Source organism: Bos javanicus, chromosome 14 (genome assembly GCF_032452875.1).
Source record: "Bos javanicus breed banteng chromosome 14, ARS-OSU_banteng_1.0, whole genome shotgun sequence".
Classification (NCBI taxonomy): domain Eukaryota; kingdom Metazoa; phylum Chordata; class Mammalia; order Artiodactyla; family Bovidae; genus Bos; species Bos javanicus.
Genome location: NC_083881.1, coordinates 2,030,042 through 2,101,420, shown reverse-complemented (window position 1 = coordinate 2,101,420; position 71,379 = coordinate 2,030,042). Strand labels below are relative to the sequence as shown.

The window sequence follows — 71,379 nt, the reverse complement described above, 5'->3', positions numbered from 1 at the left end:
GGAAGCAGATTTGGAAAACTCAGCAGTGGCCACAGGACTGGAAAAGGTCAGTTTTCATTCCAATCCCAAAGAAAGGCAATGCCAAAGAGTGTTGAAACTATTGCACAATTGCATTCATCTCACATGCTAGCAAAGTAATGCTCAAAATCCTCCAAGCCAGGCCACAACATTATGTGAATTGAGAACTTCCAGATGTTCAAACTGGATTTAGAAAAGGCAGAGGAACCAGAGAGCAAGTTGCAAACATCCATTGGATCATAGAAATAGGAAGAGAGTTCCAGAAAAACATCTACTTCTGCTTTATTGATTATGCCAAAGCCTTTGACTGTGTGGAACACAACAAACTGTGGAAAATTCCTAAAGAGATGGGAATACCAGACCTCCTGACCTGCCTCCTGAGAAATCTGTTGTCAAGAAGCAACAGTTAGAACCGGACATGAAATGATGGACTGGTTCCAAATCGGGAAAGGAGTATGTCAAGGCTGTATATTGTCACCCTGCTTATTTAATTTATATGCAGAGTACATCATAAGAAATGCTGGGCTGGATGAAGCACAAGCTGGAATCAAGATTGCCAGGAGAAATATCAATAATAACCTCAGATACACAGATGACACCACCCTTATGGCAGAAAGTGAAGAAGAACTAAAGACCCTCTTGATGAAAGTGAAAAAGGAGAGTGAAAAAGCTGGCCTAAAAGTCAACATTCAAAAAATGAAGATCATGACATATAGTCCCATCACTCCATGGTAAATAGATGGGGAAACAATGGAAACAGTGATAGACTTTTTCTTTCTTGGGCTCCAAAATCACTGCAGATGGTGACTGTAGCCATGAAATTAAAAGACACTTGCTCTTTGGAAGAAAAGTTATGACCAACATAGACAGCATATTAAAAAGCAGAGACATTAATTACTTTGCTGACAAAGATCTGTCTAATCAAAGCTATGGGTTTTCCAGCAGTCATGTATGGATGTGAGAGTTGGACCATAAAGAAAGCTGAATGCCGGAGAATTGATGCTTTTGAACTGTGGAGTTGGAGAAGACTCCTGAGAGTCCCTTGGACTACAAGGAGATCCAACCAGTCCATCCTAAAGGAAATCAGTCCTGAATATTCATAGGAAGGACTGATGCTGAAGCTGAAACTGCAATGCTTTGGCCACCTAATGTGAAAAACTGACTCATTGGGAAAGACCCTGATGCTGGGAAAGATTGAGGGCAGGAGGAGAAGGGGACAACAGAGGATGAGATGGTTGGATGGCATCACCGACTCGATGCACATGAGTTTGAACAAGCTCTGGGAGTTGGTGATGGAAGGGAAGCCTCACATGCCGTAGTCCATGGGGTTGCAAAGAGTCAGACATGACTGAGCAACTGAATTGATCCTGATACGCATCTTCTGGAAACAGCTGCACAGAGACCAGTCTCTCTGAGGCCTCAGTGTCCCTCTGCTCTGTGGTGAGGTCACAGTGAGCTAGAAGAGTATGTGACTTGCTCCAGGTGATGGAACGTTAGTGTGGTATCAGCTGAAGTCAAAGGTGGCTTCCTGCCACAGCTCCTTGCCACTCCTGCATATTACGTGACCTTGGGAAGATGATTTTTCTTATTTGTGCCTCTATTTCACCTAAGCAAAACCAGGAGAGAAACAGACAAGCCCTGCAGATCTCCATGCAGTCACAGTTTAAGCATATTCACTTCACGGACTGCACCTGCCTGATTAAAGCAGTGAGGCCACGTGTCCCCCAGGAGACACTCATGCCCTGACTTCCTGCTTGGCCCAGCCCTGCTGACGTCTGCTGACTCCTCCTGGGAGAGGCTCCAGGGCTGCAGAGGGTGGGGGAGCCCCTTAGCAGAGCACTGTGCCCCCTGCCCCCTTCCCGTGCCTCAGGCCGACCCTGGACTGGCCTCCGTCTCCTACTCCATTCCCATTAATCCATGATTAGATATACATCTTTGCTTCCTATCGAGGAGCTGGTGAATTGGGCCATTAGATGGAGAAAAAAGCGTTTTGCAATGATCACCAGGGAGAGGAGATGCCGCCAGTGCCGAGTGGAGAATCAATTTGAGCCAGGAAGGCCCTGCCATCCATCTCCGTTTGCCGGGTAATTTAGGCCTCAGAGGCGCAGAGCAGATAGCGGCACTGCAGGAGCACCCCTGCCGAGGCCGGGTGGAAGGTGCAGCCTCGCACCCTGGTCCTCATCTCAGGGAGGCTGGGGGAGGGCGGAAAGAAGGAGCGGGCCTACGGGGAGGAGCAGGATTTCCACTCTGGGCGCACTTGGACAAGGTGGGGTGTATTCTCACGTGGACCCCACTCGGTCCTCGTTGTAGGGGTTGGGTTTGTGTCAGTCCCTGGGCAGCCTCCAGCCCAAACCACCCTCCCTAACTCTCTCCCTCCCCCACTGTTCTCTCTTGCAGGAGAGGGTGACTCAGGTCCCCACGTGGAACCAGCTGAACGAGAAGGGGCGGGTTGGGAGCTGGGACCACAGGAGCTCGAGCGTCTGCTGGCGCAGGCACCTGGCTGGGACACGAGGCCGTGACTTGTGCAGCAGCACAGACTTCTGTCACATCGGAAAAGGATCTGAGGGTCAGGGGCTCAGTGACTTTCTAGGGCTGCTCAGCGCTCAGGTGGGGGCTCGGGCAACCACAGCAGGGCATGTCCGCCAGCAGAGCTCAGCCTCCTCAGTAGCCAGCTGTGCAAGATCACCGACAGCGTCAATGGTGGCACTGCTCAGGGGCCATGCTATGAGCCCACTTTGCAGATGCGAGAACTGAGACTTGAGAGGAATGACACCATCAGCCAAGGCTGCCCAGCTCCTGGGGCGAGGCCCTGGCACTGCCAAGTCTGAACCTCAGTGTTTGGCCCCCTGCCACACTCGCAGTGTACCTAGGCTGTGTCCCGTGGGAATGAAATCTCCCAGCCAGCACATCCACCCGACCGACAAGGCCGTGCTGTGTGAGGTCAGGAGGATTTTGGCCCAGCTGCCGCAGGCTGTCCGGCCTCTTTGGGGGACAGGTGGGGGCTTTATAAGATGACGGGAATGCCTCTCTCTGCCCCCATGTCTTGCTCCTCCCTCTCTGGTGCCGGGCAGCTCCTCTAGCCTGGCTGGCTAGGGTCCTGGTCCTGGGCCTCGTTTGCTCTTCGCACATGACCTAAAGGAGGACCCTGCCCTTCTCCTGCCTGCTCCCTGTTGGGGAAGAGGGTGGATCACTGTGCTTGTCCAGGCACGGGCAATGGGTGAAGAGGGCCGGGGTGCTGGTCATCTTCTCAGGGGGCACCCCACAGGGCCAGAGCCCAGGCATTGCCCACCACATTGCCAAGGTTGACAAACGTTGTGAGGGGGAGGACCCCTCTGTTCTGCCCACCCTGAGCCGGAGAAGAAAAGACGCAGGAGGCCACTGCTGGCCGCTTAGCCTGAGGTGGGTGGCCCCCAGTGGAGGTATCCACGCGCTTCTCTGCCAGGAAGAGGGAAGGAGCCCCCATCCCAGGCCGGTCCAGCTCTCCCCAGTCCAGGTCTTCTCCCTGCAGCTCCCTCCCTGGGGATACTCTGCCTGGCTTGGATCAAATGTCATGCCTCCTCCAGCTGTTTCCTGGGAGCTGGTCCCTCCCTTCTCTGCCTGGGGACAGGCCTGGACAAGCCTGAAAATGTGGCCGATGAGCAGGTGTCAAAATGCATCCATGGAGAGGCCCCGCCAGGGCCTGGCAGGTATTGGGCGCTAACAGCTGTGTGTAGAGCTGTGAGGAGATGGCCCCAGGCTGGAGTGAAGTGCGGTCAACAGCGTCAGATGGGGCGGGGGAGGGGACTGAGCGCCCAGTGGGGCGGGGTCTGCAGGCACAGCCAGGAGAAGGGGAGAAGGGCTCTGGACGACAGGAGGGAAAGCCAGTGGCCTTCCTGAAGGAACAAGAAATGAGTTTCAATTCCACACACAGGGAGACCTGATAATACATACCACATATACTCACCTAAACCCTGGGGATGGAGGGAGGGGGACGGAGGGAGGGGGACAGAGGGAAGGGGACAGAGGGAGGGGGATGGAGGGAGGGTGATGGAGAGGGACAGAGGGGGTTGGAGCTGCTCTCACCAGATTTCAGCAGCCGGCTTTCGATGCCCACCGCCAGCCAGGGCCTTCCAGGACAGGGCGCCTGCTCCCTGCTAGGGAAACACCTTGTTAATTATCTCTCAGGCATTGTCCTCGCCTCAGAGCTGCAGTAATTGAAAACTCACCTTCGCAGCAGCGGCTTGGCCACTTTCAGAACTGCTGGCTGGGTGGGAAGCCCGGGGTCACTCTGGATACCCCACTGGATCCAGGAGAGGACAATAGAGAGCCAGGCCAGAAGGGCCAATGGGCAGGGCCGGCAGCCACTGACCGGGGCCAGGACTGTCCCCCGCAGGAGCAGGGCCTAAGTGCCAGCTGTTGTCTACCTGGAGCTTCTCTCAGCCCGCAGGACCCTGGCTCTAAACAGACTCAAGTTCCCATGTCATCCGTCAGCTGGCCCGTCCTTCCCTGGGGCTCAGAACCTCCCACAATTGCACTAGACGGGGTCCGAGACCCGGGCTCCAGTCAGTGTTGGCCACTGGGGGACTTTCAACCAGCCCCTCCAAGAAGACAGTCCCAACCAAGCCCCTCAGCCATGGCCAAGGTTGGGATGAATGCACAGCACTAACAGAAGATGCCAGTGGGGGCAGTGGGCGTGGGTTCACGGGAGACTCTGCAAATGATGCTCTAAACATCATCTGGGCTTCCCTGGTGGCTCAGATGGTAAAGAATCTTTGTAGAGAACGCACGAGCCACACTCTGAGGCTTTATGCAGGCAGCCTCAGGGTCCAGAGGTGGGGAGAAATTTTGTCTGCGTCCTCAGCATAGTGGAGAGGCAGAGAGCTCTGGGGGTGAGTCTGGGTGCTGTTTGGGGCGCCCCCAGAACCACCCCACATGAGGTCAACCCTGGGCCTGTGCCTCCAGCCACCCCCAGCCTCATGCGCTGCCACCAGAGCCTGTGATTCATTAACAGCAGGTCCGGACGCACAGGCGCGCACACGGGGGCTCCCTGCTGACTCGTGGGCGGCCACCTGTCCTGCCCTTGCTCACACTTGCTGGTGGGGAGAGAAACGTATTTTTAACAGCCATACATGTCTATTAATAAAAATATTAGCCAGTTGAAGAGTTTTTCCCAAAAGCAAAAAAATTTCCATGGAGAAAGTTCCAGGTCTCATCAGGAACACAAATGATGGTTGCCTGGTGTTAATTAAGACTCCGGCTCACAGCCTTTCCTGAGACAGAGGAGCCCAGGGCCTCTGGACCGGGGTGTTGGGCCTAATGGCTGCGCAGACTCCAGGTCACAGCCTTTCCTGAGACAGAGGAGCCCAGGGCCTCTGGACCGGGGTGTTGGGCCTAATGGCTGCACAGACTCCAGGTCACAGCCTTTCCTGAGACAGAGGAGCCCAGGGCCTCTGGACCGGGGTGTTGGGCCTAATGGCTGCGCTGGGAGCCCAAAGGACCACCTGTCTCCCCAGCCCCTGTCTGGGGCGGCGCTCGGGAGGGCTGGGTGGCCGCGGGGGTCTCCTGGATCCATCAGCAAGGCTTGCTGCCCCCTCTTCCAGTTGCGGCCCACTCTGCCTGGATGGCCTGGGGCTTAGAGAAAGAACCCAGGGAGAAGTCCTGACGCTCCGCTTGTGGCCTCTGGGGCTGCAGAGGAGGGCCCTGCAGAATGAGGTGGAACCTTCTCTTGTGAGCCCAGAGGCACCAGTGGCAAGTCCTGACACAGTGATTGCCAGCACTGGACGTGCTGGGTCCCCCCTCGCCCGCCTGCCCCGGGCGGGCCACCCAGAGAGGGCCAGCCCTGCCTCTCATGTGCCTGCTCCCAGCCATGCTCTCAGGGGCCCCCCTGCCTCTCTGGGGACCCCAGGAATGTCAGACCGAGAGTGACAGGGAACAACGGCTGGTGCTCAGAAGAGCCTCCAGCTGTGGGCACCAACTCCTTGTCGGGCCAGGCTGCGTGCTGTGGGCCTGGGGCCCCCGCGAGCTTGCACGACCACCCGAGGGCCTGGGGGGACCAGGCAAATGGGGGGCTGCTCCCACAGGACCTCAGGACCTCACGAGTGCCTGGAACTTTCCCTCCCATGCCAGAGGAAGTGATACAGGCTGACTTCTTTCTTATTTTCTCAGTTCAGTAGCTCAGTCATGTCCGACTCTGCAACCCCATGGACTACAGCATGCGAGGCTTCCCTGTCCATCACCAACTCCCAGAGTTTACTCAAACTTACGTCCACTGAGTCGGTGATGCCATCCAACCATCTCATCCTCTGTCATCCCCTTCTCCTGCCTTCAGTCTTGCCCAGCATCAGGGTCTTTTCCAAGGAGTTAATTATTCGCATCAGGTGGCCAAAGTATTGGAGTTTCAGCTTCACCATCAGTCCTTCGAATGAATATTCAGGACTGATTTCCTTTAGGTTGGATCTCCTTTTAGTCCAAGGGACTCTCAACAGTCTTCTCTACCACCACAGTTCAAAAGCATCAGTTCTTCTTATTTTCTCATCAACTTTAAATTGCAGGCCAGTTTTAGGTTTAGAGCATCGTTGACAGAGCCTTCCTGTGAATCCTCACCCCCCTACCCGCTTTCTCATCTTCTGGTAGTGCTGTGCATTGATCCCTAGGAAGGAGCCAGTGCTGATAAGTAACTAACAACTGAAGTCCAGCTGTGTCCGGATGCCTGTCCCCTCGCTCCATCTTTCCCAACTGTGTTTCTCTGCTCCAGGCTCCCACCCAGGTGCCAAGTTCCATTTAATCCCCACGTTTCCTACTAGGTGAGACGGGCAGAGCAAAATCTTCAGTGTGCTGCTCTGAGGATTTTTACATCAAGACGTACCCACAGATCAAGAGACTGTGTCCCACCCCCAGGGCTCGCCAGCCCCTCCCGGCAGTGCTCCCCGCACCGCCCCAGAGGGCACCGTGCTGCCTGTGGGCTGTGGGTTGAAGGAGCACTCACTTCACGTCCTCCGTGTCTGGTTTCCTTCGCCCCCAGTTTGCCTGTGAGCAGTGGCTCTGCCGCTGCGGACACTGGGAAAGGATTTCACTGCAAAACACAGAACGAAACAGTGACCGCCGGTGTCCCCACCACCCACACTCGGGCATTTTAAATTCTCACCATGTGAGTCTCATTATGACCTTGCCTCCTGCCACTTCTAGAGGCTGTCACTGACCCCTGAAGTCACTGAGACCCCTCCCTGCTTTCCCTCTACATACCCGTAAACAGCTCACGTGATTAACTGGGAGGATTTTAACCTTCACATCAGCGGCACCATACGTGTTCAGCAGTCTGCTCTCTGCTTTTCCCACCCGACGCTGCATTCTGAAGATCAGTGCATGTACCACAGGCAGCTCTGTTTTGCCCTTTTCAGCTGCTGTGTACACGAACAGGCTGCAGTTGATCTGCCCATTCTCCTGTTGATAAATTTGGGGTCTTTTCTGCTTCTTTCCTTTCACACGTTCTGATAGAACGAGACAAGAAATGACCCGGGACCATCTCCTTCTGCACCTGTGTGTGAGTTTCTCTTATATTCATCTAGGTGTGGACTGGCTGGGTGTGGGGGTAGATGCCCTTTCAACCTTACTTTTTTCATACTTGCGTGTCTTAGCTTGGGCTGATATCACAGGATACTGTAGACTGGATGGGTTGAGCAACAGGTGTTATTTCTCACAGTTCTGGAGGCTGAACGTCTGTGATCAAGGTCCCGGCACACTTGGTTCCTGGTGGAGTCTCTGCCTGGTTTGCAGTGGCAGAGAGGGCGAGCGGTTTCTGCATTCTTCATGTAAGGGCACTAATCTCATTCATGAGGGCCCCACCCCCATGATCTCATGGCCCTCAAATGCTGTGCCTCCTAATTGAAGGTTGGACTCCAATGTGTTGTTTTGGGGGGACACAGACGTTTGGTTCATGGCATGGCTCTTCCCCAAGTGTGCACCCATTCACATTCACACCACAGCTCAGGAAAGTCACCACTTCCCCACATTCTCACCAACACTCACTCCTGTGGGATGCTGTGACTCCTGCCTGGCTGTTGGGAATGGAATAGCATCTCCTTGTTGTAACTTGCATTTCTTGGGTTACTTGATGTAGTCTACTGGCCATTTGTATATCTTCTTTCCTGTGAAATCCACACTGATTGTGTGTGTGTGTGTGTGTGTGTTTAGTCACTTAGTCGTGTCTGGCTTTTTGCACCCCCATGGACTGTAGTTTGCCAGACTCCTTAGCCCATGGGATTCTCCAGGAAAGAATAATGGCGTGGACAGCCATTCCCTTCTCCATGGGATATTCCCAACCCAGGGATCGAACGTGGATATCCTGCATTATAGGCAGATTCTTTCTTGTCTGAGCCACCAGGGAAACTGATTTGTTTTTACTTATTTTTTGTGGGGTGGGGGGAATATTTTGCCTTTTCCTCAAAGCTACATGGGAATTCTTTGTATACTATGAGGACTAATATTTTATTGATTTTATGCATTAAAAGGGCTTCCTCCCAGAAGATGGCTTATCATTCTATGTTTGTACAGAGTTTTTCTGTTTTGTTTTTGTATGATGACTCACTTCATCTGCAAGCTTTCACATTTATTGGCATGAGATAACTCAAAGCATTTCCTCTCTTGTGTTTCTAATACATTCATTTGTATACTCTCTTTTCTTCATCCAATTTGCCAGAGATTGTTTTACCTTATTATTCTTTACAAAAGAAAAAAAAAAAAGCAAAGCAAAACATTGGCTATTTGATTTCTGTTTTTAAATATCCACTTTTATCTTTATTATTCTCCTTTTTCTATTTTTTGCCATTGTTCTTTTAGTTTCTTGAACTGAAAATTTAATTCACTTTTATTATTTTCATTGTTTGCTTAAATTCATTTAAAGTTAAGGTTTACCCAGAATGATTTTTCTTACCGTTTACTTCTAGACATTTTCAAACTCTCCAATGTAAGTTTTTTAAAACTCATGATATATTCATCAAATCTGGGGAATTTTCAGTCATCATTTCTCTAAGTATTAATTTCTTCCCCTTTATGTTAGACTGTTTGATATTATCCCACATATCCTTGAGGCTCTGTTCATTTTTCTTCAGTTTTCCCCTTCTTTGTTCTCTGGGTTGGATAATTTCTATTGATCTGTTCTCAAATTCACTGACTTTCCTGACATCGAAAATCTCCTTTAAAGCCCTTTCAGTTAATTTTTCACTTCAGCAATTGTAACTTTCAGCTCAAGAATTTCCCTTGGTTCTTTTTTTTTTATATAGTTTCCATTTCTCTGCTGAGATTACCTATCTGTTCACTCATAAGATTATATTTCCTTTAATTCTTTGAAGATTTCTTCCCACATAAATTTATAATAATTGCCTTATACCCTTTATCTGCTGCACCCAGCACCTGGACTGTCTCCAAGTTCAACTTCCACTGACGGATCCGCTTTTACTCACCAGGAATCACATTTTTCTACTCCTTTGCTTTGTCCAGTGATTCCTGATTGTATTTTAGCCACTACTGGTTCTTGGTAGCAGAGACTTTCGGTTCCATCTTCTTTCTCAGATGAGACTTGGCTCTCGCTGGGCAGGCATTCAGCTGCAGGCTGATGACCTGACCTCTGTGCAAACTTGCTTGTGTGAATCATCAGTGCAAGTCCAAGGACGCACATGGTGTCTCTCAAGCCCTTCTACCTCCGAAGGACATAACCTGTAAGCTGTAAGCCTTGCAGCTCTGTCCGGGGGCTTGTTACAGGTTGTATCCGGTGAGTCTAGAGTAAGGCTTGGTCCTTGCCCCAGAGTTGTGGCATTCCTGGGGTCCCCTCTTTACAGAGCTCCCTGGTCCACAGATTGCAGTGGCTTCAGGTGAACTCATGCCCTGCTCTGAACCAGCTCTCCAGGCTATGGTTGGAAACCATCCCCAGGCAGACTACTGGGCCTTATCTAGAAGAGTCCTGCCTCTCTCTTCCTGCAATGCTTGCTGCACTGCCCAGAAGAGCTGTTTCTTTTATCTTGACAAGTTTTATGGTTGTTGTTGGTGAGAGGGGTTACCCTGTACCACCTGCTCCATCATGGTTAAATGTGCAAGTTTCTCCAACTCATAAGCTTTTTTAGGACAGCACTGATTGGTTTTATTATCATCACTGAGGTATAAGATATATAAAATAAAATATAGAAACCTTAAGAGTCCACTTTGAGGAGATTTGACAATTGTACACAGAACTTTTCTAATGGCTCTGAGTCTGTCATATTCATTGGCATTTACTTCCCCTCCACCCTCAGAAGCAACCACTGACATGATTTTTGCTGCCGTGTACCAGTTGCAACTGTTCTGGTCTTTATGTAAATGGAATCAGTTCTCTTGTGTCTCTGACTTTTCGTTCAACAGGTTTTACGGCCCTTTATTGTTGTTGAACATATCAATAGTTTGTTTATTTTCATTGTTGAGTAGCAGCCATTGTAGACATTTCCATTGTGTGAATGGCTCACAACTTTGTTATCTATTCTTTAGTTAAGAAGCATGCAAAATAATGTTGTTGTTGTTAAGTCGCTTCAGTCGTGTCCGACTCTGTGTGACCCCAGAGACGGCAGCCCACCAGGCTCCCCCGCCCTGGGATTCTCCAGGCAAGAACACCGGAGTGGGTTGCCACTTCCTTCTCCAGTGCATGAAAGTGAAAAGTGAAAGTGAAGTCGCTCAGTCGTGTCCGACTCCTAACGACCCCATGGACTGCAGCCTACCAGGCTCCTCCATCCATGGGATTCCCCAGGCAAGAGTACTGGAGTGGGGTGCCATCGCCTTCTCCGTTAGATCATAACAAAAGAGCAACAGACAGGGAGGGCAGGAGAGGTGAGAGCTGATCTATAGACAGTAGGGTAGAGATCACACACGTGCCATGGTAGTCGGTGCAGTGGGCAGGTGAGGGTGGGCAGGTGAGGGTGGTGGTGGTGGTCTTGCCATAGACTGAGCACAGTGCGGCAGTAGCGCCTGTTTGAGCCCGGTGCCATTAGTGGTGAACTGAGCGGTCCCTGCCATAGATGCTCTGGTCCCCTGGCCAGTGGGCAGGGCTGTTCCTATGTAGCCAGTCCCTGGGTGACATCTGAACTGGAGCCTCTGTGAGTGAGGCAAAGAGCAGACGGGGGGAGTTGTCTGGCTCCCACTTATCCAATAAGTGCGATTCTGAGGGCATGATTCAATAAGAGTCCTGTTACTTCTGGCTTGGGGCTGTGCAGGAGCTGAAAAATTGATTGCAGGAGCAGACACCTTAGCCAGGGCAGGAGTGAAGCCTCTTCCTTGGCAGAGAGGGGCTGGGGTTTGCGTTGGATTTCACCGGAAGGTGCTGCACAGGCCTGTCCTTGCTGATTGTCAGTGAGCCAGGGTACTGAGGCGGAGGAGACAAGAGAGGTCTCCTGGGCCAGCCCTGCTCCCCACCAACCACACGGCAACACACGACCGTGCATTTGTGCTCCAGAGTCCCATGGGGTCGGGGAGGTGCTCTCACTCTCCCTGGACAGTGGGGATACCTGGTCCTGGTCACTTGTCACACACCTGTCCACGGCCTCCCAGAGCCCGCATGGACAAGAAGTGTGCGGCCACATCCTTCAGACAGGCCAGGACCAGGCCCTCACAGTTCAAAGCCAGCGCTGCAGGCATCTGGGTCCAAGACATGCTCGATTCCGTGGACAAAGGAGAGGCTCCGGGCTGGGGCCCAGACTCTCCCTCCGCAGGAGCCCCGGCAGCAGGCAGCCCTCTGGTCCTCATTTCCACCCCAGGGGGCAGCTGGGCTGGGCAACCACGAGCCCCTGAGCCTCCCTCCCATGTCTGTTTATACAGACCTGTGCTTTGCTCTGCTCACCCAACCAGGTCAGGGCCAGGAGCTGTGTGGCCTCCCCTTGGCCCTGACCTGATGCCAGAAAGTGTTGTCCAGTGGTCAAGAACCAGCCTCAAATACCTGACATTTGCAGGTTTGAATCTGAATGTACTGTTTTCTAGTTGGGATCCTTGGAAAGCCATGCACCTGCTCTGAGCCTCAATCTTCTCATCTGTAAAGTGGGGATTATCAAAGAGAACCATCTACAAAGAGCTCTGCAGGCCTGGAGTGGCTGGAGGTGTCTTGCAGGAGGGCTGTGCTGGGCTATGGAATTTGCTGATTCCCTTCTTTGGGGACATTTGGGTCCTGGCCCCAGCACCACAACGCCAGTGACGGAGGATAAGCTGTCCACGTGATCTGAGCCCTTGTTATAAAATTGGGAGTAACATTCCACTAGAGCCGTTCTTTCCAGAATGAATTCATCCCCAGGTAGAGTACCCATCACATATGAGTCCTTGCCCAGGTTCTTTATATGGCATCAAGGTGGGGTGAATCTGGGCCTTCCCAGGGGTCATGCAGGTGGTACTGATGGGGGGCAGAAGCTGGGAAGGGCCAGGAGACCCAAGAGGACTGGGGATGACAGGAAGAGGTGGAGGAATTTCACCACAAGAAGCTGCAGGGGTTCCAGCAGAGCAGTGATGGTGCAGAAAGGAGCAGCAGATGAAGGAGAAAAAGTCCAGAAACAGGACTTATGCACATGGGAATTCATTGTAGCAGGAAGTGCTATCTTAATTACTGAGGGCAGGAAGAGTTATTCAAGAATTTGTCTTTGGATGATTGGTAACAAAAAAAAAATGTTAAGTTAAATGTATCCCATTCTGCGTTGCTGCTGTTTAGCTGCTAAATTGTGTCTGGACTCTTTGCAACCCCATGGACTTAGCCTGCCAGGCTCCTCTGTCTGTGAGATTTCCCAGGCAAGAATACTGGGGTAGGTTGCCATTTCCTATCCAGGGGATTCCTCCCCCAGGGACTGAATCCTCCTCTCCTGCATTGGCAGGTGGAGTCTATCAGTGAGCCACCAGGGAAGCCCGTACTCCACGTTCAACTCAAAAATAAATTATAGTCAAATTTAAAAAATGAACTTATTTTTTGAGAAGAGCATAAAGACCTTAAAATATAGGACATTAACGTTTCTAAAACTTTTGAAACATATGAGAAAACCTCTAGAAAAGACCTGAGCCTCTAAGATATAAAGAAAATATTGAAATATTTGAGGCCATAAAAAAGAAAACTTTCTGTATTGGATTTTAAAAAGAAGTCACCATAAACAGGGCTAAGAAGACAGTAACAATCTGGGAAAACGAATGCTGAGTCTGAACAGAAATGATTAGTATCCATAATATATAAAGAGCACCCACATATCAGCAACAAAAGGTAAGTTACATACAGAGTGTGAGCAGCTGAGGGCAGAAGAACCCAGACTCTCAGTAGACTAGACATGCTCACCTTCACCAAGAATCGGGGAAATGAAATGGTGAGATTTACCCTTTTTTACCTGATAGTGTGGGAAACCTAAATGACTGATCGTGTTGGGTGCCAGAGACTGAGCACACGGGAGCAGCACCCTCCGACTGCCGGTGAGAACATAAATCAGCACAGCCTCTTGAAAGACAAGTGGCAAAATCTACCAAAACGGGGTTGACCAGTGACCCCACGTCTAGTGACCCGTCACGAAGAAAGGCGTGTGAACGTGCACAACATACACAGGCACCGTTCTTGAGAATCAGCGACCACCCAGGTGCTCATCAGTAGGGGAGGTGACCCCACCCCGTGTCCTGGGGAAATGACCAGGATATTGAGGCAGGCAAACCGGTAACAGCTGGTACAGCAACGCATCAGAATGTTTTTACTGATTTGCAAACAATCCCCTCGCACGTGCCTGCATTTGTGAGGACCAGCCAGCTATGCTTGGGTGCTGTGGGACCGGCTCCAGCATGGAGGTGGAAGGGGTCTCTCCAAGGGGGGCAGGAGGCAGGAGGAGGGTGTGCAAGAGGAACATTTCTGCTTTGCTCTCTTTCCTCCTGTTCGGTTAAATATCTTGCTGCAAGAACATAGACATGCACCACAGAAGGAGACCACAGAAGGAGAGCAGACCTCCTTGGGAGAGCGAGGGCTGTGCACCATGCGGGCCAGGGGCTAGTCCCACCTCTCAGGCCTGGTCTCCCCAGAAGGACTGGATGCTCCTGCCCACCCCCTGCACCTGGGCCAGGACCCACCTGGGTCTGTCTCTTCGTGGGGTCCCCAGGCTGGTGCCCATAAGGTGGCTGGTCTCAGAATGAGGCGGGTGCTGCACCCCAGGCCTGACAGCCCCTGTGCAGGATGTGTGTTCAGGGCAGTGGGGTTTTCCACAGACATGCAGGCATTTAGTTATTGATCTCTGATTAGTTTCCTAGGCCACCGTGATAAACTGCCACCACCTGGATGGCTTAAAAAAATCAAACAGAAATGTATTCCGTCACAGCTCAGATGTGCGAAGTAAGATGCTGCACTCCCTCTGGACAGTGGGGAGGAAGAACCTTGCTGCCTCTTCCGGCTTCAGGGGGCTCCAGGCATGCCTTGGCTTGTGGTTGCATATTTTGGGGGCCAATTTCCCTTAGTTCCCTTTTCTCCAACCTCCCAGCTCTGACGGCTGGGAGCATGCTGCCCTAACCTTCTGCTTTCTGCTCCACCAGCACAGAGCCTAGCACAGCGGTCAGCTCACATTGACCAGGGACAAATCAGGGTCCCCGACCCCCTTCCTGAGCAGACTTGGGATTAAAATTGCAAAGTGCAAACCCCAGAGATGGGAGACTCACCCAGGAGGTGTGATGGAAGAAGAAATAGAAACACCGGGTCCAGCGGGTCCCTTCCTCACCCTGGAAGGTCCTCACTGTAGAGGACGTGCCTGCCTGACCATCAGCAGTGGGAGCCTGTGTCCCCTGTCCTCGGTGTCCCGGGGAGGTGGGAGGCACCTCCTCACCCTCCTCTCTGCAGGCAGGAGCTGCATCTCTTAACAAGCAGCATGGGGCTGAGCAGGAAACTCTGATCCAATGAGGCCCTGTCTTGTCCCCACTTGGGTGACAGAGGGGTGTCATGAACAGTTCCAGGAAGAGAAACCTGGAGGCCCTGGGAGCCTGTTCCCACATCCAGGGCTCTGGCACAAGACGCACCTCACTCCAGACAGAGCCTCTGCCTTCAAGCACATCACATGAGCGCCTGAGTGCCTCGGGCACCTGCCCAGAGAAGACACCTCAGCTTTGACTCCACGCCCCGGGAAGGAATTGCTCAAGGCTATAGTTAAGCAGGCCGTCTGAAGTCTCCTGTATGCATTCACAGTGCTCCCGCCAGTCAGGCCTGGGGTATGAGACATGTTTCAAGGCCACAGAGAGCGGGCGGCGGCTGGGTGGACAGGTCACGCTGTAACAAGGCCAGTCACCCGGGAATGGGCCGTGGCTCATGAGGCTGAGGTCGTGTAGACGGCCACGGGACCCCTTTCCAGGATGGCTGCCCTGTGCAGACACACGACGTGGCCAGGGCTCAGGCTGCTGCGGGCTGTTGCACGCCTGTTGCACATGAGCAGAGTGTCCCTGGGGAGGTTACTGACCCGCCTGCTGTCAGACGCCAGCAGGGAACAGATCAGGGGTTGTAGCCCAGGCCGCCGGCAGCACCTGTTGCCCCGGTCAGACGTCCATCCTGGTACCTGCAGAGCCGGAGCAGGAGCAGGAAGTGGGGATGCAGGGGAGAGCGGGGAAGGTTCGGGCAGAGGAAGCCTGCACGGAAGCAGGGGTGGTGGAGGTGGACGGACGCCCCGCTCTCTCTGCTGTGTGCTCTGTGCCTTTGGCCAGGCCGGGCTGGTCAGTGTCGCTCACAAGCTCACAAGCAGAACCCATGGGCCCAGGGTGAGTGCCCGCTGCCAGAGATGCCGGCACTGCTCACCCGGTTCCTCAGCATAACTCTCTATGCCCTGCTCTGCCCTGGGGGCGCTGCCCGCCCATCCCTTCTGTAAATACACAGGACACAGGGCGGGGAGGCGGCAGGAGGTGGGAGGGGAGGGAGGAATAGGTAGGGGGTCCCAAACGCTCCCCTCGAAGGAGACACTCCCTAGATGCCAGCCCCCTTCTCTGGGTTCCCTTGTGTCCCACCCTGTCCCACCCCCTGGATGCCCTGCGCCTGACCCGGCTCCAGAGCCTCCCAGGCCTCACGGGGAGGCTGGCGGTGAATGGGCTGTTGGGAGGAAGGGTGGCAAGAGGCGTCAGGCCCAGTCTGCTCACAGTGCCCGGGCTGGTGCCAGGCCCCAGCGGACAGAACCCACGCTGGGCCAGGAGGGAGGCTCGTGGTCACTGTCGCTACATGGGGACGGGGAGAAGGAGGGAAGGACCCGGACGGGACCACAAGAACCGTGTTTGGCAGGACGCCTGCCCGCTCCAGGCCGGGCGCCCGGGGCTGCTCTGCTCTGCCGCAGTTGTTTTCTCTTGTGCTTCATGTTTTCACCAACCAGAGACATGCTGATTGGCCAGAAGTGAAGATAGGAAAAAAAACACCCCAAAAGCCTCAATGCTGCAGAGGAAGCAATACCTGCACGGCCCCTCCAAGCCACCCCCCACAGGAAGAAGAGCTGTGAGCTCTGTCCCCAACAAAGTTGCCCACCCTGGGGCCAGAGCCTTGGCCCTGTGCCCAGAGGCAGCTTCAGACCAGGAAGCCTGGTTTCTCCCACTGCTGTCCATTTCTGGTTGCCTAGCCCCTGCTGCCCTTCCCACTGAGTGTCCACGATGTTTCCCAGTATCCCCCTGGGACAGCTGTTCCTTCCTTCCTGGTTCGGTGCCATGGAGAGGATACACCCTAGACTGCAATCCCCCCCACTCCCACCCCAATGATCACTTCCATTGGCTCCGTTTCAAAACTGAGGACCCCTGGCTCAGTCCAGTAATGGTCACGGCCAGGGCCACACCATCAGGAGGTGGCATAGCTGGCACTCAGCCCTGCCCCCGTGATGTTGGCCACTGGGCAGCTCTGCCCTCTGAGATGTCACATGTCCCTTTCATCAGGTGGCAGAGTGGCTGCTCTGTTGAGCCCCAGGGGTCAGTCGGCAGAATGGTGGCAGTAGCATGGGGGTGGGGCTGAGTGGGTCCAGCTCAGTCACAGTAGGGAGCCTGCTTCTGCAACAGATGGGGCGTGGTGGGGGAGAGTGACGCCTTCAAACCAGCTTAAAGGAAGGAAAGATGGTATGTGTGTGTGTGATTCTATGACCAAGCAACAGGAAGCCCTGCGGTGGTCCAGTTACTGAAGGATTCTAGGCTCCAGTGAGGCAGGAAGACTCAGTTTCCCCTCATCACTCAGCTTTGCCACCAGCCACAATGGCTTCATCCTCTAGCTTCCTGAGATAACTCAGCACCTCCAGGGACCCATGGAAGTACCTCCAGATTCCTCATGGTCACAAAATGGCTGCAGACTCACACCCATTAGGGAAGAGTACAATCTTCTCCAAGGGCCAAATACAGTGCTGCTTGTCACCCACACTGTGCGACAAACTGGAGTTACGTGCTCACTCTGAGCCAGTCATGTGACCGGGAGGGGCAGACCTGTGATTGCCAAGGCCTGAGTCACATGTCCTCCCTGGCATCATCCACAGATCACCTGGGCAGAGAGGGCCGGGAGTTGCAGGAGGAAGGGGACAGCCAGCCCAGAGTGGCGTCCGCAGAGGCTGCAGGGAGTCCGTCCTCTGAGCTGCCCAGAGCCCTTTGCGGCAGTTCAGCCTTGGGCCTGCAGTGGTCTGTCCAGGGTCTAACGTTTCTGCTACAAACCTTTCCAGGAAATTCAAGTGGGGCCAACAGAGAAGCCCTTTAAGAAACGGGCTCAGCTGCCTGTAGGAGTCAGGAAGTGGGAAGGAGAGGACCTGGCTGTCAGGGTGAGGGCGTGTGGGCACAGAGGAGGTGCCTGAGGACAGAGGAGGAGGCAAACTGCCTGGCAGCCTGGGGCTGCTCCCGATGGCAGCACGCACCTGGAAGTGATGGATGGCTCCCTGGGAAGCGGGGGAACGTGGGGGTGGAGGAAGCAGTGGGCACATCGGCACCTCCTCTGAGAGGTCAGCCTCAACCCTAGGTCCTTCTGTGGTTCAGAGCCCTGGGGCCAGCAGCCCAGAGCCGCGCTCCCCAAGCCGAGCGTAATGCGTGCGGCTTGGCTGTCAAGCTGACATCCTCCATTAATGCTGCAATGCATTTTTAATACATTCCATTTTTCTTTAATTTCAGATTATATTGGGTCTGGTAGACTCTCTTCATTACTGAGTTGTGCATCGTTAAGCAGTGAGAATGGCTCCGTGGAGCGAGGCGGCTTCCCTCCCTTTCAGGGACCCCTCCCCAGGAACCCAGTCTTTGTGGTTTGGTTTGAAGGACAGAGATGTGAAGTTGCTCCTCCAGAGCCCACAGCAGCTGCTGCCCGCTGCCCGCAGTCTCTTCTCTCCCAGGCTGCCCCCACCCCTCCCTACTCTGTAGCCAACCCCTCTCTTGGGGAACTGGGCTGGGGGACCTGGGCAAGCCCTCATCTTCTGGCTGCTCCCCTGTGGTGGCCCAGGCTCATCAGAAGGGACCTCATCAGAAGGGATCCTCACTCATCAGAAGGGACCCATGTCTGGCGCAGGTCTGACCACTTCCCCTGACCTGCCTCCCAAATCGGAAGGTCATGATGGAGTTTCCACTGAGGCCCAGTGCTGAGTTACCTCCCTGTGGGAGAAGCAAAGGGAGAAAATGGTTGCCGTTGACAGAGACCTTAGGACTTAGTGGGAAACGTGCGCTGCCTGCACATGAAACATAGTCACAGCTGAGAGGACGGTGTGCCGGTGGGGCTGAGCAGTCAGGGTAGGCTTCCTGGAGGAGGAGGAGCTGCGGGCCTTGCTCCGCTCTGCCAGCCAGATGTTCACCCACACTGGGCCTGGAGCGCCCCAACAGTCTGCTGCTTCCTTCCTCGTGTTTCCTTTAAATGAAGGAATGAACTATCAAGAGACAAACCCAAGGAAGCAGCGGAAGGTGGGGTGGGAGTGGGGGGAGGGGGGAAATGGAGCACCCAGCTCCCTGCTCTGGAGGCTCCAGGGATGAAGAGAAGGAGGGGCACTGACCTCCATCCCAACAGGGCCTGCGGTCAGCTCCTTGCCAGCCTTGCTGCCCCCAGGCCATCCTCGCCCTCCAGAGTGGCTGCGTCCTCACCAGCACACACAGAACGCTCCGTCAGCGTCACCTTGGTAGGGACCTGGGTAGAAATGCAGACTCAGCCCCACCCACACCCGCAGACAAGTCTGTAGGTTATATCTGGGGGAGTTCTCTTTTCAAAAGCCAACATCTGCCTGCTTGTTGATGGCTCAATTCTCCCTGTTTCCTCATGAATGAAGGTGCAGGCCCCTTTGCCAAGGATAACTGTCCAGCCAGCCCCTCGCCATCACCTTTTGACTAGTCAGCTCATGCTGTGGAGTAAGCCACTCAGTGCCTTCCTCCCTGAGTCACTGCCTCTGCCCAGAGCCCTCCCCAGAGTCCCTGCCTTACCAGCCCTCCAGATCCTCCCCAAGCCTCCCACCAAGCCCATCACTCTCTGTCCACTGCTGTCTGGGCCCAGGACCAATCACAGCCCCTGTTCAAAAAGGCGGGGCCAAGTCAGCATCAGTTTGGAATCTGCAGCCCTGTCTGTGCCTGGCGCAGAGCAGGCATCCATGAAGAGCTGCCAAATGCGTGGGTGGGTGTTCTCTGTCCCAAGCAGCTCTTAATCTGATGATGAGCTGCAGCCCCACTCTGGAGACCGCCGTCCTGAAGAGACGGCAGAGCCCAGCCTCCTGCAGCCTTAATCTAGTCAGGGGTAAACAGCTTCGCACACAAAAGTAACTTGAGAACAGGAACCGAGAGCCGTGCAGCCAGTGCCAATGAATGCAGTGCACCCAAGGCTGAAATTAGGGGGAAAATGCATTAACCTGGTGGTTTAAATTAAATCACAGACACATCTCTTTTCAAATTAAATCCCTTGTTCATATTGTTCCTCATCACATGGGAGGAGCTGCCGCTACCGGCGGTCCATTTTCCCTCTCCGTGAATTGGGACATGGCTGAAAAATGAAAGGGGCCCCCTGAGTCCCCAGGAGACTCTGCAGACAGTGAAGGGCTTGCGCCTCAGAACTGGTGCATTTTCCTACAGTTCAGGGGTTTCCATGCACCAGTTACTGAAATGAGAAAGTTGAAATATGCAGAATGTTCACATGGAATATTAACGGTCCTTTCTCACCTGGAATCCTTGCTTACAGGACATTTAATGATCTAGACCTCTGTAAAAATGACTCTCCTGGTTGTTAGCTTGGTCTGAGGGTCTCTCTGCACACCTGACAACCTCCTTTGTCTCCCACCCCCACCTTTTCTGCAGATCCAAGTGTTCTTGACGTGGCAAGAAGAGGCCATTCCTGCCCACATGCCCGGCTTTGTCTGCAGCCGCGGCCCCTCACTCTGTCCTCCCATGGCACTGGAGCTTTTTGCAGTGACTCATACCCAGTAGACGCTACTTCCTGTTCAGCCTCCGCAGTGCTGAGCCTTCTGCCTGGAACCCACACCTTGCTCCCTTTGCCTGGGTAATTCCCCTCATCCCTGTGACTCAGCTCAAGGACCCTGGGCTTTGGCAAGCTCTCAGTGCTCTCACATCAGTTTCCTCTTAGAATGAGAATCTCTCAAGGGCAGGTTCCTGACCATGACCAGCACCAGGCCATGACCATTACCAGAAAAAGAGATATTCAGTTAATACATTCAGAGTCTAGGTACTTGGTTTTCTTGCTTTCTGGTTCTTTCTGGGGATGCTTGTGAGCCATTATTGTCAAATACTTCAGTTCTGGAGTCTGAGGTTGTGACTTCAAATTCCCACTCGGTCACTTGCTGTCCATGTGGCCTTGGCTGCTCTCCTAGCTGCTCTGTGTTAAGTTTATCATTCTTAGAGGATGAATAGCCTGCCGTCCCATAGGCCACTGAAAGAATGAAATGAGACCCTGCATAGGAAGCACTCTGGACAGTGATGGACAGGAGCCCATTTATGGACTCAATGTGATTGAGGACCCACGGTATCCTAGGGCTGGTCACCCAGCAGGGAAGCACTGCAGTCACTACTGCCTCAGCCACTCTGGTTGCTATTACTACCACTGCTAATATTAGTAACACCAGTACTCCTAGAACCTGGGGTAGAGGTTCCACCTCTACCAGTGGCTGGAACAACCATGTGCTATCCTGAGTTTAGTCACTCAATCACGTCCAAGTCTTTGCAACCCCATGGACTGCAGCCCACCAGGCTCCTCTGTCCCTGGGGATTCTCCAGGCAAGCATACTGCAGTGGGTTGTCATGCCTTCCTCCAGGGCAATCTTCCCAACTCAGGGGTTAAACCCAGGTCTCCCTCATTGCAGGCAGGTTCTTTACCATCTGGGTCACCAGAGAAGCCCAAGGATATTGGAGTGCGTAGCCTATGCCTTCTCCAGAGGAACTTCTGGACCCAGGAACTGAGCCAGGGGAATGACCACATCAGTGACTAAAAATGCTGGAGAAAAACTTTCAGGTGAGAAAGGACTATTTCTATTCCATGCAAACATTTTGAATATTTGGGTTTTCTCATTTCAGTAACTTGTACATGGAAATCCCTGAACTGAAGGAAAAGGTACCATTTCTGAGGCATGACAAAAGAATCAAGATTCAATATGTTAGTCAGAATTGAAGTAGGAACGTCTCCCTTCCCATTTCAAACATGTTAAATATTGATTAAAATGGAAGCCCTCCCCCAGTTATATATACATTTCAAAGCTTAAAAGAGATCATTTTATATAAGAAAGAGATGGAGTCTTAAAAGATGGAGCAAGAAAACCAAACATGGTCTCATATGAGTTTCAGAAGGAGACAGAGTGAATTGGAGAGGAAATATTGGTGGATATTATGACTATAAATATTCTAGAAGCAGAGAAAGATACGTCTTCAGATAAGAGAAGCACAATTTATGCCAAGAAGGGTGAATACAAACAAATGCACAAGACATATTTTAACGAAATGGCAAAATGTCAAAGAAAAATATCTTAAAAGCTACAAGAGAGAAGAGATAAAGGCAAACTTATTATCAGTCACAAGGGGTTCATGGAAGAATATAATAACTCATTCAAATTGCTGAGGAAAATTAATGTTCAACCATGAATTCTATACCCAGCCAGACTACCATCCAAGGACGACAAAAGTCAAGACTGTTCAGATGTCCAAGGATTATTGATCTCAAACCTCACTGAAAGAACTGACACTGCGAAAAGGTACCCAGAGGAAAAGAGCTAAAATTCAAGGAACAGAAAGGGTGCATTGACTGATAAAATATCTTTGTAAATATCATTGAAGTACTAACCATATTTAATAATCCGATTAAATTTTTATGCTTATACAAAGGAGCAAAAAAAAAAATCCTACAGAATAAAGAGAAAATGAACTCAGTGCTTAAAGTATGGGAAGACCTTGGTCATTCACAGAAAGAAGATGGAGATTCTGAAGTTCTCTATAATTTCTAGAATTTTAAAATTTAATTCTGTGTTTATAATTTCAAGTAATCACTAAAATATTTGAAATGTAACTAATCATTGCCAAGCCTGCTGAGATATAAAAGAGAAAGCTGTCAATCCAACAGACAGCAAAAAAGGATGAAAAAAAAGCAAAGGATAGTAAAATCAAAAAAAAGGATAGAAATAAGTACAATATTATAATAATCAATTGCAATAAATGCAAATGTATTCAAAAGAGATTATAAGGTTAGAACATAAATGGAATTTATATGAATGTATATATGTAGGAAAGTTAAAGCAAAAGCATACAATACTAATTATAACAAAATCATTCTAGCAACATTAATATCATGTGAAATTAAATTTAAGATGGCTGAACTGGAGAATCAAGAGTCATTTCTGTTTAAGTCAAGGCATGGTTGATGGCAATCAGTGCTGCTATTCAGCATTTCCCTGGATGCTATAATCTGTGTTACAAAAGGAAAAAGATAGACAATGGAAGGAGCTAAAATTGTGGTTATTTACAAATTACGCAATTGTCCAGGAATCTGGACAATTGATGAAAGCTCAGAAGAGACATCATCAGAGTTCCCAGATACAGTAATCAACATATATTAAAAAAAAAGAGTAGTTGAATATAGAACTAGCATTTAAAGAATCCATAATATTCTCACATGCAATAAGCTAGCAAAGAAATGTGACAGAGAGAAAAGTCCCATTCACAATAATGATAAAAACTATGTTACCTAGGAATAAATGTAATAAAAGATACATAAGAGTTTTTATGAAGAAATTACAAAATTTATTGAAGAATGTAATAGAATAATAGATTTTCATGGATGGGTAGACTTACTATTGTAAAAATTATAATTCTTTCCAAATTAATTAATACATTCAGTGGTATCTCAATCAAAATTCCAATTGTACTATTAGTGAAAATTGACAAGCCAATTCCAAAATTCATTTGGAGTAAAAGTCCAAGAATAATCTTTAAGAAAATAAGTTTACAGAGGGAGGACTTGAATACCAGGTGTTCAAAAGTATTATGAAAACATAGAAAATAAAACTGGACTATACTGCTACAGCAAATTACAAATATCACAAATGGATCAGTGGAACAACAATGAAAAAGCCCTGCAGAACAGCTTTGAAACAAGATGATGTACATTTGGGAATTTAATGAATTATAGAGGCAGTGTTACAAACCAGTGAAGAATGGATGGATGGCTTAATATGGGAACTTTTCATCAGAAAAGAAAATAATTAGGTTCCCTCCCTTACTCTACTCAATATAATGAATTCCACATGATTAAAGACAGAAATGAGAATTTTTTTAAAGTCTTTAAAACTCCTTAAAAGAATTATATAATATTTTTATTACAACCCAAGAATAAGAAATAACTTCTTAGACAAAACCCAAAGAAAGCAATATCCAAAGCAAAGATTAATGAAAGTAACTACAACAAATGAAAAACTTTGCTACCCAATAAACCAACAAACATAATAAGTGCAGCAGCAGGCGGGGAACAATTTGCAGCACACGGGAAAAACACTAGTGTCCAGATTGGTAAATAACCTGCAGCAGTCAATTAAGAATAAAGTAATACTTTAACCAGTTGATGTGAAGACTTGAGTCATTGGAAAAGATGTTGATGCTGGGAAAGATTGAAGGCAAAAGAAGGGAGTGGCAGAGAATGAGAGGGTTAGATAGCATCTTTGACTCAACAGACATGAATTTGAGCACACTCTGGCAGATAGTGAGGAACAGAGAAGCCTGGCCTGCTGCAGCCCCTGTTGTCACAAAGAGTTGAACATGACTTAACTACTGAGCAACAGCAAAATGATACAGTAGAAAAATGTACAGAGGATGTGAACTTCAAGTCACCAAGGAGGATTCCCAGGTGGTTAACAGAGGGGAATGATGTATAAACTCAGCAGCACTAGGGACGTGCAAATTAAACAATAGATACCATGCATAAGCATTACCAAAACAAGACAACGGTGTGAGGGCTAATGAGGATGTGGACTCTGGGAAGGAGGCGGCTTGCTGTGCAGCAGGAAGCATCATTGTTTCAGCACCGTGGACAGCAGCCCGGCGAGCCCAGTGAGGGTGAAAACGTGGGCGTCCCTTTTGCCTGAAATTCTGCCTCTGTTCCTCCAGACCCAGCAAGCCCTTCTCATTATAAATACTGTATAACACGCTGCTACTCTCTTGACATGAAAATCATAGGCATTATAACCTAACCATCACATATTATTTTTTTTTAAAAATCAATATAATGCCCTACCTATAATGTGAAATAGAAATAAAAGGAGAGGAATTTACAATAGAACGGTATGTAATTCCATATATTCATGCTCAGGCACAGTGAAGTGAGAGACTCAATGAAGGTGTCAAATGCTTTTATTTTCTTAGAATGAGTAAGTCTGTATTTGAAATATTTAGCTGAATAACGTCTACACTTTCCTATGCATACAACATTCTGAAATAAGACTAAGTAAAAACTCTGGCATGAATGTGTGTGTATAATCACTGTCAGTAATGATGTAAGCATGGACTAATACTGGTGCACTGTGTGGGTGCCTAGGAGAAGGACTGTGGGCTGCACAGCCCACAGGTCTGACATTCCAGAGAGCCTCCAACATGGTGGCACTGTCAAACGCCTTTGGTGACATGACTGGCTGAAACAGAGAAGGACTCTGGTAAAGTTCTGAATAAAATGCCCTCTGATCCAAGCTGTATTTACAGGGTAGTTGCATTACCGGCAAGCTGCACATTAAGTGTTCAGTTTATATCCACTCTTTCTACCAAAAACATTTTTATTTAGGTAATAAATTGTGTGAACAGATTCCCCAGTGTGAATGCTCAGATGGCACGTCTGAAAGCTGTGTGCGCTGCAGAGCAACCCTTCCTTTGCGTGCTAACCCCATATGGCAGTGTCACCCCCCACAACTAGCACTCCTGGCCCCTGCCCCTCAATGCCTGTACCGTGATTCCAGGCATGCGAAAGCCCCCCGTGGGTGATAACAGGGGTGGCAATGCCCCACCGGGCACCAGAGCCCAAGACCCCCATCAGGTGGATGCACAGGGGGCCAGGCGCTGGGCTGCTTGGTGTCTGTGCCAGTGAACACCTAGAAAACGAGCACATGGGATGGACCATTACAGGGAAAAAGGTAAACTCAGGGGACCTTTGCTTCCAGTAACAATGGGCTCAGCAATTATTTCTAACTTTTCTGCTAAAACTGGATAACTTACTGAAAACAACATCTTAAAGCATTGAACAATGACGCAGAGTGAAGAGCCCAGAAACTGACCAATACAAATATAGTCTAGTGAGTTTTAGAAAGTGCAAAAGCATTGGCCTTGGCTGTGGAGAATTTCTACAAATGGTGGTGAAACAATGGCCATGCAAAAATTGAATCTTGACCCTTAACACACATGTGACCCCCAAATTAACTCAACATGGACTACAGACATAAAAGTGAGTGTAAAGTTTAAAACTTCTACAAGGAAACGTAAGAGAAAAGTCTTTGTGACCTTGGGTTAGGCTAGGAGTCAACCACGGTACACACAAAGCACTGTCATAATTTAATAAGAAGAAAACTAATAAACCAATAAAAATGGGCCAGAGATATGAACATTTTACCTAAGGAAATACACTGGAGACAAATAAACAGAAGAAAATACACTCAACATTAGTCACCAGGAGAGACATACAAATTAAGATTACTATAAGTAAACAATACACATCTATTAAAGTGTGAGTGTGTACAGGGCCTCCCTGGTGGCTCAGTGATAAAGAACCCGCCCGCCCATGCAGGAGACATAAGAGACATGAGTTCGATCCCTGAGTCGGGAAGATCCCCTGGAGGAGGGCATGGCAACCCATTCCAGTATTCTTGCCTGGAGAATCCCATCGACAGAGGAGCCTGGCGTGCTACAGTCCATAGGGTCGCTAAGAGCTGGACGTGACTGAAGTGACTTAGTATGCGTGTGTATATATGCTATACTTACCCAGCAACATCAAGTTCTCGAAAGGAGGCATCCTGAATTCATCGCTGGTGGGGGTGTGAGTGGTGCAGCAGCATCTCAACTTTGGAAACACAGTTTGGTATTTCCCTAAGTAGTCAAGGGTGCCCTTGTAGTATGACCCAGCGATCCCACGCTTAGACCTTTTCCCAAGAGAAATGAAAGCCGATATTTTCACTAGACCTATGTGTGAATGTTTGCCATCACCAAAAATCCCCAAACAGCCTCTCTCGGGTGGAGGAATGAACACAGTGGGTCCCTCTGCACTGCAGGGTCCTCTTCAGGACCAAGCAGGAATGAGTTGGATGCTCTTGAGCACTGGGGTGAGTTCCAGAGGCAGGAAGCCAGTGAAGGAAGCCAAACCCCAAATGGCACACACTCTGCTATTCCATTTACATGCCATTCGAGAAGAAGCAAATGGATGAAGAGACTGGTGGCTGCCTGGGGTAGAGATGCGGCGAGCGGTGGACCACAGAGAAGCGGGAGCAGGAATTTGGGGTTGATAAGGCTCCTAAATGTGATGAGGATTTGTCAAAATCTTTTAAACTGGACACAAAGAGTGAATGTTACTGTATGCAAATTAAACATAAACTTAAGCAAATAAAAATGTAGCTGTTCAAACATCTGACTCATCAAATCTACCTAGACGAATATAGAATCTTATGGAAATCTGAAAGAGTGCTGAGATAAACGCATGGAATTTTCACTGTGGCGTTGTTTCTAACAGGGGAAGTCAAGCATAAATCCGGACATCAGGGGTTCCATTTGAATACATTCTGATACAGCTACAAGATCTTAGTAGACTACAGACATAATGAATGACGTGGCTAGATTTCAAAGGCACATTTTGAATGAAAAAAAATGTTTCGGAATACGTACAGCAGGGGAGAATGTTAATTACCATGACTTCATAGTAAGTCTTGATTTATAATTCACTCTTATATGATTTTTTAAAAACCCCATGGCAATAACATGCGTTTTTCACTGACACATACGTCACAGCATTAATATAAAGAAAAGTGCCGGCAGTTTATCCTCACGGCTGAGAGATGAATTCTCTGAGCTTGAGGACAGTGAAGAAGACTTCAGCCTGATCAGAATTGTTCGTTTCCTTTATATTTTAAATATCTGGAGCAAAATGAGGAAAAATTAATTTGGGTGGGTAGATGTGGGTGTTTGTTTTTAATTCACTGCAAAAAGAAAAAAAAAAATGAGCTATCAACTAGCCCCAGTTCCCTTCTTGTCAATGCAGAGCTGGTTTCTCTGTCTCTTGGCTCCAAGTCCAAATTCCCGTGCTTTGCTCTGTGGCCCTGGGGCTGGGATTGGCAAGCACCAGCCCCAGGCCCTGGGCGTCTGACTGCTCTTTGCTGCTGCCAGTGGGGGACTGGGAGGCACAATGGGGACAAGGGACCGCAGAGCTCTTTGACGGCCTTGGCGCATTACCCCAGCACAGTTACCCCCCACAGGGGCACCCACAGGGCCAGGGGGCTGAGCCCGGCTGCTGGGAGTCGCTGTTCCAGCTCTGCAGAGCAAGATTCAGCACCAGCCCACAGGCACTCCTCTGAGCTCTTCTGAGCTCCAGCAGCCTAGGGAACACACTGCCTCGGCAGCTACAGCGTCTGAGTCACCTCACCTCCCTCCGTCTGCCGCCTCAACCTCCAACACCAGGTAAGCACCCCCACGCCAGCCTCCCTCTGATTACCGCACCTGGATCCCGCTGATGTGCAGCCGCCACCATATTCGGCAGGTTCTGATTTTGTCGGTTCCCACGCTTCCCTTCATCTGCGCCCCCCCCCCCCACCGCCCCCGCCCCGGGCTTCAGGGAGCCCACCCACCTTCTCCACCAACCCGGGTTCAGCTAGCCGTCTTTCTTCTGCCTCTCTGGGCCTGACGCTCTACAGAACCACACACTTCAATTCCAGAAGATCCAGTTTAGCAAAAACTCACTTGCCGGGCGTGGCAGCTTAGTGGCGTCCGTGGGGGGCTGAGAAAAGAACGTGACGGTGCTTACCTCCTGGGGACGTCAGACTCACTGCAGACAGGCATCAAAACAGCAGCACCCAGGAGTCTATACCGCACGTCAAACGACGGTGCCTGAAGACTTCTGCTTCTCCGGTGGCAAGACCCAGGTAATCCAAGAGGACGGGCATCCGAGGCCCGGCTCCACAGCTGGACACCGGGAGACCTGAGGGAGGCCAGGCCAGGCGTGGGATGGTGCCGGGAGAGGCGCTGCAGCCTGCCCCAGTGGGACTGGTTCAGGGAACCCTGAGAGCACAACCACTCCCTGAAAGGTCAGGGGCTGGGGCCGGCGGTCGGGGGAGGGAGGCTGGCTGTGGGGGCCCCTGAGGAGTGTGAGCAGGATGGCCAGGGGTGATGGCCATCCAGAACCCTCCACACTGCAGAGTGCCGTGCCATTCAGAGCTTGGCATGTGGGTGTTGTGAATGAGGAGGGTGCTGGGTCCAGAAGCTCCTCGCCACAGTTAACATGCCGCCTTCCCAGGAAACAGGGCGCTGATCAAAGGAGCAGGCTCACAGCACCTCCCTAGCTGTCACCCCAACTTCTGATCCATCACAGCTTGTGGACTTTACCCTCTAAATGGTTTTATACCCAGGCTTCTTCCCACTGCTCATTTCCACATCCTGAGCCACCTTTGTCTTTGACCTTGGAAATGGCAGTGACCTGTGAGCTGATCTGCTGCTCTGTGCCCCATCCCACTCGCTGTCCCTGGGATAAAGCTGTACCTTTACTGTGGTCTCTGATGGAGGCAGAGTCTGGCCTCACCTGCCTGTCAAGCTCCCCTTCTTCCACACCCTCCCTTGCTAGCTGCCCTCCATTTCCCCGCATGCCCTGCACTCTCTCTCACCCCAGGGCCCTTCAAAGACTCTGAGGACCCTCACCAATGCGCTGTCTCACTTGATCCCTTCTGGCTGGGTCCTCCTTCTCCCTCAGATCCAAGCCCGGGTGTCTTTCAGGCCTCCTTACCTGACCCTAAGGCAGGCCCTTCATTTGCTTTCCCAGCAGATGCTGTGCCTTCCCTGGAAGGAACCTGAGGTTTTCATCTAACATCTACATCAGTTAGCATCATAATTAGTGGTGGAAGAATGAGTACTCCTCCCCTGATAGCTGAGAATGAGGTGAGGGTGACTCTCACCACTGCTGGTCAACACGGCGCTAAAGGTCTAGGCAGAGAGAGAAGGCAAGTGAAAGTAACAGAAAGCTGTGTGCATTGGGAAGGAAGAAACAAAACTGGACCTAGATATAGATAACGTGAAAGTGTCAATGTAGAATCCCAAGGAATAGACTAATTTAAAAGGGAAAAAAGAAGATCATGAAGAAGGAAAAAACCTCCTAGAATTAGCAAGTGTGTTTAGCCAGATCATAGGCTACAAGATCAACATACAAAAATAAATGTATTTTAAATACTAGCAGTGAATATGTGGAAAGTGAGATTAAAAATACAAAGCCATTTATAATTACTCAAAAAATGAAGTAGTTTTAAATCTAATACAACATGTTCAAAAACTGTATGCTGAAAGCCACACAAATGCTGATGAAGGAAATTTAAAAGATCTGAGTAAATGGAGACAAATACCATGTTCATGGATTGGAATAGTCAACAGACTAAAGGCATTCATTTTCCCCAAACTGATATGCAGGTTTAGCACAATTCCTATCAAAATCCCAGGAAGTATTTTCTATAGATGTAAATAAGATCATTCTCAAATTTGTATGGAAAGTCTGATAAACTAGAATAACTAAAACAATTTTGAAAGAGAAGAATGAACCAGAGGGATCAGCCTATCTGATTTTAAGACTTATTGTGTTTTAATCAAGACTGTGTGGTATTGGCAGAGGAAGGGGACACGGAGATTAGTGGAACAGAACAGGAAACCCAGAAATATACTCTCTCAAATTACTCAACTGATTTTTGACAAAAAAGCAAAAGCAATTCCACGGGGAAGGACAGTTTCTTAAACAATGGTCCTAGAGCACTTGGATATCCACAGATAAAAAGCAAAGAGCCCTCAACCGACACCTAACACCTTATGTAAAACCAAATCCAAATGATCATAGATTTAAATGAAAAAGGGTAAAACTGTGAGACTTTTTGAAGAACACATAGGAGAAAATTTTCCAGACTTGGTAAAGAGTTCTTAGACATGACACAGAAAGTATGAGCCATAAAAAAAAAAATTAATAAAGCTGGATCTCATCAAAACTAAAAACTTGTGCTCTGCAAATGGCATAGTCAAGGGAATGAAAAGATAAGCTATGGATGGAGGCAAAAACTCATATCTAACACTATACACATTTCTAAAATATACAAAAAACTCTCAAAATTTAACAGCAAGAAAACCAACACGTCAAATTAAAAAATGGCAAAGGAAGTGAAGAAATCGTTCCCTAAAGAGTGTGTACTGGCTTCCCTGGTGACGTTAGTGGTAAAGAACTTTCCTGCCAATGCAGGAGATATAAGAGATGTGGGTTCGATCCCTGGGTCAGGAAGGTCCCTCGGAGGGGGTATGGCAATCCACTCCAATATTCTTGCCTAGAGAATGCCATGGACAGAGGAGAGTGGTGGGCTATAGTCCATAGGGTCACAAGAGTTGGACACAGCTGAAGAGACTTAGCAGCAGCAGCAGCATCAAGAGGGTACACAGATGGAAGGAAAGCGCATGAGATGTTCAACTGGCCATTGGGGAAATGCAGATTAAGGCCACAGTGAGAACCCCCATACACCTATTAGGGCAGCGACACTCCAAACACGATGTACGCCCACACAGTACCAGATGCGGGTGAGGACACGAAGAAAGTGCCGGCGAGGCCATCTGAGTCTCAGACCCTCTGGTGGGAATGTAAAATGGTACAGACACCCTGGAGGATTGTTCCTAAAAATCTAATCAAACACAGACCATACAACCCAGCAACTGCACTCGGGCATTTATCCCAGAGACTGAGGATTTGGGTCCCTATAGATACCTGTATACAATTGTTTACAGCAGCTTTGTTCGTAAGTGCCCCAAACTGGAAACAACCCAAATGACCCTCTGTAAGAGAAAGTTTAGAACAAGTTCTGGCCTGGCCGGTCCACTCCGCGAATCGCTACTCGGGTAAAAAGACGCGCACTGCTGAGGCCCACCGCAGTCTGGCTGGATCCCAGTGACATTACGCTGAGTAAAAATAAACCGACCTCTAAAGGTTACATACTGCATGAAGAACACAACATTCTTGAAAATCATAGAGCTGGAGAAACAGATTAGTGGTTGCCAAGGGTCAGCGTGGTGGCGGGGAGCCATCCTGTATCCTGACCCCGGTGGGGGTCGCACGGGGGGACACGAGTGATTAGATGTTGAAAAGCTCCATGCACACCACTCCAGGGCCAGACTCCTGGCTTCGGTGGAGTGCTCTACGTCTTCATCATCCTGCCTGTGTCGAGGAAACTGAAGAAAGGGCCCGTGGGACTTCTCTGTACTCTTTGCAACTTTCTATGAATCCATAATGATTTCAAAATTAAAAAAAAGATTTTTAATGTTAATTGTAGAAAAATACAGAAACACCTTGTTTGGGCAGCCTTCATTCCTCCTCCTGACATGCCGATCCCTTTTCCCTTGCACCCCAGCAAAGGAGGTCTGGAGCCTGAACTTGAGGGGTGGGCTCGTGGGTGTGAGCTTCGGCAGTGGGGCAGGAGGCAAGGAAGCGTCCTGAGTCTGGACCCCAAATAGCTCAGGTTTGCTCATTATTTGGCAGCTTCTGGACTGGGTGCCCCGTGTCCTGTCTGCGCGGTGCGGGTGGAGATGCTGCGAGGGTGAAGTGGAATCATGGTTGGTACACATTCTGCAAACTGTAAGCTCCTGAATCAGGACAGGAGGGATGCATGCCAGGCATTTCCAGCGCTCTCAGGAGCTCCCCGGAGCTGGGCTGTTGTGTCCTGCTGTGATCTTCAGTGAGACTAGAGGATGTGCCTGGGATGTAGGACAGAGCTGGGCTCAGAGAGGAGGGGTGTCACTGTGCTCCCCTCAGCGGGAGGGCTCCCTGTGGCAGGTCCCGCCTGCTCTGTTCCCTGGGCCCTGGAGTGGCAGGCATGGGTGGGGACGTGTGACAGCCACAGCCTTTCAGAGCTGGGAAGGGCGAGCAGGACAGCTGGAGGCCTCCCGCTGAGCGGCTTCATAATTAGAAGCAAAATCAAAGAAAACTGCTGCAGCGATGGCTTCAAACAGGGCAGGTTTTAAATCAGCCCACGTCAGGGCTTGTCAGCTGGGATGCTGATTAGAAAGAAAGGTGAGTGTGCGAGTGTGTGTGTGTGTGTGTGTGCACGTGTGCACACGTGGCTTTGAATTTTCTCCAGAATTGCTGGTGTTGTCCCAGAGCCGAGTGTCTCCCAGGAAACCTGCTGAGTGTCATTGACTTGCAGCTTGAGACACATTTGGCTCTTCGCCGCCTGCCCAGAGCCTGGATCTCAGTGGACGCTCCTGTTACCTTGCCCGACAGCAGGAGCGGCTGGCGAAGGAGGGACAGGGCTGGCACCTGGGAGACAAAGGGATCCCTCCACCCACCTCCATCCCAGCACGCGGTGGGTGGGTGCAGAGTGGCTGTTCACTCCATCCAGCAGAGGCTGCAGAGCCGGTCAGGGCAGAGGGCACGTCCAGAGAAGTCCAAGTCTCAGGGCCACTCTGGAGAACAAGGGGAGTCTTCAGGAAGAAGTGGGTGGCAGGAAGTCTCTTTCCCAGGAGCCTGGCTTTGAGCCTTGCTGTCAGGGAGTGAGGACAAGCCCCCCCACCAGCCCCAGGGCAGAGTGGAGCAGGAAGACCCTCACTCCCTCTGTGATGGGAACAAAGCAGGAGACAAAGTAAGCTCTGCAGAGCCCCAGGTGCAATTCAAAGCCGACAGTCCACCTGCTCTCTCTCTCCTTCCAGCGGCTCTCCCCTCTCCATCCTTACCTTCCCCCCTCACCTCCAGGCACCGGACAGCTCAGATGCAGCCCAGCCTCCGGGCAGGTGGGCAGGCGTTCCTGGGCAGGTCTGGGTGGTGCCCTACCCGGAGCCGTGCTCTCTGGCCCCCGTGAGCAGGCTCAAGGGCAGGTCCAGGAAATAGCCTTGATTCACTGCCAGAGCCCCTGACAGCAGCCTTTACCCAGCAGAGCCGGAGATAGCCTTGTGGGCAGGGCTGGTGGGGAGTGGCAGGGGTCACCCTCCCAGGAAGCAGCCGAGGGGTAGCAAGGTGCCGGAGCCCTCTCGCAGCCCTGGAACTTCCTGGGAACAGGATAAGCAGAGGTGGTCCTGCAGGGATGGGAGGTAGCCTTGACCTCTGCAGGCCTTTGATGCCCCATGGCTGAGCCCAGAGCCCCAGCCTGCCGTCTGCCAGCCATGTCACTGCCACCCTTCAGGAATGAGACTGCCAGCCAGCAAGGAGCTCCTGGGATGGGAGGCCTGGGAGACGTCTGATGGGCTCCCTGCCGAGACCCATCAATTGTCCCAGTATGATTTCTTAATCATTTTGCAAGTAATTAACTGGTGCTCTCATTAGCACGCAGGCGCTCTGTAAAAGTTTCAGGGGGCAGGCAGCTGTACTGGGTGAAACTCAAACTGGGTGATTTTTAATTACAGACAAACCCGCCGGGGACAGATGCCTTGTCAGTTTTGCCACCTATTTATTCATTTTTCACCTCTTCTTGGAAATGGAGAGCAAAATGCTTGTCACTTACCTTTGAACGCATCCCAAGTGACATAAAAGCACAGAGGGAATGGGGGTCATGGGTGGGACTCACTGGATGAGCCTCAGCACAGCTCGGCCGGCAGTGGACCCCGAGGGAAGCAGGTGTGTACCACAGGAGAGGGGTTCCCTGGAGGACTGTCAGCAGAGCCCCAGAGGAGTGGACTGTGGGTGTGCATGTGTGTTCATGTGTGTGCGTGTGCATCTATGCTGACACTAGGCCCCTGGTAACAAGTGTGGTTAGGAAACAGCACAGGAAGATAGAGGGCTGCATCCTTTCATAATCAGGGAAGGTGGAAAGACACATCTCTTTAACTGAATACTGACCACCACGCACTTACACATCAAATATTCTCAGGAATCCATTGAGTCCCACCTCACAAACTGTTTCTCCAGCATCATTATTAAACTTGAGTTTTACAGCAACATAAACAGACCTCACACCAGGCAGGACTTCTGGGAAATGCAGCCCAGGAACTCCTGGTCTACTGTAAACTTATTAAGTGCCGGCACTGTAGGTCCAGCAGTTTACCTGGCCTTCCCTGGAACCCCGAGGGAGCCCACTCTATCTGGTGAGATGGACACTGGAGGTCAGAGAAGTGGCCTTCAAAGGTCACTGTGCTAACAGGTGGTGGACAGGAAGTGGTCTGCACAGGTCACTGTGCTAACAGGCGGTGGACAAGGAAGTGGTCTGCACAGGTCACTGTGCTAACAGGCGGTGGACAAGGAAGTGGTCTGCACAGGTCACTGTGCTAACAGGTGGTGAACAGGAAGTGGGTTGCACAAGTCACTGTGCTAACAGGTGGTGGACAAGGAAGTAGCACAGGTCACTGTGCTAACAGACGGTGGACAGGAAGTGGTCTGCACAGGTCACTGTGCTAACAGGCGGTGGACAGGAAGTGGCCTGTGTAGGTCACTGTGCTAACAGGCGGTGGACAGGAAGTGGTCTGCACAGGTCACTGTGCTAACAGGCGGTGGACAGGAAGTGGCCTGTGTAGGTCACTGTGCTAACAGGCGGTGGACAGGAAGTGGTCTGCACAGGTCACTGTGCTAACAGGCGGTGGACAGGAAATGGTCTGCACAGGTCACTGTGCTAACAGGCGGTGGACAGGAAGTGGTCTGCACAGGTCACTGTGCTAACAGGCGGTGGACAGGAAGTGGTCTGCACAGGTCACTGTGCTAACAGGTGGTGGACAGGAAGTGGTCTGCACAGGTCACTGTGCTAACAGGCGGTGGACAGGAAGTGGCCTGTGTAGGTCACTGTGCTAACAGGCAGTGGACAGGAAGTGGTCTGCACAGGTCACTGTGCTAACAGGTGGTGGACAGGAAGTGGTCTGCACAGGTCACTGTGCTAACAGGCGGTGGACAGGAAGTGGTCTGCACAGGTCACTGTGCTAACAGGCGGTGGACAGGAAGTGGCCTGTGTAGGTCACTGTGCTAACAGGAGGTGGACAAGGAAGTAGTCAGCACAGGTCACTGTGCTAACAGGTGGTGAACAGGAAGTGGGTTGCACAAGTCACTGTGCTAACAGGTGGTGGACAAGGAAGTAGCACAGGTCACTGTGCTAACAAACGGTGGACAGGAAGTGGTCTGCACAGGTCACTGTTTTAACAGGCGGTGGACAGGAAGTGGCCTGTGTAGGTCACTGTGCTAACAGGCGGTGGACAGGAAGTGGCCTGTGTAGGTCACTGTGCTAACAGGCGGTGGACAGGAAGTGGTCTGCACAGGTCACTGTGCTAACAGGCGGTGGACAGGAAGTGGTCTGCACAGGTCACTGTGCTAACAGGCAGTGGACAGGAAGTGACCTGCACAGGTCACTGTACTAACAGGCAGTGGACAGGAAGTGACCTGCACAGGTCACTGTGCTAACAAGTGGTAGACAGAACTTCTTCCCAGAACTTTGGACTGATAGCACTGCACCCCACCCTCAACCCTAAAGCAGCAGTGATGGGAAGAGGAACACCCCGGGTTTCCTGCTGTTTGTCTCCACTCAGTGTGAGAGGAGGACAGAGCTGTCTGTCCCCTGGTTGGGCAGGAGAAGGATCTCCAGGGTGGTGACAGGGGTCCACACCTGTCTTTGAGGGCTCCCGCATCCTAGTGAAGCTGCCTCAGAGCCTGTATCCATGCAGACCACACCATGGCCCTGTTCCCGAAGGCCTGACTCCAGCCTCAGCCAGCCAAAGAGCTGTCCAGCGTGGAAGCCACCAGCCAGACATGGGGCTTAAAGTAAAGTTAATTGTTTCCAGGGGTTCAGACAGTAAAGAATCCACCTGCAATGCAGGAAACCTGGGTTCGATCCTTGGGTTGGGAAGATCCCCTGGAGGTGGGCAGGGCAACCCACTGCAGTATTCTTGCCTGGAGAATCCCATGGATAGAGGAGCCTGGAGGCCTACAGTCCACGGGGTTGCAAAGAGTCAGGCACAGCTAAGTGAGTAACACTAACACTAGGGTTACCTACAGTCAAGATCTGCTTCTTCAGTGGCACTGGGCACATCACAAGTCCTCGTAGCTTCATACTGCCCAGTACAGAGAACACGCCCTTCATCCAGGCAGCTCTCTGCCTGGTGCTGCTCAGTGGCAGGGCCCAAACGGTCAATATTTAGGCATTGCAGATCATGCAGACAGTCACAACTCCTGTGCCACGGGGGCGGAGAAAAGCCAGCCTACCCAGGACCCCACACGTGGGTGTGGGTGAGTGCCAGTGAAGCCTGACTCACAAGACAGGTGGCACGCCAGGCTTGGCCTTGGCTGTCGGCCAGTCCGTGCTCCCAGCTGTGGTCATTCACAATATCAGAAAGTGGAAAAGAGAAATTGTTGAAACACGCAGATTTTCAATCAACTCTCACTTCCTAGAATATTCAAGTATTAACACCTCTAGAAACTTGTCTGTACACTCTTTCCTGTACTTTTGAGGAAGTTCTCCAGCAAAACAAAGGAATCAAGCGGGACTGAAGGATCACAGGCACACTGGGGGAGGTCACGTCAGACGACAGGTCCCAGGATGCCGAGCCCCCGTGGGCATCCAGGGCCACTGTTTGGATGCAGTGGGAGGTGGGAAGCCCTGGAGGCAGGACTCCAGGGAAAAAGAAGGGGACAGGGACTCAACAGAATCCTTTCATGGATGAAGATTTTGAAAACATAGTATGATGAACATGTGTAAACAGTAACAGAAGAAAAGGCAAATGGAAATTCTAGAGGAAAAAAAAAATTCTCTCTGTGAACACGCCACGTGCATTTTCTCAAATTTTCAGATTTGAGAAGCAGCCTTGAGGCAAAGTGCAGGGGCTTAACTGCAGCCACGTGTGAACTGTGCCACCTCTAACCCCAAGGATGCCAGTGGTAGAAAGGGCAGGTGCTCGGAAGGGGGCGGGGTCATCATTTTCTGGTGAGGGAGTCAGTGCGGGTCTTTTGTATTTGGTGGGAAAGACACAGAGCATCAGTGCATGACGTGAGTCACAGAAATTAAATGCTGGTGCCTTGACTGGCGAGGGAGGCGGGTGATGAGCCAAATCCTCACCTACTGTTGTCAGAGGTCAGCTGATAATGCGTAAAACTGAAAACAAAGTTTATAAAGCGAGAGAGAAGAATTGTATTTGAAATATGAATGCAGTTATTGGGAGATTCAGCTAAAAGGATTCCAAGAGGTCATCTCAAGGTGGGGAGGGCGGGCAAAGAGGGATGGTCAAGGGCGGCTATTTTTATTAGAAACTCATCTCTTTCTTTCTTATCTATTTTACAAATGAAGGTATTGTGTTGATTAAGTTCTAACTACTTAATGAGATGAAATGAGATTTCTCTAGCTTGCAGGAGGTGGTGGCAAGACAGAGGCGGGTCCATGCCGAGCGCTGGCGGCTGGCGTGGGAGGGGGACAGCGGGGTGATGGCGGTACCTCGTCTGTCGAGGTGTCTCCGCTCAAAAGTGTTTTCACGACATCCTTGTCAGTTGTCCCTGTTTCCTCTCAGAAATGCTTCAGTTTGGACAGTGAAATAGACAGCCGTTCAGTCAAATATATGGCTGTATGAATGGGTGGGTGGCAGACATTGAGCAGCCAGGGACTGCTGAAACCCCAGCAGGGTTGGGACCGGCTGCCTTTGAGAGGCCGAAGCTTTGACAAGGGGAGAAATCAACTCATTACAACTAAAATGTAGCACATGCTCTGTGTGCTGGGTCCTTTTCTGACTGATCCACATGTGGTAGCTCATCTCAGCCTCATGGTCACCGTCCTAATTTACAGATGAGTAAAGAAGGAAAGTTATGACCAACCTAGATAGCATATTCAAAAGCAGAGACATTACTCTGCCAACAAAGGTTCGTCTAGTCAAGGCTATGGTTTTTCCTGTGGTCATGTATGGATGTGAGAGTTGGACTGTGAAGAAGGCTGAGCACCGAAGAACTGATGCTTTTGAAGTGTGGTGTTGGAGAAGACTCTTGAGAGTCCCTTGGACTGCAAGGAGATCCAACCAGTCCATTCTGGAGGAGATCAGCCCTGGGTGTTCTTTGGAAGGAATGATGCTAAAGCTGAAACTCCAGTACTTTGGCCACCTCATGCGAAGAGTTGATTCACTGGAAAAGACTCTGATGCTGGGAGGGATTGGGGGCAGGAGGAGAAGGGGACGACAGAGGATGAGATGGCTGGATGGCATCACTGACTCGATGGACATGAGTCTGAGTGAACTCCGGGAGTTGGTGATGGACAGGGAGGCCTGGCATGCTGCGATTCATGGGGTCGAAAAGAGTCGGATACGACTGAGCGACTGATCTGATCTGATCTGAAACTGAGGCACAAAGAAGTTAAGGGACCTAACCAACGTCACACAGCTAACGAGAGGTAAAATTCCAAGTCTAGTCAGGCAAGGGAGGTCCAGAGTCCACCCTGGGCGGCTCCTCTGTGCTGTGTCCTCTGTTCCGCCCCCAACTGCCCCCAGACCTATCTTTGCCCCTCTCCACCCTCTGTGCCCTGGGCAGCCAGACACGTTGCCCCCTCCAGCTCTGGGGTGTGCTTGATGGGTAGGGTGCTGAGGAGTGCAGAGGATGGGGCTGGGGCCTTGGTTCCTCTCCTGCCCTGCGTGCCGTTGGAGGGGGGGGGTCACACACTCCTCCCAAAAGACTGGCTTCCTCTTGCTGGTCCTCGTCACTCTTCCCTTGCTGGCGCCTCCAGGCAGATGGCAGAAATGGCTCTCTTGGGCACTAATTCTCTCACTTTCCTGCAGCCAGTGGCCAGCTGTCTGCCTCGCTGGGGGGACCTGGTCTGCGGCTGACCCCAGGGGAGAGGTGTTTGAGGTCGTCAGAACAGATGCAACCATAAAGCCAGAGGTCCGGGGATTTCCAGAGGAGAGATTGTGGAGAAGGGTCGGGGAGGCCCCACCATGTGCTCCTGAACAGGCAGAACATGGAGCAGACCCGGCCCAGAAGGCAGAGAAGATTCTGGAAAGGATGCACGGAGACCTGAGAGCGGGAGTGTCCCAGGGAGCGAGGGAGTGGCCTGGAGCACCCTGAGCCAGCCGCCAGGGAAGGGCTGAGACTCGTCATAAATCCAGAACCAGGGAAGCTGAAACCAGGTCAGTTAGTCTTTAGGAAGAGTTTACACAGAACCCTTGCACAGGGGAGCCTCCACGTCTAGAGCTGAGCGGAGCCCGAGGCGGAGGTTACAGCGTGACCTCTGGAATGAAAAGGAGGTGACTATTTATCCAAGGTGGGTTTTCACAATGGGGCTTCCAGGCGGCAGGGGGCTGGTTGAAAGCGACCATCTTCTACCATTTTAGGAAGAAGACTTCCGTTTTCCTTGGATCATTACCAGAGGCATTTACAACAAATAACCTACATTTTGCTTATGTTCCAGAAATACGCTCAATTCAGTTTTGCTCACGCAGCTTAAATGGTTTTGTCTGTTTGGGAGATTGTCCAGTCTGGTCTTTATTCTATTTGATTTTAACAGCCTCCAGGGAAGTCATCCACTTCCAGACCCAGGCGAGTCAGCCTGAGCCATCTGTCTCAAAGGGCAGGTGGGGTAGAGGCTGCCTGGACCAGGGATGGAGGGAGTGGAGGAAATGGAGGCCCAGAGCAGGCTCTCTCCTGAGCACAAGGTGGTGAGCTCACAGGAACCGGGGCTGCTCTCTTTACCCCCAGGACCCCCTCCGCCCTCTTCCCACCACGCTGTGCCCTCACTGTGGACACTGTGTGGACTGCATCCAAGGACGCCCTGCCTGCAGCTCCTGGCTGGATGTGATCAGAGAGGCCGCGGTGGGAGGCTGGCTGGTGCTCCCTCAGCTCCTCCCTGCCTGGTGGCGCTGGTGGACTTCCTCCCGGACCCAGGGCCCTTCTGCACCCAGCTCCTCCTGGGGATCAGCCCAGAAGGGCGTGGGGCAGCTCAGGGGAGCCTGGGGACAGAGCGAAGCAGAGGGGTCAGGAGGACAGGGGTCCTTCCAGGATGAAGAAGACCTGGGGGAACAGAGCAGACGGGAAGCACTGGCCAGAGTGGGGGACTCAGAGCCTGGGGTTCCGGAATTCGGGATCTGGGGGTGGAACAGTTCTGAAGGACGGTGGGGTCCGGGTGGGAGATGGGATGGCCACCTAGGAGAGAGGAAAAGTGGAAACACTCTCGCTGCGCTCTGATCAGAGTGAACGGTGCTCCACGGCCCTGCAGCTAGAGGCTGACGGGCCTGCAGCAAACACAGCCGGTGTGCAAATCCACGCATGCATTCATGCCGGGTCACTTCAGTCATGTCTGAGTCTTTGCAAACCTATAGGCTGTACCCCACCAGGCTCCTCTGTCCATGGGATTCTCCAGGTGAGAATACTGGAGTGGGTTGCTGTGCCCTCCTCCAGGGGATCCTCCCAACGCAGGGATCTTAAGTCTCCTACGCTGGCAGGCGGGTTCTTTACAACTAGTACCACCTGGGAAACCTATAATGTAAAGTGGAAAATATTTATTTATTTAGGTCACACCACATGGCTTTTAGGGTTTTAGTTTCCTGACCAGGCATGGAACTCCAGCCCCCTGAGTCCCAACCACTGGACCACCAGGGAATTCCCATGAAACTTGGAAAATGTTTAGAACTTGATGAAAATAAAAATATTCTGAGGGAAAACCTGTGGGATGCAACTAAAGCAATCCTCAGGAGGATAAAAGAAACGCTGAAGATGAATGACTTGAGCATCCATTTTTAGAAGTTAGGGGGAAAAAAAACAAAATAAACCCAGTATAGAACAATAGGATGAAAAAAATCAATAGTAGAGATAACAAGATAAATTGATGAACTAGGAAAGAAACAAGAGAGGGTCAGGAAAGTCAGAAGTTGGTCCTTTGCAAACTACTAATGAAAAAACTACTCTTTGGTGAGACTGGTAGTAAGAGGCACTGACAGCATGTGGGGTGGAGCCACAGACGGCGCTGCAGGGAGGAGTGGTGAGCGGCTTGCTCTCCCCCTGCACGGGGTCCCAGGAAGGCTCTCGTCCGAAGAGCGACGTGAAAGAGCGCTACACGCAGGGAGTGATGGCTTCCAAGCGGCTGCACAGCAGATGGGGGCAGGAACGGCTGAGACGGAGGGACAAGACCAAGTGGCTGCACAGCACACGGGGATAGGGACGGCTGAGACGGAGAAACAAGACGGTAAAAGATGCACAGGACCTTGTGGGTACAATCTGGAGAACTGTCTACATTTTGGGGGTAATTAGACCATTTTATCGTCAGCTGTTAATGAAAACCTAAATAAATAACATTGCATTTTCATGGATTGGAAGATTGAGTACAGAAAAATGTCAACTATCCAAAACCGGTTTACTGATCCAATGCAATAATACGAATCCTTTTAAATTTTTGGAGTGCCATATGATAAACTACTTCAGAAATACATATGGAAATGCAAAGGGCCAGAGATCACTGAGTTCCTGGAAGCCAATGCCATAGGCAGACTTGTTCTCTCAGTTGACTAGACTTCTGTACGCTTAATTAGGGCGAGTGATCATTGTTCAGGAGCAAAAAAATTACACCAGGAAAACAGAGCACATCCCAGGAACAGACCCACAGTTTATAGAAATGTCTGAATATTGAAGATTGTTGAAGATTAGAGGGGAAAAATTGAGCTTTTCAAGAAACCAAGCTGGGAAAATTGGGTGTCCGGGCAGAAAAGAAATGAAATTGAATCCCTATCTTATACTACATGCAAAAAATAATTTCACATGGATTTAAGACTTAGGGAATGCAAAACTATAATGCTATTGGAAAACATTAAGATTTTAAAAATAAGACACAAAAAAGTTCAAACCCAAAGGAAAAGATTTATTAATTTGTTTGTATAAAATCAAAGAACTCTGATTTATTGAATCAAATTGAATTCAAATTGAATTTTAAATAAAAGAATAAACCACAAACAAGACAAGAGATTTTCATTGTATTTAACCAACCAATTAGTGATTTCTAACACAAAGAGCTCCTCTCAAATAGAAAGACTGAGCAAAGACTTTGAGACATCTCACCAAAAAAATCCCCAAATCTTATAAATATGAAAATGTGCTGAATTTGATTAGAAATCAGGAAAAAGGCAAATCGAAATCTCAGTGAGATGCCACTGCACATCCAGTAGATTGGCAAAAATCAAAAGTCAAACAGCATCAGATGATGGTAGGAATGAGGAGGCACCAAAATTTCCCACTGTTTTAAAAAGCAATCAGTTTACAAAACAGTGAAAAAGTTGGCTTAAAACTCAACATTCAAAAAACTAAGATCATGGCATCTGGTCTCATCACTTCATGGCAAATAGAGAAACAATGGAAACAGTGAGAGACTTTATTTTGGGGGGCTACAAAATCACTGCAGATGGTGACTGCAGTCATGAAATTAAATTGAATATGATCAATCTAGACAGCATATTAAAAAGCAGAGACATTACTTTGCTGACAAAAGTCCATCTAGTCAAGGCTATGGTTTTTCCAGTAGTCATGCATGGATGTGAGAGTTGGACCATAAAGAAAGCAGAACGCTGAAGAATTAATGCTTTTGAACTGTGGTGTTGGAGAAGACTCTTGAGAATCCCTTGGACTGCAAGGAGATCAAACCAGTAAATCCTAAAGGAAATCAGTCCTGAATTTTCACTGGAAGGAATTATGCTGAAGTTGAAACTGCAATTCTTTGGCCACCTGATGAGAACTGACTCATTGGAAAAGGCTCTGATGTTGGGAAAGATTGAAGGCAGTTTGAGAAGGGGACGATAGAGGATGAAATGGTTGGATGGCCTCACCGACTCAATGCACATGAGTTTGAGCAAGCTCTGGGAGCTGGTGATGGACAGGGAAGCCTGGGGTTGCAGAGAGTCAGACACTACTGAGAGACTGAACTGAACTTACAAAGCAGCCTGGATAAATCTGAACATGGCCCTACCTTATGGTTTGCCAATTCCATGTTCGAGTCTCTAAGCTTAGAACACAGGACAGGTGAACCAGACCCACATCTGACTACCCGGTTATCCATCCAAATAAATAGAATATGCACAATGTGGCAAATTCATGCGAAGGATCCTCTAAGAGCTCAGGCTGCAGCTGTAAATATCCCGAAAGTTAATCTCACAACATAGCGTTGATGAAAAAAGCAAGTCCAAAAGGAGTACATATTCTGTGAAAAGTGAAAGCCGTTCAGTCATGTCTGACTCTTTGCGACCCCATGGACTGTAGTCCATAGAATTTCTCCAGGCCAGAATACTGCAGTGGGTAGCCTTTTTCTTCTCCAGGGGATCTTCCCAACCCAGGGATAGAACCCAGGTCTCCCACATTGCAGGCGGGTTCTTTACCAGCTGAGCCACAAGGGAAGTCTCATAATACTGGAGTAGGCAGCCTATCACTTCTCCGGGGGATCTTCCTGACCCAGGAATCAAACCAGGGTCTCCTGCATTGCAGGTGGATTCTTTTATCAACTGAGCTACCAGGGAGGCATTACATGTTGTGTGCTTCCCTTTATATAAACTTCAAAGCTGGTGACATTAAGCTGTGTGTTGTTTAGGACATACGCATAGATGATCAAACTAAAGGAAGATGCTCACAAAACCAGGGCAGTAGTGACCTCTGGGTCGAGGGGAGATGGAGTGGCAAGGGGCCAGGGATGCTCTGTCTCCTAAACTCCATGGTGGTTCTGTGCATGCTTCGTCGTGGCTGTTTAAGCGTGTGTGTGTTTCATGCATGTTCTGTGCATACATGTTGTGATTGTTCTTTTAATTAATAAAGGGCATCCTCTTCAAAGTTCTAGGAGAGAAGACTTTGGGGAAAGGGTTACCGATTAAACATCCTAGAAAACTGACAACCTCAGCCAGATGCCAAATGCCATGGCTCTCTCAAAATCGAGAGACAGCCAGCCACGGGGAGAGAATGAGCTGAGATGAAAGAGCGGGGGAGACAACTCAGGCTGCAGGGAAGCCCGAAGCGCAGCGTTAAGGACTGTGTGGGGACAGGGAGGAAAAGATATGAGATGGAGGAGAATTAGATCAGGGCCACCTTGAGAGGCTTCCTTGCAATTTACAACAACAAAAAAAATTATAAATACCTGAATCTTACATAAAAAGCGATTTGCTAGGGAGGACAGAGAATAGAAACCCAAGCTTTCGAAACATAGAAATGTTTCTAAGGAAGAACTCTGATAACTTGGATCATGAGCAATTATCAAATATGCAATTGAAGAAAGCTTTCCTAGAGAGAAAGAAAACAGAGAAGAAAGGTCACAAGGGCTCAGCCTTCCCCAAACAGAATCAGAGAAAGTGTCCCAGGCCCCAGCGGTTAGGTTTCTCTTTATTTCAAGAATGAATACATCATCTTTCAGCATTCTGTCAGAAAAAAGTTACACCGCGAAGGGACAAAGGTAAGGCTGGGCTTGCAGCCACGAAGGCGGGTGGGCAGGGGAGCACACCGCAGATGTCTGAAGCGAATGTGTTCTACGGTTCAAGGAAGGTTTCCAAGGGAGACGAATGAAGGGTGAGGACCCCAGATGGGTCAGAGGAGGCGCTCTGGGCAGGACACGCTGGGAATCTGCCTGGAGACGGTGAGTGGGGTGGACGCTGGGGCTGTCAGCGTGTCCCCGAGCTCCTGGACAGAGGAGAGCCGGGGTCAGTGCCCAGGAGGGCAGCGGCGTTTCAGGGAACAGGATGAGAGCCAGCCTGCGCTGGGACCCAAGGGGCGGTCAGGGAGGAGGGCGGGGGTGGACCCGAGAAGTCAGGCTGGCACTTAGGACAAATGCCATCAGCTCCACCCCGACGGTCTCGGTGGTGGGGGAGGGCAGGAGCTGGTGTGCTGGCCTGAGCTCCCAGACGGGCTGGGCATCCACACCAGGGGCGGGGACGCGGGGCCAGCCCACGCGGGTGGGATGGGGGCCTTGACCTCGGTCCTGGGCTTGAGTTAAGGGCACCCTGCATGTCCGGGTGGAGGTTTTGAGTAGGCAGTTGGGTATAGGAGTGGGCACCAGCAGGGCTCCTGACTTCGATACTGAGAGGAGGCCCAAGCGGTCACTCCACAGCCAGGATGAGACCACCTGTGTGTGCAGGACAGGCAAGTAGGCCTTCTGTCCTTGACCCCAGGCCAGAGGAGGCCCCCGACCCCAAACTCCCAGAGCAGGAGGAAGTGCTCATCCCACCTGCCCCCAAACCAAGTGCCACCTGAGAGCTGTCTCAGTCATGACACTGGCACGCGTGTCACTGGAAAGTGTCACATGGCCGCTGTGGCTGGTGTGAGAGGCCACCGGGTGAATGGCCGTGCCGATCAGGTGCACCAGGCGCAGCCTGTACCCCACTGGGGGCACGGCTCCCCAGCCCCCGGTGGTGCCCCCTCCCCTGCGGCTCCCCAGCCCCCCGTGGCCCCCCTTCCCCTGTGGCTCCCCAGCCCCCTGTGGCCCCCCCTTCCCTGTGGCTCCCCATCCCCCCGTGGCCCCCCTTTCTCCTGCGGCTCCCCAGCCCCCCGTGGCCCCCCTTCCCCTGCGGCTCCCCAGCCCCCCCACCGTGGCCCCCCCTTCCCTGTGGCTCCCAAGCCCCCCATGGCTCCCCTTCCCCTGTGGCTCCCCAGCCCCCCATGGCCCCCCTTTCCCTGTGGCTCCCCAGCCCCCCATGGCCCCCCCTTCCCTGTGGCTCCCCAGCCCCCCGTGGCTCCCCTTCCCCTGTGGCTCCCCAGCCCCCTGTGGCCCCCCGCCCCCCCGTGACCCCCCTTCCCCTGTGGCTCCCTGGCCCCCCGTGGCCCCCCTTCCCTGTGGCTCCCCAGCCCCCCATGGTGGTCCCCTTCCCCTGTGTCTCCCCAGCCCCCCATGTCTCCCCCGTCCCAAATGTCTCCCCAGACCCCCATGGCTCCCCTTCCCCTGTGGCTCCCCAGCCCCCCATGTCTCCCCCGTCCCAAATGTCTCCCCAGACCCCCATGGCCCCCCTTCCCCTGTGGCTCCCCAGCCCCCCACGGCTCCCCTTCCCCCGTGTCTCCCCAGCCCCCTGTAGCCCCCCCTTCACTGTGGCTCCCCAGCCCCCTGTGTTTCCCCCGTCCCCCGTGTCTCCCCAGCCCCCCATGTCTCCTCCGTCCCAAAGGTCTCCCCAGCCCCCCATGGCTCCCCTTCCCCTGTGGCTCCCCAGCCCCCTGTAGCCCCCCCTTCCCCTGTGGCTCCCCTGCCCCCCGTGGCCCCCCTTCACTGTAGCTCCCCACCCCCCCATATTTCCCCTGTCCCCCGTGTCTCCCCAGCCCCCTGTGGCCCCCCTTCCCCTGCGTCTCCTCAGCCCCCCATGGTTCATGCCCCTGAGTCTGTTCTCCCAGGTTCCCCTTCAGCAGACAGACATCACAGGAGGCTCTGCTCACAGACCACCCAGGTGGCGCTGAGTTCACCACCAATTACTGTGTGAACTTGGCTGGGTTTTTCCGCTCTGTGTAGTCAACACTCCCAACCTTTCGCAGGGCCCAGAGGTCACAGCTGAAGCAATTAATTTGAGCCAGTCTGTTCCACACTCAGTGCCTCCTCGCACCGGGCTCCCCTTGGTGTCAGCAGTCTGTCTTCATTGGGAGCCTGACAGACTGGCAGTGTTTCATTTTATTTTCTTTTTTTGCCTGTCCTCTGCAGGGCCTGTGGTGGGGAGGGGAGTGCTAGTTTCCCCTGGGAGAATAATTAAAGCGCCTTGGTTCTGAGCCAGGTTTAATGAAGCTAATGGTCCGAGTGGCTCAGTCTACCAGTAGGACCAGCGGAGGGTGGCAGAGCCCCAACCAGGCCCACCCCAGAGGGCTCCAGGCCCAACGCCACTCATGGGCACTCACAGCCACTGTGAAAACTGCAGACGCACAAAGTCCCTTCCCTCGGAGGCCCTGGTCTGCATGTGCGGCCAGGGACAACGATGGACACTCACTGCATCTGGGGTGGAGGGTGAGCCTGGACATCAACCCCGCTTCTTGAGCCTTGTGGCTCAGGGGATGGGCAGAGGGGACCCTTGGCCACTCAGAAAGTTCAGCTGAGCATTAGTTTTAAGAATTATTTTAAAGTTTTAACACTAAATAATATTAATTGACATACTTCTCTGTTTTTAGGAATTATTATGCATTAACTGAGGACCAACCCCATGACAGCTTGCCCTCTTCTGCCCGTGGAAAGATGTCAGGACTCACACAGGGACACATCCCGTCTTGCGTCTGCCACTGCTCCCTGGGTCACCCGGGTCCTCTGATAAGGTGACCATCTAAGATGCTCCCACAGCAGAGCAAGTCAAGGGTGCTTCAGAAAACCGGACGTCCAGAGGTGTTAAATGTTACTCTTGATGTAATGTACGCAATAAAATAAAACGACGCACAAAAGACTGTAACATCCTACTACATAAAAACTGCCATGTTACTCTCAGATTTTTAAACTAGACCGAGGGCCATTTGGTACAGAGAGAAATCATTGTTAGAGATAAAACTTTATATATATTTTCTGCTTATTTCAGCAAACAGACCCTAAGCTCAGGATTTGCCCTAATTTCTCAAACAACATCATAAAACCTTTAAGATGATGAATTAATTTATTTAAAACCTTTAATTTCTTTATACCAATACACACCTCTGCATATTTTTGCATAATTGCAAGCACTTGCATTCTTTGGCAGACATTTCTTTTCTTGTGCCCCCAGACCCTGCCCCTCCCCCCAGCCACACTGCGGGGTTTTCACTGCAGTATATCCACCAGCGTTCAGGGGCACCCAGAGATGGGGTACTTCCCCAGAACACTGGGCGCCACTCTCCAAATTCACCAGATGCGGATGGTTGCCTGCTGGGGGGCATAGTAGTCCTGGCCCACAGTCCTTGGAAGGGGAGGGCCTGAGTGCCTAGCAAGTCCTGGAAGCCTGAGGCTCTGTCTAGCCACCGTCTGAAACAGAAGCATACGTGAGGATGGCACCCACCTCGTGGCCGCCCTTGGGTGAAGAATTTCCTCTCCTTTCCCAGGCCCCTGTGTGTGACTGGACCAGAACCACGTCCGGAACCATGTCCGCCAGCTCCCCTGCTGTGTGTCTCGGTGGGGAGAGTAGCATGTGCGGCCCGTGCCTGGGCCCACACAAGGTCAATACCCACGTGGGCCCCGGGCTGCCACAGTGGACAGAGCAGGTTCAGCCTGTGTGAGCACGAAGGCAGGCGGAGAAAGGAAGGGAGCGAGTGACCAGGTGGACAGCGGAGGCATGAAGGTCAGTTCCCATCTCCTGTGTGGCTTCCTTCCTGGCCTGGGCTCCCTCGATGGCCCAACTTTTCCTGACTTGTCTTCTAGCTTCCAGCTTCCATCCAGCCACACGGGAGGTGCTTAGAAAATGGTCAGTGGAATCTGCATGGCTGGTGCCCAGTTGCCTGCATCCCAGGAGGTCCCCTGGCATTGGCTCTTCTGGGACCCGGGTCCCAGGGCTCTGTGTAAGATGGTCAGTCTGCATCATCTGCGTTTTCTAGGTGCCCTTGGGTTGGCTCCAGAGCCATTCGTGATAGCACGACCCAGGCCACCCGAGGCAGACGCGTCTGTAACATTTAGATCCTTTCTTGGGAGGCTGTGGCTTCCACAATTGAGTAAGCATCAAAGTAAAGGTTATTTCCAACCCCACAGTTAAATCGACATGGTGATATATTGGCCTGATGACTCCTTTTACAAAATTATCTCTGAAATGTTATGTTTTCATTCCACAAGACTCATTCCAGCTCAGTTCCTCCTTGACCTTTATCACCTACTCTGCAGAATGCATGCACCCATCCACGGTTCTGGAAGCTTCTCCAGGCATCCGACCTGCAGTGCCCCTTTCTGACCTGATCTGTGGGTGGGGAGCAGGGTGGGGCGTGGGGTTCTGATTGACAGGTGTTGCCTGCCCCCCGGGCCCCTCCACCCATCCGGCTGCTCCAGGTGTTTGGGAAGCACCCGGGCCCGACCTGCTGTCAGCCTCCCACACGGCAGGTGTTCTCCCCAGGGGCAGCTGGCAGCGGGTGGGCGCCAAGGATGGTGATGAAAATCACCCTGGGGCTTTCCCACACTCACCGAAGATGTTGCTACAGAGAAGTTAGAGCTGCTCTGTATGCGTGTCCCCTGTGGGGGCCTCTAATTAAGGCTCCACTGACGGCCTCAGAGGCTGGGACGGGTTCCCCTGTGTTCAGGCCAGGAGAGCGGGAGGCCCAGCAGGAAGGAGCTGAGACACACCCCCACTTGTCTATAGGGGTGTCTCAGCTCTGGGCTCCAGCCCCTCAGCTCAGCCCCATCCTCACCCCCTGGGGGAACTGGACATAGCTCCCCCCACCGCCTGGTACCTACGGGTGGAGCGTGGGCTACTACGTGGGCCTGGCCGTGGCTCTGAGCCCCAGGTCCTTCACAGGTGGGCCCAGCTGGCCTGGCTCACCCCCACGGGTTCACCGACGGCTCACGGGCAGGTCATGCAGGCTCCCAGCGTGTGTGAGCCACTGGTCGTCATGAACAAGACTGGCGACGTCACTACTAGATGTCCCTCAACCACAGAGCTAGCTCCAGGGTGGTCGGCGCTCTCTGCAGAGTGTGGCTGAAGCCGCGTCTTCATAGAGAAAGGCAGACGAAGAGCAGAGAAGCCTCTGGGGTTCCTGCGGGCAGCCCTCAGGGTGCACCTGCCTGCCTGCGTGGCTTTCCCCGCTGCCCCTCCATGGCAGCGTCTGCTCATCTTCCTGACCCCGCGCCCCAGGGTCCCCAGCAGGGGCTCAGCTGAGGCCTGGCAAGGCTGGTCGAGGGGGTGAAGTGGACAAAGGGCAGCACAGACACCAACGGGCCCAGAGCACCACAGCCTGTCAGCTGAAACTTGGGGTGACCCTCTGAGCCTTCTGCCTCCCAGTGCAAAAAGCGTGCAGCTCTTCCCTGCAGTCCAGACGCCAGGCTCCCGGGGCTCCTGTGGGAGTTAGGCAGCCACAGGGTGGAGCGCCTGGCACCCAGCGGGCCTGGCCGCGTGGGCTGGGCGTGACAGCGGAGAGGGGCAGGAAAGGTGGAGATCCAGACCCCAGAAGTGTCTGTCAGCCTAGGGAGCCTCCCCTCTCTGACCCTGAGACCACCCCTCCCCCTGCGTTCTGTCCTGCTGACTGCTGCCCCCTCCCCCGGGCCCTCACTCTCGACCCCGCTGGTGTCAGGGGCCATCCTGTCACTGGGGGATGAGACACGGCTGCACCCAGCCCAGATGTGACAACCGAGAATGTCTCTGGCACCCCCAGGACACAGTCATATCAGGACCCCCGGCTTGCCCTCCTGGTTGGTGTTGGCAGGTGTCCGCGGCCCCCAGAGCCAGGAGCCTGCGCCCACCTGCAAAGGTGGCAGTGACGGCGACACTTGGCCCCTGCCCTGCACCAGACCCTGTCCGGGTCACTTACATGTGTGACCCTGAGGGCAGCCCTGCCCGGCGGGCTCACCCTCATCCCACTTCACAGAGCTGATGCGTCCGGACTTTACCCTAGCTCTGCAGGCTTCACCTTCGGGTGTTCTGCTTCGCTGGGTCTGGGAAGGGCGGGGCGGCCCCCCTGCAGGGACCAGGCAGCGGTGCGCCCCTCCCCGGGGCTCCACGCCTCCACTTCACGGAGGGAGCACTCACTGCACGTGCTCCACGGCTCCGGGGAGGGGCAATCTGTGCGCTGATTGTGGGTTGCAAGCGCCTGGGACGCTGGCGCATCGCTCCTGAACCAGCTTATCATCGATCAGAAACGCGACAGGCCCCTGTCAACGGCCAGGCTGTGCCAGAACCATTGTCACACTCCGCAGCCATCTCGGCGTTGTTTTTCAGCTGATGATTCCTTAAAGACCGAGACAATAGTCGTTTAATATCGTTTGCTCAAATGAACAGTTCCCTGAGCAAATAATAATAGTAAAAAAAGTCCCCGAGAAGCCAATTAGATGTTGCCGCTCGTACCCAGCAGCGGCCTTTTAAATAGATGCCCCTTTTTTTTTTTAAAGAGCAGCTGTGTCACCCAGACGAAGGCATCAGGCCCTGCTCTCGCCGCTGATGTGTAAATAAATGCAGGCGATCGCATGCAGAACAGCCCTCTTCCATCAGCAGGGATTAGACACCCGATAGGAACGATTCAGATAAAGTGGTAGTTGGCAGAAGAGATTTTTTTCTGAAGAGAATGAGGGATGGTCGGAGGGAGGAAAAACCAAGAGACGTTCTGGGGTCAAGAAACATGATTGAGCCCCAAGGGAAGGCTCAGCTTCCCACCAGGAAGCCAATGCCCTCCATCGACTTCTGTTAGTAAAGACTCCAGAGGTCACGCCCAGGCCGCATTCCCAGGGCACACCAGCCTCCATGCTCAGCTGTGGGGGCACACACTCTGCTTCCCTCCAAAGACTGCGTCTAAAGCCCAGGGTTTGCATATAGATCCAGGCCCGGGGAGCCCTAAGGCGGGGCACGAGAGAGCATTTGGAGATGCGGTTCTCAACCAGGGCGACTTACCCCAGGAGACGTGTGACAGTGTCAACAGCAAGGGGAAAGGATGCTCCTAGCCTCTCCTGGGCGGAGGCAGGGGCACAGCTCAGCACCTGCAGTGCCCAGGGCAGCTCTCCCTAGGGAACGACCCTGTCCAGATGTCCACAGCTGGAGGCTGAGATGAAGAAGCTCTGCCCTGGCATGACCTGCCCAGATGGACCCCACGGATCATCCTTCTAACCTCCCTGTGTTTGAAGAGGGAAAATGGAGGTCCGGGATGGGGAAGTGACTTGCCCAGACAGTCATGGCGGCAGAGACAGCCCCCGAATCTGAACAGTGCCTTCACCCGACCCGAGGCTCTCCTGACACTGAATCCCAGGCTGGGTTTCTCTGGGCCTCTCCTCTCCCTCCTCTCAAAGCCCATTTCCAGCCGAGACTGTGGCCCTGCTGGGATCCCGTGCTCCCGTGCTCCCTTGGGACGTGTTCCCTGCGCTGACCCCCGGATCCACCTTCCAGCACAGCAGCGGCTCCTGTGACAGGCGCGCGTCCCAGACAGCGGAGCACAGGTGCTTCTGTCCATGGCGAGCGGCAAGATCGCGAGGTTTAGGAAGCTCTGGATCAGAGTCCTGGCTCCTCCGCTTCTTCGTGTCATTTATCCTCTTGGAAACCGGGCTGCAATATGCTCTCACAGGAAGAGCAGACGCACGCGCTCTGTGAGGGGCCGTGCACGGATCAGGGCTCGCCACTGACGCCGCCACCCCCACCACATGTCCCTGCCCCATGGGGGCCGCAGACCCCGCCTCCAGGAGCTCTGGAAAAGCCACCGCGGCAGATGGCAGGAGGGGCCGAGCAGCCAGTGTGAGCCCGGGCCTGGCCCAGAGCCATCTGTCCTGCTTCAGGCATCCTGCCGGCCGGCCATGCATTCAGACGTTCAGCCACATCAGCATTTTGCAAAATGCCAGCCCGAGCAGGGGACCCTCGTGGGCTGTCGTTGCTGCCAGCCATCCGATTTTGACATATTCCGGCCACTGTAGGCACGCTGGAACTTCATTTGCATGTGGAGGAATCCAGAGAACGCAGGAAGGACATGCGGAACATCCACTTTGTTGTAATGCTTCTTAGAATTGCACAGGCTTGGGAGCTCAGGGCCACCTCATTCCCTCTTCTCAAGGCAGCCAGCTCTGTGTCTCCTGATGAGGGTCACCCCAGCTGTGATGGAACCCCTTCTCCAGAGGCAGGCCAGCTACCTCTCTGAAAGCATCCTCTCTCCTGGACACCTTGGCTCTGAGAGCCTTTCTTTCGTTAAGCCAATGTTTTGTCCACTTAGGACAGACCTGCCCTTCTGCCGTGCCCATCCGGACGAAACAGGAGGGACAAGGTGTAGGTGGTTCGAAAGGGAGCCCTGGACACCCAAGCATGGTCTGAAGATGCCTGACCAAGGAATGGAGGTCTGGCTGAACTCAAACAGGAGCCTCCATATAGGTCATGAAGACAAATTTGTATTTCCCTGGTTAGGACTCTCTCTGTTGTGAGAGATAGCAACCAAATTAAAACAGGCTTTACATGAAAAAAAGGGGAAAAAAAGAAAAAAGATAAAATGAATACATTGGCTCAGAAAATGGCTAAAAATTCAAAGATGTCTCTGCTTCAGGTGTGGCTGGATCCAGGCCCTCAGCAGAGGCAAGGGAGCTGGAGCCAGAGGCCTAGAGCCCAGCCAGGTGTCAGCTCGCAGCCCGGCACACACCAGGCATTTATCTGGTGAGAGAGGCAGAATGAACACCAAAATCCACGCCATGAGATGTTCAGCTAGCACGTGTCGGGTGTCGCCAACCAGACCAATGTCATGCCGGATTTCAGACCGGAAACACCTCACAGTATTTGCTGAATGGATGTTTACACGACAGTCACTGGGGGTCCCCCCTTCTGTGAACTGCCTCCTGGAACCTGGTGCTCATTTTTTACTGTTTCTTATCTGCTGCTTCTTGCTCTTCAGGGTGCCCTAAAGCATCATTTCTTTGATAACACTGCAGATTCTTTTCACCCCAGCTGGGCCTGTGTCTCTCCCTTGACTTGGGAGGAAAGGTTCTTGCTGACGTGATCGCGTCTACCAGGGACCCAACCCCTCATGCTTCTGCTAGCAGGGTCTTGATGAGAAAGCCCTTCTCCCCACCTCAAGGCCACAAAGACATTCTGCATTTTAAAAACCAGCTTGATCGTTTCACCGTTCTCACTGAGGTACTGAATTCCTCTGGAGTTAATTTAGCTAATACAGCGGAGAGTGGGAAGCTGATTTTATTTCTGCAAACACTGCCCACACTTCCTGTACTACTTAGTAAGTGATCTACCTTTTCCCCAATTATGTATTACCATGTGTCAGCCACACACACACTCAGGGGTCTCTTGCCCAACACCTCTGCCCACCACTCCCAGATGGTGTGCCCCCGACAGGCTCATGCCCCTCGCTCTTGAAGTCTAGGAAGCCTTGAGCTTCCCTCAACGCCCAAAACTTTGCTCATCTTTTTCAAAATGTTCTAAGCTATTCATAGAGTTATTTACATACATAATTTAGAATTCGTTTTTCAAGTTCTAAAAATTTCTTTTGAGAATTTGATTAGATAATGTATTGAATTCATACATTAATTTAGGAGAAGTTGGCGTCTTTACAGCGTTTTGTTGTCTCATTTGGGAGCACAGCTGTATCAGTCAGCAAATGCTGTAATAACCATGCGTAACAAACAGGTCCAAAGCCCAGCAACTTACCACAACAAGCCCCTGACCCGGGGAACTCGTGTCTCTGTGTGAGTGATCTAGGGCTGGCTGAAGGATGGGTTCAGAGCTGCTTCGTGGGTCAGCTCTTCTCTTTGGACCAGTGGATGACTTGGGGGCAGGTTCTATATTTTACGGCCAATAGGAGAGTATAGAGGAGGTGAGAGGACAAGGCTCCACCCCCGACTATTGCTCTGCCCACAAGCTGTGGTCAAGGCAGCCAAGCAGCCAAGCCCGTCTCCATGGGGGTGGGGGAATCTCTGGAAGGCTCTTTCCTTGGCAGAGGGCAAAGCCTCTAACCCCATTGGAGGAGGCAAGACTTGAAAACAGTCATCCTGTCTCCCACAAAGGGAAGTCTCTTTATTTACTCAGATCTATTTCATGTCATTATAATTGCTGCAGATGCTTCTTGGGAAGGCCAGGCCCCCTTGTCAGGCTGGCTCCTGCCTGGGGACTCTCCCTGATGCCTGGACAGTGTCCTTGCTGCAGCCCCTGCACAGCCAGCTCTCCTCCTGGCAACAGCACCTGGAGAGGAACACAAGCTCCTCCACTAGAGGAACTGAACCCAGGGGCCCTGCATCGCTCCATAGGCTCCAGAGGCTGCTTCCAGGAGCACAGGACGAACAGACTGAGCGGAGCCTGGACCCTGGGAAGGAGCTCACTTCTGAAATCAGGCCACATCAGTTCTGGGGCTGACTCTGTCGCAGGTGTGATGCATGTCCTGGCACGGCCTGCATGAGCCCTGGGCCTCCAGCTCTCCTGTGTGCAAAATGAGGGCACCTGACCTAAAGCCTTCTAGAGGCCTGTCCCAAATCTGTGGCGCTTTATGAATCTATAATTCATGGTGCAGTGAGAGCATCCCAGCGTGGGAAGAGCCTGCAGAGGAGAGGGGTGGGGATGCCCAGGGGTCAGTTATAAATCTAGGGAGGGGTGTGTGTGTGTGTGTGTGCATGTAGGGGGGAGTGTGTGTGTATGTGGGAGGGAGTGTGTGTGTGGAGAATGGGTGTGTGTGTGTGGGTGTGGGTGTGTGTGGGGAGTGGGTGTGTGAATGTGTATGTCGGGGGGAGTGTCTGTGTGTGGGTATGTGTGTAGGGAGTGGGTGTGTGGGTGTGTGGGGTGTGTGTGGGGTGTGTGTGTTCGGGGGTGTGTATAGGGGTGTGTGTGGGTATGTGTGTGTGTAGAGGCATCTGTAGGGGTGTGTAGGGGTGTGGGGGGTGTGGGGGAGCGGGTGTGTGTAATGGGGTATATGTGTGTGTGTGTAGGGGTGTGGGGGGATGTGGGTGTGTTTGTGTGGGAGTGTGTGTAGAGGCATCTGTAGGGGTGTGTAGGGGTGTGGGGGGTTGTGGGGGAGCGGGTGTGCGTAATGGGGTATATGTATGTGTGTGTGTAGGGGTGTGGGGGGATGTGGGTGTGTTTGTGTGGGAGTGTGTGTAGGGGCATCTGTAGGGGTGTGTGTGGGGGATGTGTGTGGGTGTGGGTGTGTGTGTGTGTGAAGGGATGTGCGGGCATGTGGGTGTGTGTGGAGTGTGTAGGGGCATGTGTAAGGGTGTGGGGGGGTACGTGTGTGTGTGTGTGTGTGTGTATGGCTGTATATGGGAGTTTGTGTGTGTGTGTGGCCATGTGTAGGGGTGTGTGTGTGTGTGTAGGGGTGTCTGTAGGGGCGTGTGTGGGGGCATGTGTAGAGGTGTGGGGGGGTGTGAGGGAGCAGGTATGTGTAATGGGGTGTGTGTGCGTGTGTGTGTGTGTGTGTGTTTAGGAGGATGGGAGCAGGTGATGCTCACTATTTTCGAGGTTTCAAAGGAAGTAATGGAGCGGAAAGAGCAGAATGGTCCTGTGTGGCTGGAAATGTCAGGACTGGGAACCAGTGCCTGGAAGACACGGGAGGCGGACACAGCCCAGCCCACAGAGGCCGTCTTCTCCCTCCCGGCACTTTCTGGGGAGGAGAAGGGCTCCCAGAGCAGAAGGGCTCGGGCCTGGGCAGGGACAAAGGTGCGCGTGCTCTGAGCTCTGTGATCCCTGATAAAATGTGCCTTCGGGATGTTTCTTCTTTTATCTCCAGCAGCAGAGGGGAACCCTTGCTATTTGGTCTTGCTGTTTCTCTCCCTCTGGACGCAGCCCCCAGTCATGGCCTGAGCAGCTGGGCAGGAGCCCGCCTGGTGGACCCGTGCGCTCTAGCCAGCTGATGGTCAAACACCCTGACGCAGTTTGCCTAGAGGTGGCTCCTGGCCTGTGTGCCTCAGGGGGGAGCTTCGGGGGTCAGAGTGGGAGAAGGAAAGACAGGTGATGGTGGGAGACCTTTCCATGATTCAGTTCAGTACTTAGATCTGGGCTCTTCCTTCTGGCAGCAGACTTGAGGGCAGACACGGGTCTCTGCGTCCGGCCACAGCTGGGGTAACCAGGCATGCTTCCAGGTGATCGGAGGACTCACCCCAGGAGGTGGTGAGCGAGAGCGGGGAGAGAAGCCCTCCCGACAGGCCCACGGGCAGAGCGCGCTAAGGTCCTCACTCCACAATGGCTCCTGTGTCCTGGACACCGACTGGCCCAACACACAGCTGCAGTGTCCTCCGGGCGGAGGCGGGCGGGCCAGGGCGTCGGCAGGTGCTGATAGCGGTCCGGGACATGGCAGCGTCGTTGGTGTTCCCACATCCTGTGGTCCGTGACACTCTGCTCTGCTCTCCTCTGCGCTCCTCTGCTCTCTGTGCCGCCTGTGTCCTGAGCGGATGGGCGACCCCAGCTGGAGGGAGAGTGGCCTTCCTGTGAAGGGCCATCAGCAGGGTGCAGTCCGCGGACAGATCCAGTGCCACTTGGTTTCAGCATTCAGTGCGTGTGGGATCTTCCCTCCACGGTCAGTTCCCTTAGAGCTCCTTTCACGTTTCCATGGTAACCATAGCCCCCTGGAGCGCTCACGGGCCTGCGTCCACAGCCTTTTTCCTTGCGTCTCCGCACCCCAGCACAGAGAGGGGCCCACTGAATGCCATTGTCACAACAGGTACAGGAAGGCAGCTCAGCTCCCTCTCCTGCTGCGCTACCCCCGGCCCCACCGCAGACCCTCTGCCCAAGACGGCGGGGCCGGTCCCTGCCTTCCAGAAATGGGCGTCACATGGCAGCGTGCCAGGGGTTCCTTGGTGAGATCTCAGGGGAGAGAAGGGGAGCAAAGCGACGCATGCTGGGCCCCATCTCTGCGCCGGGCGCGGACCTGTTACCCCTGTCACCACTCTGTTACCCCTCCTCATGTCATGGCGAGGTGGAGATGCTACTCTCCTATGCATGGCGACAAGCTGAACTTGGAGGAGTGTGGACTTGCGACGAGCCCTTCAGATGAGAACTGAATCTCACAGCTAGACAATTTGGTCTGAACCGGCACCTGATTCTGGAACAGCTCCATCACGTGATGCCAAGGGCCCTGGGGGATCTGCGATCAGGCTCACTCAACCTGGAAGGTGATGCTATGAGATGAAAACTGTCCTCTCCTCAAAACCACCTCTTGGAAGTTCCAGCACAGGTAACAACCAAGTTTAGAGAGACCAGGGTGCTTACACACAAGGGGCTTGCTTATCTTCCTAGGAAAACTAAACCCACATGAAACAGAACTCATGTGGCTAATGTCATAGGCCATGATAGAACTCAAATAGCACTTATTCAAAGAACTCAAATATTTGTTATGTTGTCTCTACTCCAAAAACCTGCCAAATTACTCCTTGTTTTCTCTGGACTTTGTATGGGCAGCCCAGATAAATATAACCCCAGATGATTTTTTTACTGAAATTACCCAAGTAATTGCTTCCGTTTTTAGTTTCTACATAAAACTGTGTTTGCTGGACCCCAAGAGTGTGCTCAGGATAAAATTAGGTTGTGTGAAATTGAAAATATGGGGAAAACCAGACTATGGAAGCTTATAGTCTGGTTATGGGGAAAAATCAATTATATGAAGCAGATGACTTCTACTTACAGAATATGTTGTGCCAGACCAACATTCCCACAAATAATGGTCAGTAAAGCTGGGTAACACATAAGAGAAACTGCTGTTTGAAAGCATCAAATACACCCAAGACAGCCAAGATCATCCCCAGGAGGAGGGGGGGCAGGGAACAGAGGAGGGAAGGGGACGCCTCCCCGCTCTGGGGACGTGTGTGATTTGCTGTTCAGGGCACAAAGTCCAAGCAGAGAATGCATGTCTCATGGGTCTGAAAAGATCACAGACAACTCAGGATCATCCAGGCAGTCAGGACTTGAGGGGCCAAAGTCTATGGGAAAAGAGAATTGCACAGATGTGATTCTACCATCTTGAACAAACATTTCTCTTGGAGAATTTGCCAAATCCCAAGCCCCAGGTGATTGTAAACACCTAGAAACCATGCCCAGAGCAACTGAGCAGGGCTCTGAAGCCAAGCAGGGCTTTGGAGTCTCAAAGAACTTGGGAGGAAACAACTGGGGAGAAAGAACCCTCACTCTGCGAGCAGAGGCCCCAACGGTGCAACAGATTGGAGTAGAGATAAGGCAGGCAGAAGTTGGAGGAGCTGCAATCCCCGAGATAAGAGGGTTAAATTGCCTGTGTGCTCCAGCCACCTGGCTTTTTCCCTGAGAGAATGTCCAGTCCACAGGACACAAGCTGAATCCAGTCAGATCAGAGCTCAAGAAGAAATCAGAAATCTTACTGGGCTAGAAAGTCAGATATCAAATTTAGTAACACCAGGGAGGCTGGAAACTGAAGGAGAAAGTCCTGGATTGCAGGAAGACACCCCAACACTGTGAGCTCCCAGCTGCCTCCCAGACTGCACAGACACAGGACAAGGCAACAGGAGCCTCGCCAAACAGTGAGCGAGAAGGCTGGAAGGCTGCAGCAGAGAATTCAACAGCTACAAAGACAGAAGTTACTATGGAGGGTGGGGATCTGAGGAGACCGTTCAAGGGCACAAACTTGAAAGTAGATAATGATAAGTCCTGGAGATCTAGCACACACCATAGTGATCATAGTCAACAAGACTGTATTCAAGTTGTTAAGAGAAAAGATCTTAATGGTTCCTGCCACAAAAAATAAATGGTAATTATGTGACATGATAGGGGTGTTAGCTAACTACTGTGGTAATAATATTGCAATATATAAATGCATCGAGTCAACATGTTGTATATCTTAAATTGCACAATATTACATGTCAATTCTATTTCAATAAAACAGAAACAAAAATGATCAGAGCCGAGATGCAGTAGACATCTGTTAGGCAAGATTAAAAAAAAAAAAGTCATAAAAACAGATCCAGACATGAAATTAGAAGAAAAGGACTTCACAATATCTATGATAACTATGTGAAAGTGTCTATCAGTAAAAATGTATATAATGAGTGAAGAGGTAAGGAATGTTTGAGAGAGCTATCAAAACTCTAAAAGCAAGTGGAAAACTCATTAGACTCTACAATAGAAAAGAGCATTGTACTTGAAGACAGGTTATTTGAGATGGAATAAATTAAACCATGGAGAACAAAAAAAACTGAATTTCATTCACCTGTGGAATAATATAAGTGATCTAACACATAAGTAACAGAGAATAAGAAGGAAAAAGTATTTAAATACACTTTATCTGAAATCTTCTAAAGGTAAGTAAGACCTTGATCTATCAGTCCAAGAAACTAGGTAAAATCAACCAAAATAAACACAAAGAAAGGCACAATTAGGCACACCCTAGCCAAACTGCTGAATCTCACAGCTAAAGGGAGACTCCCTGAGGCATTGAGAGGGGAAAATAGCAGCTGATATCTCCCAGAAACACTGAGGCAGGAAGACCAGGGAATGCCATCATTCAAAGTCAACCTAGAATTCTATAAGCAGCAAAATGCTCTTGAATATGAGGGTCAAAGAAAGATACTTCCATAGAAACGAATACAGAACTCACCAGTGCTCCTATCTTGGGGAAAAAAAAAAAAATTCCTCCCATAAAAGGAAAAAAAAAATGAGCATTGGAAATGCTAGCTCTGAAATGGTAAGCATGTGGGTAAAGAAGATGACTTTTCCCTTAAATTCTTGAAAAGCTGGTTGACAAATAATAGTCAAAAGAGATGACAGAGTTAGAATATCACCTTCCACACCCATGGATGAGTTAGGAGGGCTCGGCATTAGAAATAAGGCTGTTCACATGACAAAGAGATAGAATCAGAAATAATGTGCCTCTTGCTGTCTGGCCAAACACCAAATAGCATCTTACGAAAGGGATTAAGCTTGAGTCTGACCCAGCCTCTGGATCCAGCAGCCAATATGCAGAAAGTATAAAGACAGAGGAATACACAGAGAATGCTATCGGCAAAATCCAGACTGCCGGCAAGTCTGCAAGTCAAAGGAACCCGGCTTCCCCATAGATAATGGTGAGGAGCCGAAAGAAGTAGGGGGGACTTGCAGGATGAAAGAAACTTAAAGGACGTGTCATATTTTTAAATTGAGCAAAAGTAAGCCGCAATGTCCAGGGATTCACCTTTGAATGATAAAGCTTTTTTTTTTTTTTTTTTTTTTAATTTAAAAAACGTAATTGCAATGAAAATCAGGATAGTGGTACTTGTAGGGATGTGGAGGGGAGAAAAGGGGCTTTGGTTGAGGTGAGGCTTATGGGCAGAGCTCCCAGGATGGGCAACACAGCTCTGTTTCTTGAACTCAGGGTGATTATCGGGGTGTTTGCCTAGGAATACTTTGTAAATCATGTATGTGATTTTTTTTTGTTTCTGAGTTTTAAAATATAAAAGTATTTTAAAAATAAATCAATGCTTTGAAGCAAAAATAATAATTTAGTGTGATGGTTTAAAGTGAAAGTTTCTCAGTCACCTCTGACTCTTTGAGACCCCATGGACTATACAGCCCCTGGAATTCTCCAGGCCAGAATACTGGAGTGGGTAGTCTTTCCCTTCTCCAGGGGATCGTCCCAACCCAGAGGTCAAACCCAGGCCTCCTGCACTGCAGGTGGATTCTTTCCCAGCTGAGCCACCAGGGAAGCCCGGTGGTTTAGAAAGTATGTGGAAATAAGATGACAGTGCATGCATGCCGTCGACTTAAAAAAAATGCACGATGTGTGGGTCCCGAGTAAAGTTTTATTTGGGGCAAAATGAGGCGTGCAGCCTGGGAGACAGCACCTGAGAGAGCTCTGAGAGACTGCTCCCAAGAGGCAGGTGGGGGAGGTCAATACGTTCCCGTGATGGGGGAGTGCATGCAATCAGGCACATGCTTTTGTAGAACGTTGCTGTGGGTCTCATGAAGCTTCTGCTAGTCACAAGAAACAATCATCACCATTAAGGATTTTGTTGCTTTAGCTACGAGGAGACACAAATTTGGGCTCATAAAATCAGTTCCTGAGAATATCTATCTGAAGCCCTGTCCTGCCTGTTTTCCCTCATTCCTGCTCTCCTCCCTGAGCTCCCCTGGGGTGTTGGAAGTCAGCAGCTGCAGCGTCACATGATTTAATCCTTGTCGGTAAATGACAAGTGCCCACAAACGGCCAATTTGTAGCTGACAATGCAGTGAGGGAACTGCTGAGCTGCTTGAGGATGGAGAAAGACGGGCCCTTGAGAATTAGAACAAGTCCCCATGTCCACACAGGGCAGGGGGTATTGGGCTCATCTCTCCTCTCATTCCAATAGTCAGACAGCAAGACCTCGTAACGCAAGGGCTCAGGTATTCGGGAAGTCTTGCTCAGGAGTAATTATTCTTCTCAGGAGTAATTATTATTATGCCTCAGGAGTATTATTGCTCAGGGAATAATTATCTCACACCGAAGGGTGACTCTGATCCAACCTAATGAATCTTAGGAAAGGTCTTAAAAGGGCAGAAATATTCCCAAGGAACTCAATTAGATCCCATGGTAATGCTCAAGAACACTGTTAGAAACACAAAAATATCCAGGACCCAACAAGATAAAATTCACAGTATTTGCTATCCGGTCAACTTCCCGGGTATGTGAAGCAGCAGGAAAATATGACCCAAGATGATGAGAAAAAGTATTCAATAGAAAGTAACGTAGAATTGACACAGACTGTTGCAGTGATAGGCAAGGACGTGAAATGGCTCTTGGAACTATATTCCACACGTTCAAAAAGATAAAGATGGAACATATTAAGGAATGACATGGAAAATGTGAAAGGACCCAAATTGAACCTCTAGACATGCACACAACATGTAGACTTAAAAAAGGAAAAACAACAATGAAAAGATGCTTAGAAGACAGGCATCAAAAAGCAACATAAGCACAAACGTTATCAATAATTACTTTAAATTTAAATTTTCTCAACACATCAATCAGGAGACAGAGGTTTTCAGGTTGGATGCAGAAATAAAGACCCAACTTGATGCTGTCTGCAAAAGCTCACTCTAAATATAAAGACACAATAGGATAAAAGTAAAATGATAGAAAATGGTCTACTGAACTAGTCTTTATGGAAAAAAGAGGCATGAGGGGGCTGGAGGGGCTACAAGAATATCAGACAACATAGATTTCAGAGTGAGGAATGTTAGTACGGATTTAAAAATTCATCTTGAATGATAAAGGTTTTGATTCATCATGAGAACATAATAATCTTAAATGTCAATGCACTTAATAACAGCAACTCAGAATGCATGAAGCCAAAATGCATAGAAACACAGGGAAACAGACAAACCACAAAAATGTTGAGACTTAAACACCTGTTTTTCAATAATTGATGGATTAAGTGCGGCAAATCAGTAAAGACATTAAACCCTTAAAAAAAATTGTTTTGACTTTTTATTTTGTATTGCGGTATAGCCAATTAACAATGTTGTGATAGCTTCAGGTGAACAACCAGGACCCAGTCATACGTAGATAAGGACGTGAGAAGCTCTGAACAGCACTGCTAACCAAGGTGACCTGACTGACGTTTATGAAGCACGTTCTTTTCAAGTGCGCGTGGAGCTTTACCAAGGCAGACTGCATTCCGGCCATTAAGACAAGATCTCAATCCATTAAAAAGGAATCAGGTCATAGACAGTGTGTTCTGTGACCATGATAGACTTAAATTGGAAATCAATAGGAAAAAGATTTCTGGAAAGTCCCCAAATATTTAGAATCCAAGCAACACTCTTGTAAGTGGATCCATGCATCAACAAAGAAACCCAAAGGAAATTAGAAAGTATTTTGAACTGGATGAAAATTAAAATAGAATGTATCAGAATTTGTAAAATGTCACTAAAACAGTAGGTTGGGAGAAATTCAGAGGGTTAAGGACCATTATTCAAAGAGAAGTTTCAAATCAAAGCTCTGTGCTTTTACCTTAAAGAGTCCGTAGAGGAGCAAACAGAACTGAAATTAAGCAGGTTAGGAGACACTCAAGATTAGGGCAGAAATCATGCAATAGAGGAGAGAAGAACAATAGAGAAGATCAATGAGGCAAAGCTGGGTTTTTTTGTTTTCTTTTTTTGTCTGAGAAGATCATTAAAATTGGTAATTCTCTAGCTAGATTGAATAGAAAAAAAGATATTCACCATAAACTTCAGAAATGACAAAGGTGACCTCATTACAGTCTGAGTAGATATTAAAAGGCTAATGAGGACATCTTACAAACTTTATTCCAATAAACGCATGATAACTTAGGTAAAATTCACAACCTCTTTAAATACACAAGCAACCATGGTTGCCTGAAGAGCAAATAACTAACTGGCATGACCCTTAAATTATTGAAAGAAAATGAATTTGTACTTGAAAACTTTTCCACAAAGAAAATTCTTATGATTTTTACCAAGGTGCCCCCACAGTATGGTGGGGAAAACCAGTCTTTCCAATAAATGATGCCCTGTTAATTAGATGTTGATACATGAAAAAAACGAAGAAGGCAACGTCACCCCACTCCAGTACTCTTGCCTGGAAAATCCCATGGATGGAGGAGCCTGGTGGGCTGCAGTCCATGGGGTCGCTAGGAGTCGGACACGACTGAGCGACTTCACTTTCACTTTTCACTTTCGTGCATTGGAGAAGGAAATGACAACCCACTCCAGTGTTCTTGCCTGGAGAATCCCAGGGGCGGGGGAGCCTGGTGGGCTGCCGTCTCTGGGGTCGCAAAGGGTCGGACACGACGGAAGCAACTTAGCAGCAGCAGCAGCACACACACACACACAAAAAAGAGTTGGCCATCACCTCACATTACATCAAAGTTATCCAAAAACCACTCAAAATACCGGTTCAGAGTTAGATTTTAGACCTAACTGTGAAAAGTAGAACAAAAAAGGCCAAGAAATGACACAGGCCTCCTCCTTGTAGAACTCAAGGTGGTTGCTATTTGATTAGAATTAAGAATTAACGTCCATCAAAAGACTCAGAACAAATTTAAAAGAGAACTTCTTTAAGTCAACAGGGAACATACAAACAACCCAATTTTTTAAAATGACAAATAGCTTGAACAGGAACTTCACGAGGATATAACTCCGAATTGGGCCATGAACAAGAGTGCGTAATCTCATTAGGCCCCAAGAAAATGTACGTTAAAATCATAGAACAGCAGTCCCACCCATAACGGCTGAATTTTTATAATGTGAAGAGGCTAAATGTCAGCAAAGATGTGAAGTAGCTAAAAACACACAGCCAGCAGGAGTATAAATTGGTACAACCACTTTGAAGCAGTGTTCACCAGGATCCAATGAAGTTGAGTCTAACCCCTCTTTTCATGACCCATTAATTCCACTCCTTGACACTGACCCAACAGAAATGCTGTAGGTATTCATCCAAAGACCTGCACATGGAGATTTATAACAGTTCTAATGATGATAACTCAGCAGTGGCCACAGGACTGGAAAAGGTCAGTTTTCATTCCAATCCCAAAGAAAGGCAATGCCAAAGAATGCTCAAACTACCGCACAATTGCACTCATCTCACATGCTAGTAGAGTAATGCTCAAAATTCCCCAAGCCAGGCTTCAGCAATATGTGAACTGTGAACTTCCAGATGTTCAAGCTGGTTTTAGAAAAGGCAGAGGAACCAGAAATCAAATTGCCAACATTCGCTGGATCATGGAAAAAGCAAGAGAGTTCCAGAAAAACATCTATTTCTGCTTTCTTGACTATGCCAAAGCCTTTGCCTCTGTGGATCACAATAAACTGTGGAAAATTCTGAAGGAGATGGGAATACCAGACCACCTGACCTGCCTCTTGAGAAACCTATATGCAGGTCAGGAAGCAACAGTTAGAACTGGACATGGAACAGACTGGTTCCAAAGAGGAAAAGGAGTACGTCAAGGCTGTATATTGTCACCTTGCTTATTTAACTTATATGCAGAGTACATCATGAGAAAAGCTGGACTGGATGAAGCACAAGCTGGAATCAAGATTGCTGGCAGAAATATCAATAACCTCAGATATGCAGATGACACCACCCTTATGGCAGAAAGTGAAGAGGAACTAAAGAGCCTCTTGATGAAAGTGAAAGAGGAGAGTGAAAATGTTGGCTTAAAGCTCAACATTCAGAAAACTAAGATCATGGCATCTGGTCCCATCACTTCATGGCAAATAGATAGGGAAACAGTGGAAACAGTGTCAGACTTTATTTTTTTGGGCTCCAAAATCACTGCAGATGATTATTGCAGCCATGAAATTAAAAGATGCTTACTCCTTGGAAGGAAAGTTATGACCAACCTAGATAGTATATTGAAAAGCAGAGACATTACTTTGCCAACAAAGGTCCGTCTAGTCAAGGCTATGGTTTTTCCAGTGGTCATGTATGGATGTGAGAGTTGGACTGTGAAGAAAGCTGAGCACCGAAGAATTGATGCTTTTGAACTGTGGTGTTGGAGAAGACTCTTGAGAGTCACTTGGACTTCAAGGAGATCCAACCAGTCCATCCTAAAGGAGATCAGTCCTGGGTGTTCACTGGAAGGACTGACGCTGAAGCTGAAACTCCTATACTTTGGCCACTTCATGTGAAGCGTTGACTCATTGGAAAAGACTCTGATGCTGGGAGGAATTAGGGGCAGGAGGAGAAGGGGACGACAGAGGATGAGATGGTTGGATGGCATCACTAACTCGATGGACGTGAGTTTGGGTGAACTCCGGGAGTTGGTGATGGACAGAGAGGCCTGGCGTGCTGCAATTCACGGGGTCGCAATGAGTCGGACACGACTGAGCAACTGAACTGAACTGAATGATGATAACCAAAAAATCAGTAATGATCATATTGCCCATCAATTTTAAAATGTATAATAAATGTTAATATAGTCATACACAAATAATACAGCCATAAATAGAGGAATATTGCTACCGTCAACAGCATGGAGGATTCACAAACATAGTGTTGGAAGGAGCCAGACCCAAAAGAGTACCTAGTACATGATGCAATCTATATGAAGTTCTAAAGTTCTAGGCTGGTGTACAGTATTGGAAGTTAGAATGGCGGGGTAGTCTTTGAGGCGTGGTAATGGGAGGGAAGAATGTAAGGATCTATTTCTCGACCTGGCTGGTGGTTTCCTGGATGAGTTAACCCTGTAAAGTCTCATCAGCCTGTCCACTCATGACTCCTGCATCTTTCTGAGTGAGTGTTCTACCTGCATAAAATGCCAGAGAGGGTTATGAAGTACACAACAGCAGAATTAAAACTGTGTGGTGTTGGGGCCGTGTGAGGGTCAGTGTACCTCCTGGAACCAGGAGATCTGAGTTCAGATGCCAGCTCCGCCGTGTCTGAGCCCGAAACCATGCTGAAGTTTTTTCAGCTTCCTCACCTTCGATGGCCCCGTCTTTCTGCCCCATTACAGGGTGGTTTGGGGGTTAATAGGTGATCTAATTGTGCGCCTGGTTCAAGACCTCGTTCACAGCAGATGTGCAGAGAATATCAGTGGTGCTGAGCGTTGGTTGTCAACATGGGCTCCAGAGTCAGACTGCCAGGTTTGAATCCAGACTCCTCCACTTATGGCAGTCTGACCCTGAGGAAGTTATGTGACATCCCCGTCCTGTCTCCTCATCTGTAAACTGAGGAAAAGATTAGTTAAGACTTAGCACATAGAGCATGCCATGTATCTGGTTGCACCTACTATGAATATTTCTATTACTAGTTGATACTGGAGCTTGGAGAAGGGAAATTCTCATCAGCAGGAGGAAAGATTCCCAGGGAGGCTGGGCTTCAGGTGGCTTTGCCAGGATGAACATGCTTTGGAGTATCTTGAAAAAAAGAAAGTGAAGTCACTCAGTTGTGTCCAACTCTTTGTGACCCCAGGGACTCTAGCCTGCCAGGGTCCTCCATCCATGGGATTTTCCAGGCAAGAATACCGGAGTGGGTTGCCATTTCCTTCTCCAAGGAATCTTTGCGACCCAGGGATCAAACCCAGACCTCCCGCATTGTAGGCAGACTCTTTATCATCTGAATCACCCGGGAGTACCTACAAGTACCCAAGATGCTCCGGAGCATCTTACATCAGTTGAATCAGGGCTTCTTTGGTTCACTCCCCAGCCCCCTGCCCCATTACCTAAATAGGACCCCCCACCAAGACAGTCAAAGACTCAACATGAAGTCCAGCCCTAAGCAACTGTCCCCACTTTCCACGGAAGAAACTGCTGCCCCAGGGGCTCAGGGTACCATCCAGGGTTCGGGGGGTCTGAGGAGGACATGGGTCAAGTCTCTCCTTCTCTGCTCCCCAAGCACCCAGGTTCCCAGAGCTGTCGTCCTCCTTCGAGGACTGGAGGAGAAGGCCTCAGGGGACACGCATTCCTGAGGCTCTCTGACGTGCCCGCTGCGGAAAGGGTGAACCCCAGCCACAGAAGCGGGGGATGCGCCTCCTTCAGATGAGAACGCCGACGGCCGCACGCTGCCTCCCCCACGCCTCTTCGCCCTCGCACTTTTCTGCAGCGAGCACAGGAGCTAATGGGCTTTTACAGCTTTTACATCCAACACACTAATTATAGTTCAAAGAACCACGTGCAGATTCCAACATTCTTCTTTTACCACGTTTCCCGATCTCCGTGAAGAACTAATTAAAAACTTTTTTTTTTTTTCTGTTGTCACTTGTCTGACAGTTTTGCCAATTTGCAGCTTGACGTGCAGAGCTAATTAGAAGTGAAGGCCATCAGCAGATGCCCACGTCTGAGGTGCGGGGGCCCGGGAGGACGTGCCTCTGAGAAACGGGTATATCAGACAGATCAGCTCTGGGGGGTCCAGTAAACACTTAGGGGGCTGCTCTTTGTGGGCAAGGACCTGGGCTGTGGCAGAGAAGGAGGCTGATGTGGTCCAACCTAGGAGCTTAGGTCGCAATCTCCCAGAGACGTGGGGTCCGGGTCCATCACGTGTGGGTGTGATGGACGTCATTCTGGCCCCCACCAGGACGCTGCACAGGTGATGTCGAGGCCCTTGGAAGTGAAAAAGCCAGGTTGCTGTCTCCCCAACTTCTCGCAGCCAAGCTGCAATGCGGAGACTGCCATCCCCCCCTGCAGATGGAGAACATCTGCTGAGGGGACAGGAGCTGACGGTGCCCCTCCCGGTGGAGCAGCATCGCAGGGCTGGGGAGGACGCCTGGCCTGTGTCGCAGGAGCCCTGCTGCGGTGGTTTCTCCTCCAGGACACTGCCCATCCTCTCTGCATGCGACAGACCAGAGCTCGCAGCGTCTCGCTGTCTTTGTATTAATAAAAGGCGGATTCTGAGCTTGGTGTGAGGAGGAGGCGTGCAGTCCGGTCCTGTACAAGCCTTTCTGCCCTCGCTGTCAGCCCCAGCCTCGGGCCCTGGGAGCGCAGGGTCGCCGGTGACAGCTCAGAGCCCCTCATGGTCCCTCCTCCAGCTGCCCCCAGATGCCTGGCATTCTGCCGTCCCTCTCGCTCACTGGGAAAAGGCCACAGTGAAGATAGTAACACTCGTTCACCACGTAATATCTGAGTGAGCCCACCTTCAGCCTGAGCAGAGCTACAGGGAAACTGGAGCAAGAAGGCCTGGCCTTGCCTGCCCTCGAAGAGCTGATAGAAGAGAGGGTGCGCTGACACACCCTGGTGATGGCTCCACTGAACTGGGTTCTGAGACGGGGAGCTTGGGCCGTGTCATTCCTGAAGGGTGCCAGGGAGGGAGAGAGCTGTTTGGGAAGAGTGATTGTTGGTCAGGCAGGAGAGGGTTCATCGTGCCTGGGAAACAGTCTCTCTGGGGTGGGATGTGCGGGTCAGATGAACTTGGCAGGTGAGAATGGCCTGCTTGTCAAGATCCCTAGCTTAGGTTTGTTCTAGAAGCAATGGGGAAAAAAAAAAAAAAAAACTGAAGGCCTTTAAGCTGTGATGCTGGCATAAGATGCGCGGTTGAAAGGCCTCTCTGGCCTTGGGGAGGGGATAAGCTCAAGGGAATAAAACTGGAGTTGGGAGGGGGTGGCGAGGAGGTGGTCACCATGGTCTGGATGGGGCCCGGGCTGGCCTTGCCCAGGGTGGAGGCAGCGGGCTGAAGACAAGTGGATGGATTCCTTAAACATTTCAGAGGTCGATGTGATGTAGTGAGGGGCTGATGCGGGCATGAGGGAGAAGGAGGAGACCCAGGTTTCTGAATTGGGCAACTAAGTGAATGGGAGCAGATGGGATTGGGAGTTTCAGGTGAAGAACAAGGACAATGAAAACATGAACTGGAATCTCGGCAAGCAGCCCTGGGCCCCCAGGGCAAGAGGCACGTTCGTGTGTTCCGTCCTGCCCCCACGGGTTTCCTTCTTTTTCCTCTGAATCCAGGCTTCATTTTGTCCCTTTGGGTACTGCCTTCTGGCCTAGTTAAGACAGTCCTCAGGAGTCTCATAAATGCCCTTTTGTTTTAGAAAACATCTGGTCCTTTTTGTGAGTGGAATTTAGGAAAAGCAGTTACTGGTGAGTCCCCGCCTCCGTGGGTGGGTAGGATTTATGCAAACCTGATTTGGAAGAGATTGGGCTGGATGGCATTTGCTGGTTTTGGGGCCAAGAGTATGTGAGCCTCATCCAGCCAACCTCTTCCTCATCAACCCAACAAGATTCTCAAGGAAGTTATCACCACAGACTGAATGAAATCACCGAGTCAGCTGCTCTTGACCCACAGAATGGCAATTTCATGGGGCTCAACCCACAGAAGCAGGGAGGCCCTGCAGGCCTCTCTCATAAGTGTGGATACAGAGAAACACACAGGCCCCACTGAGGCCAGGCTGCCTCCCCCCTAAGCCCCTGGGGCCTCATCTCTCTCTCTATCCAAATAAGTTTGCAAAGAGAGGGGTCTGGTCATGTGGCAGTTAACACCTTAACCCAACTCTGATAAGCTGGGGCCTGTGAGCAACATTTTTTTGTGTGTGTGGGAAAGAGGAGAGAAAGCTAAGGGGGAGGGCCAAGAAATCCTTCCCCTTAGAACCACCCAATCCTGTGCTCACTTCAGTAGCACATATACTAGGATCACCCAATCATGCCAGTTGACGGGGACGTCCATTGTGGCAACTCATGGAATGCCTGCATCATAGATACTGAAAGAATCTTAATTTAGAATGAGGTTCCCTGATTGATTGGTCACACACACACACAAAATACCACTGGGTGAGACCTTGATGACCAACCACCTCTGGTGTAGAAGGTCCTCTGCAGGTTAGCTCTACCTGCTTGAGTTTGTTTCATCCATTAAGAAGCAGCTGCCAAGATGAGATTCAATGTGCAGGGCATTTTTTGTGGGGGAAATGAGTGTGAAGAATCAAGGAAGGAGATTGAAAA

The 71,379-nt window shown here is 50.8% G+C and overlaps 2 long non-coding RNA genes across 2 annotated transcripts; one reads left to right on the top strand and one right to left on the bottom strand.

Moving 5' to 3' along the window:
* Positions 1 to 17,860: 17,860 nt before the first annotated feature.
* LOC133260274 (uncharacterized) lies at positions 17,861 to 26,721 on the bottom strand. Its single transcript, XR_009740712.1, has 3 exons — positions 26,395 to 26,721; positions 18,957 to 19,087; positions 17,861 to 18,814 (listed from the first exon to the last, which is right to left on the bottom strand). It is a non-coding gene; the product is annotated as an uncharacterized LOC133260274 (long non-coding RNA).
* Positions 26,722 to 27,501: 780 nt separating this feature from the next.
* On the top strand, positions 27,502 to 48,071 carry LOC133260273 (uncharacterized). Its single transcript, XR_009740711.1, has 3 exons — positions 27,502 to 28,700; positions 45,046 to 45,140; positions 47,639 to 48,071. It is a non-coding gene; the product is annotated as an uncharacterized LOC133260273 (long non-coding RNA).
* Positions 48,072 to 71,379: the final 23,308 nt, after the last annotated feature.